At 44.5% G+C, this 60,948-nt stretch overlaps 1 protein-coding gene across 1 annotated transcript; it reads right to left on the bottom strand.

Annotated features, from left to right (window-relative positions):
* Nucleotides 1-1,386: 1,386 nt before the first annotated feature.
* On the bottom strand, nt 1,387-36,558 carry hp1bp3 (heterochromatin protein 1, binding protein 3). The gene is made up of 12 exons (XM_070860141.1): nt 36,456-36,558; nt 29,258-29,358; nt 15,277-15,421; nt 13,839-13,992; nt 11,554-11,697; nt 9,706-9,789; nt 8,312-8,466; nt 6,912-7,002; nt 6,226-6,382; nt 5,042-5,153; nt 2,987-3,133; nt 1,387-2,440 (listed from the first exon to the last, which is right to left on the bottom strand). The coding sequence occupies exons 2-12, from the start codon at nt 29,322-29,324 to the stop codon at nt 2,170-2,172; spliced, it is 1,527 nt and encodes a 508-aa protein (XP_070716242.1). The 5' UTR covers nt 29,325-29,358; nt 36,456-36,558; the 3' UTR covers nt 1,387-2,169.
* Between the last annotated feature and the right edge of the window lie 24,390 nt (nt 36,559-60,948).

Below are 60,948 nucleotides of genomic sequence, written 5' to 3'. Positions count from 1 at the left end.
AGTACCCCATTCCTGCTTTCTCTCCATACCCTTTGATCCCTTTAGCCATAAGGGCCACGTCGAACTCCCTTTTGAATATATCTAATGAACTAGTCTGAACCACTTTTTGTGGTAGAGAATTCCACAGGTTCACAATTCTCAGTGAAGAAGTTTCTCCTCATCTCGGCCCTACATGGCTTACCCCTTATCCTTAAGACTGTGACCTCTGGTTCTGGACTTGCCCTAACATCGGGAACATTCTTCCTGCATCTAGCCTGTCCAATCCCGTCAGAATTTTATATGTTTCTATGAGATCCCCTCTCATTCTTCTAAATTCCAGTGAATATAAGCCGAGTCGATCCAGTCTTTCTTCAGGTCAGTCCTGCCATCCCAGGAATCAGTAGATACGGAGTTCTCATTGCTATTAGAGAAAGTTGTGGAATACTGTACCTGATTGCACCGTCTGCATGGGAACTTGGGAGGACGGGAGCACGCTTCGCAGCGCAGGAAGAGAAGGCCACCCCACCGGAATCCCACGCTCCTCCCGGACCACCAGGTACTTTCGTAGAAATGTTTCAGGTCGGAGGCAATTACCCACGGTAAGCCTCCGACCGCAATTTCAGCCCCAATGAAAACTGCCTATGTAAATGGGTCCTGCTGTAATTAAACCCTCCTACCAGCAGTGGTGCTGTAGCACCACAGCTTTGCATCTCCCAGCTCCTCAGCATAGAGAAACTCCCTTATTCCAACCAACTCAGCTCTTATACTTCCTAAATTATTGTAAGTTTGGCTATTTAACTAAACCAAAAAGTATTTTTATAAAAAATAAAGGCAGGATATATAATTTTTAAATGGGCTGAATGTCTTATCCATCCTCCAACCCCTTTAGACCATACTTAATCTCAACCTCCCATGTGTAACACCACAGATGGTCACAAAAACAAAATACTGTGGATGCTGCAAATCTGAAATAAAAACAGAAAATGCTGGAAATAGCATTTCAGCAACCTGAAACATTAACTCCGTTTCTCTCCCCACAGATGCTGCCTGACCTGCTGAGTGTTTCCAGCATTTTCTGTTTCTATTACCACAGATGGTCAACTGATTTTAATAAAATATTGGAAACAGAAAACCCATTTTCCAGTTCACTTTTTCTGAGGGGGACCAGGGGATGGGTAAACGTCTAGCTGCAGCCAATCTGCTGTCAGTAGTGTTTGTGTAGGGTGATAGTAGATACGCAATGGACTGAAACCACGGTTCCAATTTTTCTTCTTCATCACATAAAAGAATGTTCAGTTTTAAACTAAAAGCACTCCAGGAGTGATGGAAAACCAAGACTAACTTTCCTGGAACAATTCATGTGAACTTGTGAACAAGGCCAGCTGTAAATGATTACTGACACCAATATACAATGTACAGTATTTTTACTAAGTGAGACTTGATACAGAAAAAAGCTTAACAAAATGGTGCTGCATGCAAGTACTGTACTTCAACTAATGACACTAATGCAATTATCAAAAAGTAAAACAGTAGCAACATTCATCAATACACATACAGTGTGTACAGGGCAATTCCATTACACGGATCTCCAATATAAATCACACAGGGATTGTGAACAATGTTAATGACCTTAAGGTAATACCTGACCTCAAAGGGTAAAGACGTGCCAAAATGCTTTGGGTTTCATCTTCATTCCTTTAGTTTCCATGTCCCAATGCCAGGCAGTAATGTCAAAGCTCATTATACCATAGCACAAATAAACTTTCCACAAGTAGCTCAGGAATGGGTCTTTCCCCAAAAATGTTTGCATAACTATGGAGATCAGATATTACCTTCTTTAAAAGATTACAGCAACTAATTAATTTTCCAAAATCATGATTTCCATTTAAGTCAACCAGCATTTTTGCTTGCTCCCCACTTACAAAGTAAAAACTCAGCGTTTTACCTAAAATTTTTTCATAAGGTCACACACTTAAATATAAAGTGTTAAACCCCATTAAACTAATAAAAACATTATTGAAACAAGTTGCTGATGTCCAACAGCTTATCTAAAATAGCATTCTACATAATTATCTAAAAATAAGTTTCTACTTTTTCTAGGTTAGCTGCAGAAAAGTATTGTGTCACGTGGCATGTTTCAAATGACAAAAACATGCACCACCGAAAAAAAGCATTCCAGCTTTGCCGTTGCTACTTTTTCTGCCTCTGTGAATGCCTTGTGGTGGTCTTGGCTGGTCCTTTCACCTTCTTTGGGGTTGCCTTTTTAGGAGACCCATGCCGAGACTTTTTAGATGCTGTTGGCTTTTTGGCCAACTTCACTGGCGGGGGCCTGGACTTTTTAGCTGTTTTTTTTGCTGGTATTTTCTTTGACGGCGTGCTCTTCTTAGCAATGACTGCTTTCTTCGGCTTGGCGGCTTTTCGTTTCTGCAGCTTGGCCTTGGCTCGTGGAACTGCCTTCTGCCTGTTTCAGGTTGTAAACGGGAAAGATTTAATATAAGCAGCCGATAAACTGCAGTCAAATGGCGATAATCTAGCAATTTATCAATGGCTTTATTGCTACTGTATTGATGAGCAACGAAGTATTTTATGTAATTGTACCAAAACTATAATGAAGAGAATGTTTAAAAACGGCCTGCCATAAGAATTGATTAAATGACTGCCTGTGGTTACAGTTGAACCGTAGAAACTTTCAGCAATTATTCAGGAAAGAAAATAGTTTCATGTACATGCTCTTTGTTAGAACCGTTCGGACAAAGGTTCTAGTTTCTCTTTCCGGGTGCTGATAGGATCTGTTGCGTATTTCTAGCATTTCCTCTTTTTATTTCAGATCTCCAGCGTTTCCTGATTTTTGACCCTTTCAAATGCTGATGCACTCCACAGCTTCTAACATCACAATCCATGAGCTGGGTACATGGAGGTTTGTTGATTATACACAAGTTTTTACTTTGGCAGAAGTTTACATCCTCAAAATTAAAATTGTTTTCAGTGGTAAACATAACTCGTATACCTTCTTTTTTTAGAAGGTGGCTCATCATCATCAGATTCTTCCTCTTCTGACTCGGACTGCTCTTCATCGTCCTCTTCCTCCTCCTCCTCTTCCTCAGATTCTTCCTCCTCTTTCTGATGCTGCTTTTCTGGGAAAAGGACACTGGGACTAAAGAAAAATGGTAGGAATATTTAGTCATAATTAAGGTACCTCCTTTAACACCAAGATAGCTTAGTACCAACATTTTTCCCCAATGTTCTAAATGGGAGAAACGTATAGTAGCTTGGGAAATCCTGCTACTGTGCAGTTAGATAGCAAGCTATCGCAAGTAGACACGATCAAAGGGTTCAGAGTATTTATACTCAGAAGACTTTCCCTTCATAAAAGACCCAAATCAGCCCAATGAGGAAATTAAAATGACTATAAATACCATAAAGTAGTTTAACATTAGCAGTATCAAATGGGTCAGCGCAGAAATTAAGTGGACTGTTTCTTTAACAAAACTCAATGAATGGGATGCCACACTATCTATTGTACTTGGTGTTCTTCCATATACAATACAAGAGATAATACAATTTGTTCCTTTAACAAATTCACTTCATTTTGGTCTCACTCACATGCACAAGGCCTCATGTTTAATCATGGCATTTATTTATTTTCCCAGAGTAATAAAGAATATAATATATTGCAAAGTGAACAGCTCCAAGCAGCACATCAGAAAAAACAGTGGGGTAGGATGGGAAGGTACTGTATACATGTAGGTCAATATTCAAAAGGATGAGGAATACCCTATCTGCTGTAGATAATTTTACATTCATATTGTTCAACCTCCACTGATGGGAGTATACCAAAGTAATGCATACATTTCCTACATTACAACAGTGATTATACCTCAAAAAGTACTTCAGTGGCTGTAAATTGCTTTGGGACATCCGGTGGCTGTGAAAGGCATTATATAAATGCAAGTCTGTCTTTCTTTCCAAAAACTGGTAGCACTAAAAATACGAGAACGGAACATGACATCACTAAAGTATTTGTCCTGAGCTGTCCGATTAAGACAACATTGCTTGGTCAAAGCATGACAATTACTTCAGGTAGCTCCTTGCAAATACTGAACCCTCTACATGTTGCCTGTGACATGGGTGGAACAATCTAACCTCCCCTGATGAATCCTGCTATACGAGTGATCACCACAGAATACACTTTCTACAATCTAACTTGCTAACCTGCCAGCAACTTCAAGAAAGTCAGTTGCTGCACGGGTTTTATGTTAGGCAGAACTGGTATAAAAGCCTGATTTCTACAGGTGTAACTCAGAATGATGGGTTAAATGTCCCAAGTCACCAAAACTCGAGACATCAGTGTAGGCAACTGTAAATGTCCTGCTGTATATCTCAAGAAATCCACTGCGGTAGAACAAATGGTGCAGAAAGAATCCCTCAGAACATCTCAAGGTGAGGACTGTTGTCAGTCAGTGATTTAATGCCGACACTCTTGGTGCATCAGGTGGACTATCAGCTCTGGTCACATAACCTTTGCCAGAGACATGCTGTGAACCCACGGAAGGGAAGCTGGGCTTTTAAAAAGCCCAATTCATTACAATTAAACCAATGTGTCAAAATTAGCAAATATTAATCAAGATGGCGACATTGGTAGGTTTCAAGACCAAAATTGTCAAATCTATCTAGCATCTAAGAAATGCACATGGCAAATGACATTATATTCAGTGTAACGTTAAAAACAGTGAACTTTTGAATGTTCAAGATGATCAACAGTCAAGCTATTTGATGAAAATGGGATTAAATGAACCTGGGTGGATATGCCAAAATAACACAAACTTGTTAAAGACACTGCTCAGAAGTGATCTCCCCACCCCATTAGATGATTATCACTACTTGCATATGGAGATTCAATGAATGAGAAAGTGGTATTTTGAATATGAAATCAACCAGTGAACTCACATGTCCACTTAAATGTGTGATCAGGGGTCATAACAACCTATACAAGCCCTTTGATCACAACTGTAAATACCAGCACTATGGGATGTGTTCTAAATTTGTTTAAAAGCTTCCTTGCCTGGGGTAGAACGGGAAACAAAGTTGGAAGGAGCCACTGAATCCCTTCCCGGAAATCTGTTCAATCCATCCGTATTTTTCACATTTCTGCAGAGTTTTCTTCAGCAAATGCACTGCAAAATAATGTTAAAAATTAAAAGTATTCCAAAGAAAAATTCAGGAAAAATGTTGTGTTTGATATTTATAAACATTGACCAGTTACATAATCTTACAGCCCTACCTTCTCTCACCTGACCAAAGACATTTCTCCAATTACATTTCTCTCCAATTCCACCCCCCCCCCCCCCCTCAATCATACTCTCTGTGATGCTCTGTCTCTTTTTTCATCTTTAAAAATCTCAACACTATCTCTTCCCCAAGCTTTCAATCATCCGTTCTAATCTCTCCCTTCCTGGCTCAGCGGTCATTTCCATAAATTTATTAGTGAAACACCTTGGGACATTTATTTACATCAAAGAAACTATGTAAGTGAAAATAGGTGTAATCGGTTTAGCCCTGAACTTTCAACCACATGCACAAATAAGCCAAATGCAATTCTTTCACAGCAGCAATAAGTTACTTAGTGGGTTGGTTGTTCACTGTTCATTATGCAGCTTTCCCACATTGATACCACTCTTGGGAATGCCACCTTATATTAAAAAAGACTCAGTACACACACAAGTAGAGGTAACATGTGATCGCTGGTTAGAATTTTAGCTAGGACTGATTTGGCAGCATCCAACATCATCGGATGTTTAATGGCTTTTGTATGGAATCATAAAGTACAATGTAAAATTACATTTATTTATTACCAGATATTACTTGTAACTAACAAATGTCCTATGCTGTAATTAAAATTAACCAGAATTCGAAATAAACCTTTCAGGATAATAAAAGTTATGTACTAAATACATACATCAGATCAGTAGCAGTTTGAAAACTAGTTACAAGCCAGAAAAACAAACACTTTGCAAGTTAACGATATTTAACTTACGAATGGAAACACTAGATAATATGATGCAAAATCAAGTACCAACTCTCCATACAGCAGCCACGACCCAGGAAAAGCTCACATTGCTTTCACAATCAAGCTAACAGTTTCCAGAAAACAGACATTAAGTTGGATCTCAGATAGCAATTAATTTTTAAAATGGTTTTCAATTAATATACAAATTAAAGATGTAAAAAAAAACAGCTGTGACTTACTCTGAAAATTAGAATTTGTTGCAGGAACTTTCTCCGAGACATATTTTTTAAGAGCTGTGGTTGAACAGGTTTTGGGTTCATTCATGGCAGTTATGGCACTAAGAATTGCATCCTCAAACGGACCCCCACTTAACGACTTGTCTCCAGTCTTTTTGAGCTGCAATGGGAGGAGATTTAAACAGTAAATGCAATCTTAGTCTCCGGGGTCCATGTTTTTTCTTTTACAAATAAATGATCTCTGCACCCATCAAATTCCACATTGGACTGCAGGTGGAGCCAAGGTTTAGACTTCTCCTTCCTGCTCAGTCATTGGGATCCACTCTAACATATCCACTTGCCAATTTTCCTTTCTCTCAGGTGGATCATTATCGTGAAGTGCTCCATCTGGTGTTCAAAATGAGAACTGCCATGGGAAATAACAATTAAAATGTCAGATGAGATTTACAACAAAACAAGTGCTCCCAAGGATGTTGGTCTACAGTAGCTTATTCCAACTAGTTAATAGAATTCCAATTCAAGGGGCAAGTTACTCAGGATGACTTCCAAACACTTATGGTGATGTTGGGGGAAAATTCCATTTAACTGCAGCAGGATCATGTGTGTACCCCAAACTGGCAACGACTCTGCCCAGCCACAAAGTAATTACACAGATCCCACTACATGTCTGACATCTGCAGTACACTTACCTGGAATGTGCCCGATGCTCCCTTGCCAGTAATCTGGTCCAGCTGACCTTTATCTACAGCTCTTTGCAAAGCTTGTTTGAGTAAATAGGGCCTGCAAATTAAGCACACAATAAAATATTCAGTGCAGGAAATAATTTATCTGCAAGTACTATAAATCATGTTCTCAAAAAAGGTGACTTGATGAGAAACACTGTAACCATATCTAAAAGCATTAATGCCTTGCAGTGAAATTGAATTCACTGATCAGTTCATTTCATATTTGGAAGATTTCTGAGGAAAAGCTCCTGCCAAAAATTTTATATAAAGTAACATATACAGGCACATTGTTCTTGATCATTAGTTGCTTGATTTCTATTTGCACTTTTCTCAACCCTCCAGCTCAAAGAGAGGGGGAGACTGATTCTGGGGAAAGGGGGAGAAGGATGGAGGGGAGAGAGGGAGAAAAGAACTCAGAGAAATAGAGCATAAGAGAGCGAGAAACAGAGAAAAATCGCTCGGGGGTGGGGGGGAGAAGAGATTGAAACATCACTATTTGATCACTACTCACATTTGTATCCTATGGGCCAAAGTATTTTAAAAATATTGATATTACACAATTATCATTACTGCTCTGCGCCTCTTCCTTCCCATCGCTGTACTCCCTGCCTTCTGTAGTCTCCCCCTACATTTTATTTTATATTTAAATTTGAAATTTACTCCTCCTCCTGCGCCTCTGCTGGCCTGATTTTGGATCAAAACCTCCATTTCTGAAATTCATAAGAAATAGGAGCAGGAGAAGGCCATACAGCCCCTCAAGCCTGCTCCATTATTCAATAAAGTCATGGGTGATCTTCGTCCTCAAGTGTTCTTTCCTGCCCGATCCCTAAATCCCTTGAGTCCAAAGATCTATCGATCTCAGTCTTGAATATACTCAATGACTCAGCATCCACAGCCCTTTGGGGCAGAGAATTCCAAAGATTCACAACCCTCTGAGTGAAGAAATTCCCCCCTCATCTCCATTTTAAATGGCCAACCCCTTATCCCGAGACCATGCCCCCTAGTTCTAGACTCTCCAGCCAGGGGAAAACAGCCTCTCAGCATCTACTCTGTTAGTATCTTATATGTTTCAATTAGATCACCTCTCATTCTTGTAAACTTCAGAGAGAATGGGCCAATTCAGTTCAATTGGCTGAAACTAGTCAATTTTAAACCATTTAGGAGAGAACATTAAAGTTTGACTGGTCAAATTACGAACAACTGGCTAACTCTAATGCCTTTGGTGACCGATCTTCGAGAACGAAAAGCAGATCACGATAAAGAATCGGTAGTCTACAAGCTGAAGCTCAAAGCAGGGATTTAGTGTACTTCACATTGGTTGTAGCATTGGGCAAGTACACCAACATGAATCTTTATTTTCATACCTGCTCTCAGCATTCAGTTTGGGGTAATATTGAAGAAGATACTTCTTGATAAGACCATATGATGCCTCTTTAGGTTCACACAGCTTTGTGAATGCCAATGGTAGAGCATCCTCCAGTTTTATTGGCTGCTCCGTTGGTCCAGATGAAGTGGTTTTCTATTAAAGAAAGAATACTAGGCTTAATCAAAAACAAGAGCTTTTGTTTGAAAAACACACTTACCTTCTGTACAGTCCATATTAAGTTGTCTGTGCAGAGGTACTATATGTAAGTTTTGCGGCGATCAAGATTCTACTCCAACTGGAAAAGCATATCTATGTACTGAAAACTGAAAAAGGTTGTCAATATGGCTAATAGCTGAATCGTGCAGTACTCTGGGCAAGAAACAGTTGGGGGGGGGGAAAAAGACCAAACGGTTCTGAAAAATACTTCCAATTAAAATTCCCCAATTCTGATGGCAGGAATCCTATTGTACACGGATCCAAAAATAACAGGAAAATATACCAACAGTAATAACTGAAGTGCCATTCAAGAAGTCACTGCCCCAGAATATATACCAAAATTCAATTTGTTTAAATCTTGACAGACATGTTGAAATGCTGTTAAGACTAGGGTCTAAATTTTAGCAGGGCAGCTCTGGAACCACGACCAGATGCTGCTGCTCAGAATAAAATTTCATATTTTCTTAAATAGTTTGGGATATTGAAGTGATGGCAATCACCCTCACCTTGGGCATCAACATGAATACAAGCGTGAAGAACATGTGCGAGATCGGAAGTCATAAAGCATGCCATGTAGAAACATTCTGACACACCATATTGTGGCCTGAATTATAGACTCAGTGAAAATGTATCCAGCCCAATATTAATAAAAAAAGAAAATAACTTAACGGACTAGAGGATTACAAAGTAACTTGCACATCTTTCAGCAAAAAAGCCTCATTCCTGACCACTTGCTATGAATTTTAAATCCCTTTGCCCTTACCAGCATAAATTACGGACATCCCATTAACTTAAATATGAAGTGCCCTTTGAATACCAACAATTCTGTCACGTCCATCATACTCCTGGCTTCCAATTTGATGCAAACAAACTAAAAGAGAAAGAAAGCCAGTTATTTAACACTGGCATCTTCCAACCCGAAGCCAGCAAGTTACAAGTAGATAAAGGCTCAGGAATTTATATTAGTTACAAATACTTGGATTTGCCTAGGTACAACACATTCCCACAGGAATTACTGGAGCAGTAATCTTAAGAGATAGGCCAGGCTAAGCACAGCTGTATGCACTCCCATTCCAACTATGAACAATGCTAAATGCATTAGCTAGTGAGGTAGAACAAAGGACATGGAAAACATTTTAAATTCCACTATTACAGAAGTTGCAACCATGTATTTACCTTTTTGTCCTGTTTAGATTTGTGTGATTGTTTTCCTGCATTTGACACAACCACAAAACTTCCAGAAGCACCTTTTCCCTTCACCTGAAGAAAAGGATGCATGCTAAATTATTGCATATTACATACTAGCATCAGGGTGCGAATCAGTTCAAGCAGAGCTCAACAATGATACCATTATGTACTTGCAAGGAAGTGATTTATCTTAGTACTTGGCATCATATATATTTTTGCTCAGTTCTCCATGTACAAAAGTGGAAAATTCCCCCACAAAAATGTAAGAACCTTCACAAAACACTTAGTCAATGGCCTGTAATTTGCGGTCAGCAGCGAAGCAAAGGCCAGAAGTTTGACTTTTCCGATGTTCAGTTGAGATCAGTGTGAGCGCAGCCAGTTTCCTAGCAGTGAATGACTGACTGTAACTTCAGGATTTCTGCATTGGGATGCGCATGTGCTAGACTTAAATTGCTGTCAGTTTCATTCGCTGTTATTACCCACCGCAAATTCCAGGCCACTATTTTGGCACAGTGGAGTAAAGTTTCACTGCAATTCAGACTTCTATTGCACTTAGCACTTATCAAAATGAAGGATACTATTGAATAGAACGATTTACAGCTGTACGACCAAGTATACCCAGGTCAGGCACAGCATAGGTTGGATGCAGAACAAGGTTTCAATATATCAACCTCCAAACATCAGCCGCAATATATTAATTTGAGAGAGTTTCCATTGAGCCCCCTCCCCCCATCCATTCTTTTGTCGGACAGCCTTGTGCAGGGGCCATGCTAATCTACATTGTATCGTCCCAATTCTGATTCTCATGACATCACAGACTCTCAAATGCCTAATGTAAGCAGTTTTGTGCTTTGGACCGCTGCCTTGTAGGGAATAGGATGTGATTCACTACATAGCACCATTGAAACTTTGGAGTTGGTGGGGGGGGGGGGAAAGAGAAGGAGAGGAAGAGAAAGAAACACACGAATTGCTGGACCAAAGTCCATCTAGTTTGCCTTCTATCACCTTGGTAGTCGCATGATACAATGATAATGGAATTGTTGACTAATCGCAGAAATCAATCACTATCAATTAGTCTACAACAGACCCAGACATGACAAGAAAAAAACCCCGGTGGTGGAGAGCTCTGGGAGCAATAGGTCCAAAGTCACCTGTTCCGCCCAAGCATGTTACATTTACCACATCATGTCTAAAATTAGTCAGAAACTGCATTCCAAAATGTTATTTTCAGAAAGAAATCTATCTAATTTGCATTTGAATTAATCAATACTAACTGCCTCCAACAGCGCCCTAGGGAGCCTGACTACTTGCTCAATGAAATAATGTTACCGCAGATTAGTTTTACCCCATTTCAAGCGCAGGCAGTGTCCTCCCTCTGGTTCTACTGTTCTGGACAAGGTGAAATAGTTTCTCATGGTCTACATTATCTAGTCCCTTTAGAATCCTAAAAAACACCAATCATATCGCCTCTCAAACTTCTCTCTTCCAGTGCCAACAGGTCCAATTTACACAATTGCTCCATCCCCTCAATCATTCTTTCAATATCTGCAGTATCCTTTTCATACTGCGGTGACCAGAACTGTACACAGTATTCTAGGTGTGGTCACACCAATCATCTATAAAGTGGCAGAATTACCTCACTATTCTGGAAAGAGAAAGAGAATGATAGAGAGAGAGAGAGATATAAAAAGAGAAACGGAGAAAGAAAAAGACGGAGGAAAAAAAGTTAGAGAGGGGTGTTGAAACTTCACCATCCATTAACTACATTACCAGAATGGAATCGACTCCTACTTTAGTAGCCTCCACACTAATGCCATAAAATGATCTAATGATTACCTGTTTGATAGCACCGCGTTGTAGCTCCCGTTTTAAGGCTTGCTTTAGTATATATCCCCTGTGCTCCAAGTCCAGTGATGGATACTTGTTGATGATGTATTTCCTTATGGCAACAACTGAAGCACCAGACTTCTGAAAACAAGCCTGAAAAAGAGATAAGAGTATTTTTAAAATGCTCCCTTTACATCGTGCATTTGCAAGTTTGAAATGACTCACTAGAAAGAGGATATTTTGATTTAATCAAATTACTAACTGGATTGAACAGCAACAAGTGTAAATGTTGCTATTTACCTTAAATGACTGATAAACAGCATACAGCAGCAAGCCACACACGGCTCGGATTATGCGGGGCCCACGACCGTGCGTACACACCAGGAACTTGCGATCTGTCAAGTTTCAGCTTGACAGATGATTCGCATGCGCAAGAAATGGACGTTCGCTGATGCAAGGTCGGGCTATTTACCCAACTGCTGCCCACAAAACTTTTATGCCTGGTAAAATCAGGTGCAGGACCTCCTTTTACCAGTGTAAGGGTTTAAATAAATATTAAAATACATTTTAAAAAATCATTTAAACATTCAAAACTGTTAAAATTAGTTTAGGTTATTCTTGGACCTTTTAAAAATATTTAATGTATTTTTCAAAAAATTACATTTTTGTTTTAAATATTTAATTAAAATGTATGTTAATTAATTTTAAACGTGTGGTCATTTATTTTTATTTTGGTTAGGTGAATTTACGTACGGAATCCCCATAGGACCCCCCCCCCCCCCCCACCTTTTGATTGGCTGGCCCGACCCACGTGATCCCAGGGATGCTTGCGAACCGTATGCGCCCCCTGGGATACGCGGACCTTTACGCAGGCATATGCCTGCAGGCCCAGGACTGCAAGAGTCCGAAGATACGGAGGTACCAGGTAGGTATGTACTTTTCTTGCGGATCGGAGGCATTCACCTTCATCCGCAATTTCAGGTCAAACATTTCATTTGAGATTTTTTAAAACGTGCCAACATTCAGATACATCATTCCTACTTAAATGTTGGGAAAGACTTTCTGTAATGATTATACAGACTGGAAATCCAAGGTTTGATTTCAGGTCTGTGCAGAGTTGACATTCAGCCAGGGTGCCAATCAGACTGCTCCAAATGGCTTCAGTGCCCAGGGCTGGGGTGAGATCAGCAAAATATCCTGATCGGAATTTTGAATCTGTAACAGTTGCCTAACCTTCTTTATTCCGAAGGTCAATGTCTCAGCCTTGGCTCAGTGGTAGCACTCTCACACGTGCTAGAAGGACATGGCTTCAAGCCCCAATCGAAAGACTTGAACACAAAATCTAGATTGACATTTCAGTGCAGTACTGAGGGAGTGCTGCACTATCAGGTATTCTGAAGAGGGGCAGAGGAGATTTCCCAGTATCCTGGCCACCATTTATCCTTTAACAGCACCACTAAAACTTATCTGGACATTTATCTCACTGTTGCTTGAGAGCGCTTTCTGTGTGCAACATTTTCCTTCACTACAACAGTGACAACACTTCAAATATATGCCATTGGCTGTAAAGTGCTTTTGGACTTACTGAGGACATGAAAGGCACTTTGTAAATGCAAGTTTTTTTTAAATTTCAATGGAGACAAATTTGAAAATAACAAATTAGAGTTGAGGCTCAGTTCTATAGTGATGGTATAGCTCAAGTACTTAAATAACTCTATATCCTCCAAGTCTCATATAATGGAGGCAGGCACATATTCAGCCATCAGCACCAACATCAATGTATATTTTTGTCAAAAACATTGACAAGACTGAAACCAGTGTCATTGCCCCGCCACAAACCCCATACTCTTCCCACCAAATCCATCTCCTCCATGGTCACTGTCCCAGGCATAACCTCAGCAGCCTGTTCAACATAGAGTTGGGCTTCCAACCTCATATCCTCTGGAACTTCCTTCCTAAAATCCTCTGTCTCTCCACGTCAAATCGTGTGCTTAAGCCTACAGGGTTTGCACTCACGATCTTCTGACTTAAGAGGAGAGAGTGCTATCACTGAGCCAACACCAACACTTGCAAGCTAACATTGTTATGGGAGTTGCCATCATCAGAATATGGGCTTTAATCATACTTTTTCAAGTTATGATAGTTAAAAAAGGAAACAATGTCAATTTTTCTGATCTATATATTCAAGTAAAACAAGTCAAAGGATATAGTTGCTTAAAATACATAATGAGAAAACTTAATAAAGGTTTACTTGAGTAGCATACTACAGCTGAGAGAGATTTTCCACCACCTACCTTAATAGCTTCTGTGACAATAGCATCCATTTTTGGTCTTGCAGTAGCAGTCATCTGAGAATTTTTCTGCACTCGAGCCAGTTGACTAGCAGACAAGGTAGCCCAGGATGGAATGGTCTTTTTAATCTTCTTATCCTTGGCTGGTTCCTTTTCTCTGCAACAGGACACAAATCACAACGTTTAGTGCTGGTCACTATATAACATTCTCTAGGAAACATTTTAACTTTTCATTTATATAACATCTTATTGGATGTTTTGAATGCCTCACAGAACTTCATATTACAAACCATTGAAAAGAATGACTATTTAATCTGTTTTTAGTGATATTGGTTGAGGGATAAATATTGCCAAGACATTGGGAGAACTCATTACTTTCCTTCAGATAGTGCCATGGAATTTTCAATGTCCAAGGGAACAGGCAGATGGGACCTTGATTCAACTCCTCATTGGAACAGTACAGAACTTCCCCAATTCTGTCAGCTCAGATTACGAGCTGAAACCTCCGATATGGTGCTCACACGGACAATCTTCTGACCGAGAGGTGACAGCACAAGTTTCATTTTAGAACAGTACAACGAATGTAACCATCAATTTAACCAAATTCCCTCTAAGGCCTGCTGCTGAGGATGGGGATGTGCAGAATCCTAACAGCTCTGGCTTTTACAGAACTGAAGACCACAGTATTAGCATTTTAAATTAGGTATCAGATCCATCATCTGAGTTGGCCTGAAATGGAGATTTCATGCTAAGCCCAAATAACCATGTTCAATTGATTCATATTAACCATTTCATACATGGTTGCTCGGGGCTGGGAGGAGGGAAGAAAGAGAGGTAGAGCAGTGGCAACATACATATGCTGCCCTTGAACTTGATACTCCCATCTCGTCCTCCAAACCAAAATTATGTCCTTTCCAGGGTGACCTGAATGCTTCAGTGTCCAAAATGTAAATGTTACATTTAGGATTCGCCTTTCTTTCCTTGACTGCTTTAGAAGAGGGGCTATACAGCCCTTGTTGCTTGTGTAAAATCAGCACTCTCAGATGCAGATTTCAATCCAATTTTACTGCTTTCTCTCTCTACCCTTTTATATTCTTTACGCTCAGATGGTTCTTATTAACTCTTATTTTGTCTTCCCCCCCCCCCCACTTATGTGTCCCACTACTCTCTTGCATTCATCCCAGGTTACCCATTTAGAAAGAGGAATGGAGAAAACTACATGAGCAGAAACAGGTAATAAACTCTAGTTCTGCTAAAATGTTAGACTAAGGAAAAGCAAAACTGAAGACATTGAATATAGACATTTCTGTTCTATCTGAAGCATACCGTGGCTACAATAACGACTAGAGTCCGTACTGTGAAAACAAATTATTCAGATTTCCTACTATGTTACCATCATAAAATGAGTACAACATTTTTGAATTGACATGGATACACTTACTCCTTTTTAGGCTCCTCTGCAGGTTTGGTTTCTTTCTCTTCATCGCCACTTTTTTCTGCTTCTTTCTTTTCCTCCTCTGGGGCTGAAGTGTCGTTTTCTGGTTCCTCCTCTGCAGACACAGATTCTTCGGAAGTCACATCGGCATCTTAGTGCAAAGAAAAGGGCGATCATTCAAAAGAACTTGAACTCTGAGCAAGTCTTTTGGTCAGCTAGGTGTCTGACAAATGTAGATAGATACTGATCACCGTAATTAAGAGTCTCTGAAACAAACTAAGAAATTATCTTTCCCCAATCCAGATTGCCATAGGGACACACCCCACTTATTTAAGTCCAGAGCAGTTGAGCAGAGTCAATGCTTAGGGCTCCTCCTTACCAAGGCTGGGGTACAGCTAAAGTTTAACCAGCTAATGCCCTGGAGTACAGGAGCAAGGATGTCTTACTACAGTTATACAAGGCCTTGGTGAGACCGCACCTGAAGTAGTGTGCGCAGTTTTGGTCTCATTACCTAAGAAAAGATATACTTGCCATAGAGGGATTACAGCGAAGATTCACCAGACTGATTCCTGGGATGGCAGGACTGTCGTATGAAGAGAGATTGGGTCGACTAGGCCTGTATTCACTAGACTTTAGACGAATGAGAGGGGATCTCGTTGAAACGTCTAAAATTCTGACTGAATTGGATAGACTGGATGCGGGGAGGATGTTTCCCCTGGCTGGGAAGTCTAGAACAAAGGGTCACAGTCTCAGGATACGGGGTAGGAAATTTAGGACTGAGATGAGGAGAAATTTTTTCATTCAGAGGGTGGTGAACCTGGGGAATTCTCTACCAAAGAAGACTGTGGAGGCCAAGTCATTGAATATATTTAAGAGGGAGATAGACAGATTTCTAGAAACAAAAGGCATCAAGGGGTCTGGGGAAAAAATGGGAATATGCTGTTGAGATAGAGGATCAGCCATGATCATATTGAATGGCAGTGCAGACTCGAAGGGCCGAATGGCCTATTACTGCTCCTATTTTCTATGTTTCTATGTTTACCAGTAGAGAACTGGTAACGTCCTACTGCTTGTCTAGCTAGGGTCACCCTACCAGTTAGGTCATTTGCATGGTAAAAGTTAAGAATCCCAGGCCACAGCGACAGGTGAACCCTTGTAGGTTGCATCAGTGAGCCATGCTGACGGGCAAATCTTGAACAGTGGCTTGCCATACTGTGGACCTGCTTGATTCAGGTACAAGATTATGGAATTTCTAGCATCAGACATATAGGGCCCAAGTTTCCACATGATTTGCGCCTGATTTTTAGGAGCAACTGGTGGAGAACGGACTATCTTAGAAATCGCAATTCTCCACATTTTTTTTTCCTGCAGTTCTAGTCAGGTAGAACAGTTCTACTTTGGAACAGAATTTTTTCTTCAAAAGGGGGCGTGTCCGGCCACTGACGCCTGATTTGAAAGTTTCCACAGTGAAAACGTACTCCAAACTAAAGTAGAATGGAGCAAGTGAAGATTTTTGTAGAACTGAAAAACCCTGTTCTACACATTAAAAAATCAGGCGCAGGTTACAAATTAGGCGTCCAGAACGAGGTGTGGGGGGGGAGGGGGGGGGGGGGGGAAGGGAACACATTAAATTCTACAATAAATCCTTATTTATACTTCTACAAATATTATACAAATAAATCCAACCTGAATAAACATTTATAAGCAAAGAAAAGATTAAATAAACCATCTTCCTACCTGTGTGAAAGTGCTTCAGCCAGGGAGAATTCTGCAGCCGTTCGTTGCCGCTGAGCGGGAGGGGGGGGGGGGGGGAAAGGAGAAAGCGGTTTGTTGTTGTGGAGGGGAGGGAGGTGAAGGAGACAGCCGTTTGTTGCCGCGGAGGGGAGGGAGGGGAAGGAGACAGCCGTTTGTTGCCGTGGAGGGTGGGGAGGGGAAGGAGACAGTGAGAAGGGTAGCCTCAGTGCTGATGGCAATGTGCTTTTATTAAAAAATGTTCAAAAATTAAACAGCTACAAAGAACTACAAAAATGGCCGAGTGCCAATGTTTTTTTTCACACTGAGCATGCGCGAACACTCCAACGCGCACGCGCAGCGTTGCCGGCAGGAAAAAAACTAATTTAAATAGTACCCGCCCCCTTCCACTTACAAAATCGGCGCGAGTGTAGGCTCCGCCCCCCTGGGCGCCGCACCAAACAGACAAGGAGCTGCAAAGCGCTCGAGAATAGCGTGTTTTTTTTCTGGCGCCGTTTTAGGCGTGAAAAACGGGCGCCCAGCTCGGAGGGGCGCCCGTTTTTTATCCTGTGGAAACTTGGGCCCATTATCTGGGAATCGCCTCAATTTGACTGTTTAAGAATAATTTCCAATAACCCCATTTTCACAATAACTCTTAAGACACAACATGTCTAGTTCAGAGAATATATTACAAAAATGACTAAATCTGAAATAATTACAGCAATAAAGAAATCACACTGCTACTTTCAAAGCTTTGATTAAAACGTTAGGAATGACAATGGTGTACAAATCATTATATTTAAGGGCAATTATTATACCACAGTTTGAGACTGGCACCCATTTAAAAGGCAACAAAGTAGAACTCCACATCTCTTTCTGCCCAAGGAAATCATGTTCTCTTGTGCCCAAAGACAGGCAGGGAGAGCAGATTCGCTCTGGACAACATTTTAAAACCAGAAATGAAGGTTAAAACATTCCACCTGGAAATGGTCTCACATTTCTTACCCAACTGACTTCATACCAGAATTACGGCAACACGCCTTAACACATGCTCTTCAAACTGTAACTAGTGGGGTGCCACAGGGATCAGTGCTGGGACCTCAACTATTTACAATCTATAATAATGACTTGGATGAAGGGACTGAGTGTAATGTAGCCAAGTTTGCTGATAATACAAAGATGGGTGGGAAAGCAAGTTGTGAGGAGGACACAAATAATCTGCAAAGGGATATATAGACGGGCCAAGTGAGCGGGCAAATATTTGGCAGATAAGAGTATAATGTGGGAAAGTGTGAGATTAACCACTTTGGCAGGAAAAATAAAAAAGCAAATTATTATTTAAATGGGAGATTACAAAATGCTGCAGTACAGAGGCACCTGGAGGTCCTTGTACATGAAACACAAGAAGTTAGTATGCAGATACAGCAAGTAATCAGGAAGGCAAATGGAATGTTGGCCTTTATTGTAAGGGGGATGGAATATAAAAGTCCAACAGTCTACATAGGATTATATAGGATATACGGCACAGAAACAGGCCATTCAACCCAACCAGTCCATGCGGGTGTTTATGCTCCACTCGAACCTCCTCTCATCTTTCCTCATCTAAATCTAGCAGCATAACCCTCTACTCCCTTCTCGGTCATTTGCTTGTCTAGCCTCCTCTTAAATGCATCGATACTATTCGCTTCAACCACTCCGTGGTAGTGAGTTCCACATTCTCATCACTCTCTGGGTAAAGAATTTTCTTCTGAATTCCCTGTTGGATTTCTTGGTGACTCTCTTATATTAATGGCTTCTAGTTATGCTCTTCTCCACGTGAAAACAATCTCTCTGTATCCACTTTATCAAAAACTTTCACAATTTTAAAGCCCTCTATTAGGTTATCCCTCAGCCTTCTTTCTTTCTTTTTTTAAAAAGAGAAAAGAGACCCAGCCTGTTCATCCTTTCCTTATCCCTGCAAATCTTCTCTGTACCTTCTCCAGTGCCTCTATATCCTTTTTATAATATGGCGACTAGAACTGTATGCAGTACTCCAAGTGTGGTCTAGCCAAGGTGCGATACAAATTTAGCATAACATCCCTACTTTTCAATTCTATACTTCTAAAAATAAACCCTAGTACCCTAGTGCTTGATTTGATTTTTTATGGCTTTGCTAACCTGTGTCGCAACTTTAGTGATTTGTGTATTGGTACTCCCGAGATCCGTTTGTTTCTCTACCCCACCTAGACGCATACCCTCCAAGTAATATCTAACTTTTCTATTCTTCCTACCAAAATGTAATATCTCACATTTATCTGTGTTGAACTTCATTTGCCAATTATATGCCCATTCTGCAAGTTTATTAATGTCCTCCTGTAATTTGTTGCAGCACTCCTCGGTATTGACTATCTCCCCAATTTGGTGTCATCCGCAAATTTAGAAATTGTATTTTTGATTCCAAAGTCTAAATCGTTAATATAAATTGTGAACAAGTGGTCCCAGCATTGATCCTTGTGGAACACCACTACCCACATTCTGCCATTGTGAATAGCTACCCTTTACCCCTACTCTCTGCTTTCTGTCTTGAAGCCAGCTAGCGATCCATTCTGCTACTTGTCCAGACTCTGCATTCACTGACCTTGAGTTAGTCCAATATGGGGTACCTTATCGAAGTCCTTTTGAAAATGTAGATAAATTACATCTGCTGCATTATCATCGTCTACACTCTCTGTTACATCTCCAAAAAATTCAATGAGGTTGGTCAAGCAAGAGTTTCCCTTTGAAATCAACGCTGACTGGATGAGTATTAGTTGTAAAAAGTGAAATTTAGTTTAACATTTTGATTTAACTTAGAACTTTAAAAACTGCAGTTAACAGAAACTGCCCGTCAGCTGTAAGTGTTTGTCTTAAACAGGTGCTAATTATCGTGAGCAGAAACTTGGGTGCGGCGCCAAAGATATAAAAGTAAACACTAGCTGCCGACGCATACAGTGATCTTAAACGGAGTGCACTTGGGAATTTAGCAAAAGTGGGAATTTGGAAGAGGGAGAAGGAGGTGCTGCTTTTGCCTCCACAGGACAGCAGATAGGTGATTGGTTGATGAGTATTACAACTTATTTTTCTCCAAGCTAGGCAGTGGTTTAAACTAAGAGCTGGGGAACTATATTTAAATTAATAACTAGATAAATGAATTAAAAATAATTATAAATAATTGAATAAAAACTTTAACTAATTAAATTAATTCAGGCTATCAATATGCAAATAAATAAAAATGACTAGAGATGGCAGAGCAGGCTACGTGTCGGGACTATAGTATGTGGGAGTTTGTGGACAGCGAGACTGTCCCGGATTCCCACATCTGCATGAAATGTCTCTGCTTTCAGTCACTCCAACTCAGTCATTGAGCTGGAGTGAGATTTAGACACACTCCAAAACATAAGGGAGGGGGAGGAATTTCTGGGCAGTTTTATCCAGAAAACAGTTACACCCCAGAGGAATGCACAGGTTCAGGAAAGGGAGGGTGTGACTGTTAGGGAGCCGGGTAACGAGGACTTAGGAGACATTGAGAAGGAGGTCCCGCAGACACTGGTCCTGTCCAATATGTCGAGGAATCAACTAGGGGGGAGGCCATCTTAGACTGGGTGTTATGTAATGAGAGAGGATTAATTAGCAATCTCGTTGTGCGAGGCCCCTTGGGGAAGAGTGACCATAATATGGTGGAATTCTGCATTGGGATGGAGAATGAAACAGTTAATTCAGAGACCATGGTCCAGAACTTAAAGAAGGCTAACTTTGAAGGTATGAGGCGTGAATTGGCTGGGATGGATTGGCGAATGATACTTAAGGGGTTGACTGTGGATGGGCAATGGCAGACATTTAGAGACCGCATGGATGAACTACAACAATTGTACATTCCTGTCTGGCATAAAAATAAAAAAGGGAAGGTGGCTCAACCGTGGCTATCAAGGGAAATCAGGGATAGTATTAAAGCCAAGGAAGTGGCATACAAATTGGCCAGAAATAGCAGCGAACCTGGGGACTGGGAGAAATTTAGAACTCAGCAGAGGAGGACAAAGGGTTTGATTAGGGCAGGGAAAATGGAGTATGAGAAGAAGCTTGCAGGGAACATTAAGACGGATTGCAAAAGTTTCTATAGATATGTAAAGAGAAAAAGGTTAGTAAAGACAAACGTAGGTCCCCTGCAGTCAGAATCAGGGGAAGTCATAACGGGGAACAAAGAAATGGCGGACCAATTGAACAAGTACTTTGGTTCGGTATTCACGAAGGAGGACACGAACAACCTTCCGGTTATAAAAGGGGTCGGGGGGTCTAGTAAGGAGGAGGAACTGAGGAAAATCCTTATTAGCCGGGAAATTGTGTTGGGGAAATTGATGGGATTGAAGGCCGATAAATCCCCAAAGCCTGATGGACTGCATCCCAGAGTACTTAAGGAGGTGGCCTTGGAAATAGTGGATGCGTTGACAGTCATTTTCCAACATTCCATTGACTCTGGATCAGTTCCTATGGAGTGGAGGGTAGCCAATGTAACCCCACTTTTTAAAAAAGGAGGGAGAGAGAAAACAGGGAATTATAGACCGGTCAGCCTGACATCGGTAGTGGGTAAAATGATGGAATCAATTATTAAGGATGTCATAGCAGTGCATTTGGAAAGAGGTGACATGATAGGTCCAAGTCAGCATGGATTTGTGAAAGGGAAATCATGCTTGACAAATCTTCTGGAATTTTTTGAGGATGTTTCCAGTAGAGTGGATAAGGGAGAACCAGTTGATGTGGTATATTTGGACTTTCAGAAGGCGTTCGACAAGGTCCCACACAAGAGATTGATGTGCAAAGTTAGAGCACATGGGATTGGGGGTAGTGTACTGACATGGATTGAGAACTGGTTGTCAGACAGGAAGCAAAGAGTAGGAGTAAATGGGTACTTTTCAGAATGGCAGGCAGTGACTAGTGGGGTACCGCAAGGTTCTGTGCTGGGGCCCCAGCTGTTTACACTGTACATTAATGATTTAGATGAGGGGATTAAATGTAGTATCTCCAAATTTGCGGATGACACTAAGTTGGGTGGCAGTGTGAGCTGCGAGGAGGATGCTGTGAGGCTGCAGAGCGACTTGGATAGGTTAGGTGAGTGGGCAAATGCATGGCAGATGAAGTATAATGTGGATAAATGTGAGGTTATCCACTTTGGTGGTAAAAACAGAGAGACAGACTATTATCTGAATGGTGACAGATTAGGAAAAGGGGAGGTGCAAAGAGACCTGGGTGTCATGGTACATCAGTCATTGAAGGTTGGCATGCAGGTGCAGCAGACGGTTAAGAAAGCAAATGGCATGTTGGCCTTCGTAGCAAGGGGATTTGAGTACAGGGGCAGGGAGGTGTTGCTACAGTTGTACAGGGCATTGGTGAGGCCACACCTGGAGTATTGTGTACAGTTTTGGTCTCCTAACCTGAGGAAGGACATTCTTGCTATTGAGGGAGTGCAGCGAAGGTTCACCAGACTGATTCCCGGGATGGCGGGACTGACCTATCAAGAAAGACTGGATCAACTGGGCTTGTATTCACTGGAGTTCAGAAGAATGAGAGGGGACCTCATAGAAACATTTAAAATTCTGACGGGGTTCGACAGGTTAGATGCAGGAAGAATGTTCCCAATGTTGGGGAAGTCCAGAACCAGAGGTCACAGTCTAAGGATAAGGGGTAAGCCATTTAGGACCGAGATGCGGAGGAACTTCTTCACCCAGAGAGTGGTGAACCTATGGAATTCTCTACCACAGAAAGTTGTTGAGGCCAATTCACTAAATATATTCAAAAAGGAGTTAGATGAGGTCCTTACTACTAGGGGGATCAAGGGGTATGGCGAGAAAGCAGGAATGGGGTACTGAAGTTGAATGTTCAGCCATGAACTCATTGAATGGCGGTGCAGGCTAGAAGGGCCGAATGGCCTACTCCTGCACCTATTTTCTATGTTTCTATGTTTACCTGTGAGGACAAGACAGACAGATTGCGGGGAGGACAGCCACAATGCAGACCAAGACATCTTGGCTCAGAAGGGGCAGGGGAAGAGAGAAGTGTGGTAGTGATTCAAGAATTAGGGGGATAGTGTCCTCTTCAGCCACAAATGAGAATCCCAAAGGGTGTGTTGCCTATCCAGTGCCAGGATAAGGGATATCTCGAGGCGACTGGAAAGGAATTTGGAATAGGAGGGGGTAAATCCAGTTGTCGTGGTCCATGTCGGAACTAACATAGGTGGGAACAGGGAGGAGGTCCTGCTGAGGAAGTATCAGGAGTGAAATTAAAAAGCAGGGCCTCAAGAGTAATACGCATTGGATTACTGCCCCAGTCACGTGCAAATTGGCATGGCAACAGTCAGTTCAGAAGAATTAACATATGGCTAAAGGCTGGTGTGGGAAAGAGGGGTTCCTTTTCATGGGACACTGGCACCAGTACTGGAACAGGAAGGAAGGAGCATGATGGAAGGGGCTCCAGATGAACGGGATGGGACCCGTGTCCTAGTGAAAGGGTAAATAGGAAGGTGGCAAAGGCTTTAAACTAGTAAGACGAGGGAGAGATCTACAAGAAATGAAACCAGCCTAAATATAAACAAAACAGAAAAGACAAGCATAAGGAAAGAATAAAGTAAGGAAGGTTCATTGATGGCCAAGGAATAGAGTAAAAGAACAGGAGTGTAAAAAGATGGTTAACAATAAATCGAGAGGAACTATTAAAAATAAGTTAAAATGTCTGTACAGAAATGCACGCAATGTAATAAAACAGGGGAACTGGAGGCAGTAATTCATTGCGAGGAACGAGATAGATTAGGGATTACTGAGACATGGCTACGGAAAAAATCAGGGAACTAAACATTGCAGGGATAACTTATTTAGAAAAGATAAAAAGGGAAAAAGAGGATGTGGATTAGATGTACTTATTGGATATAACATAACAGCAATAGAAAAAAGTGATGCAGCTATCAGCAAGACAAAAACTGAATCCATGTGGATAGAGATAAAATATAATAAAAGATCAATCATAGAAACATAGAAAATAGGTGCAGGCGTAGGCCATTTGGCCCTTCGAGCCTGCACCGCCATTCAATGAGTTCATGGCTGAACATGCAATTTCAGTACTCCATTCCTGCTTTCTCGCCATACCCCTTGATCCCCCTAGTAGTAAGGATGACATCTAACTTCTTTTTGAATATATTTAGTGAATTGGCCTCAGCAACTTTCTGTGGTAGAGAATTCCACAGGTTCACCACTCTCTGGGTGAAGAAGTTTCTCCTCATCTCGGTCCTAAATGGCTTACCCCTTATCCTTAGACTGTGACCCCTGGTTCTGGACTTCCCCAACATTGGGAACATTCTTCCTGCATCTAACCTGTCTAAACCCGTCAGAATTTTAAAAGTTTCTATGAGATCCCCTCTCATTCTTCTGAATTCCAGTGAATACAAGCCCAGTTGATCCAGTCTTTCTTGATATGTCAGTCCTGCCATCCCGGGAATCAGTCTGGTGAACCTTCGCTGCACTCCCTCAATAGCAAGAATGTCCTTCCTCAAGTTAGGAGACCAAAACTGTACACAATACTCCAGGTGTGGCCTCACCAAGGCCCTGTACAACTGTAGTAACACCTCCCTGCCCCTGTACTCAAATCCCCTTGCTATGAAGGCCAACATGCCATTTGCTTTCTTAACCGTCTGCTGTACCTGCATGCCAACCTTCAATGACTGATGTACCATGACACCCAGGTCTCGTTGCACCTCCACTTTTCCTAATCTATCACCATTCAGATAATAGTCTGTCTTTCTGTTTTACCACCAAAGTGGATAACCTCACATTTATCCACATTATACTTCATCTGCCATGCATTTGCCCACTCACCTAACCTATCCAAGTCACTCTGCAACCTCATAGCATCCTCCTCGCAGGTCACACTGCCACCCAACTTAGTGTCATCCGCAAATTTGGAGATACTACATTTAATCCCCTCGTCTAAATCATTAATGTACAATGTAAACAGCACAGAACCTTGTGGTACCCCACTAGTCACTGCCTACCATTCTGAAAAGTATCCATTTACTCCTACTCTTTGCTTCCTGTCTGCAGTTCTCAATCCACGTCAGCACACTACCCCCAATCCCATGTGCTCTAACTTTGCACATTAATCTCTTGTGTGGGACCTTGTCGAAAGCCTTCTGAAAGTCCAAATACACCACATCAACTGGTTCTCCCTTGTCCACTCTACTGGAAATCCTCAAAAAATTCCAGAAAATTTGTCAAGCATGATTTTCCTTTCACAAATCCATGCTGACTTGGACCTATCATGTCACCTCTTTCCAAATGCGCTGCTCTGACATCCTTAATAATTGATTCCATCATTTTACCCACTACCAATGTCAGGCTGACCGGTCTATAATTCCGTTTTCTCTCTCCCACCTTTTTTAAAAAGTGGGGTTACATTGGCTACCCTCCACTCCATAGGAACTGATCCAGAGTCAATGGAATGTTGGAGAATGACTGTCAATGCATCCGCTATTTCCAAGGCCACCTCCTTAAGTACTCTGGGATGCAGTCCATCAGGCCCTGGGGATTTATCGGTCTTCAATCCCATCAATTTCCCCAACACAATTTACCGACTAATAAGGATTTCCCTCAGTTCCTCCTCCTTACTAGATCCTCTGACCCCTTTTATATCCGGAAGGTTGTTTGTGTCCTCCTTAGTGAATACCGAACCAAAGTACTTGTTCAATTGATCTGCCATTTCTTTGTTCCCCGTTATGACTTCCCCTGATTCTGACTGCAGAGGACCTACGTTTGTCTTTACTAACCTTTTTCTCTTTACATATCTATAGAAACTTTTGCAGTCCGTCTTAATGTTCCCTGCAAGCTTCTTCTCGTACTCTATTTTCCCTGCCCTAATCAAATCTAATCACACTAATAGGGGTAGTCTACACTTAATAGTGGAAGGGACGTGGAGGAAGAAATATACAGACAAATTAGAGAAATGAGTAAAAAAAACATAGAATAGTAATCATGGGCGATTTCAACTACCCAGATATTAATTGGACACAAGAGGTAGGTAAAGGGGATAAGGAAATGGAGTTCCTACAATGTGTACAGGACTCCTTTCTAACTCAGTATGTAAAAAGCCCAAGAGAGGATGCGCTACTGGATCTAGTAATGGGGAATGAACCAGAGCAAATAAAAGTAAAAGTAGGGGAACGCCAAGGCAATAGTGACCATCATATAATACGCTACAAGATAATAACTGAGAAGGACACAGTATGACAAAGACCAGGGTACTAGATTGGAGAAAAGACGACTTTACGGAGCTGAGAATAGAACTTGGGAAAATAAAATGGATAACAATATAAAGTGGGCAATATTTAAAACGGTGTTCAACAGAGTCTGGGAAAAATATATTCCGCTAAAAAAGCTAAACACTAATGAGACACCATGGATGAATAAAGACACAAGGAAAAAATTGAGGGTATGGAAAGAGGCATGCACTAAATACATGGACAGCAGGGGAGAGCATGACAAGAGAGAATACAAAGGGATTAGAAGAGCTCAAAAAAACAATTAAAGGCAAAAAGGAACTATGAAATTAAATCATAAAATATTTTACAGGCACATAAATAAAAAAAGGAAAGTTGGGATGGGAACAGGGCCACTAAGTGATGGATAGGATATCACAGGCAGCGATAAGAGAGATGGCAGAAATATTAAATAATTACTTTGCTTCAGTATTTACCAGGGAAACAGAACAGCTGGACATGACTTCCGATGATATTAGAAATGATAACACTGCATTTAAACTCAAGAGGATAAAACCACTGGTCTGGATGGATTACATCCATGCATTTTAAAAGAATCTAGGGAAGAGATAGCAGAGGCATTCATTACAGTTTGAACCTCCCTTATCTGGAACCCTCGGGACCTGGCCTGTTCCAGATAAGGGACATGGGGAGGTCACGTTAAATTGGATGGTACAGGTACCGAACAAGGGGATATCGGGGCTGGCTGGCTGGCTTGGGGCTGGGAGTACGGCAAAGAGATCATGGGGATGGGGGGGGTGGAGAGGGAAGGTGGGTGGATCGTGCAGCCAGGCCAGCTATTGTGAGAGTCGGCAGCGCGGGAGGACTTCAATTTGTTCAAGTTTTCATGTCGGAGTTCTGTGCATGCACCACCCGGGAATTGTTCCGGACGAGGGAGTTCCGGATAAGGGAAATTCAACCTGTACTACACATATTTAATAATTCATTAGAACATGGTGTCGTGCCAGAGGACTGGTGGATAATGCAGGGAAGTACAACAGGAGAGGCGATGTCGGGGCGAAGGAGCGGCAAGAGTTCATAGAAGGATGTGATCGGGGCCCAGAAGAAGCGCGAGTTCGGGGCCCAGAAGAGGCAAGGGTCCAGGGGCAGCACGGGCCAGCCCAGACTGCGATATGTGTGCGCACTAGGTCTGTGCAGCAGAGCTGGTCTCCAGTCGCCTTGGTTAATCCTTGCCACTGGACCAAGACCTAGCTCTGTCAAGTCCGTGTGGTGGCTGGTGTGCAACGGCCACCACACGTTAAAAAAAAATCCACACACCAGCGTTTTCCACCCTTTAAGATGTAGTTTGGGATCCGGAATATTATTGATACACCTGTGAACTCATCCGTTTTTGGCGTGGAAGCAAGTCATCCTTGTTCCGAGGGATTGCCTATGACGATGATGGGATAGCTAATGCAATATCTATATTTAAAAAGGGAGGTAGAACATATCCAGGGAACTATAGACCAGTCAGCTTAACATCACTGGTAGGAAAAATAATGGAATAAAAGGAGAATATAAAACTTCTAGAAATCAAAACATAATAATGAATAGTCAGCATGAATTTCAAAAGGGAAAGTCTTGCTTGACCAAACTCGTTGAATTTATTTAGATTTTCAGAAGTTCAGAGCATGCAGTGTCAGGATAAGCAGCAGCATGGGTAGCTAGCTGGCTTTAAGACAACAAGCAGAGAGTAGGGGTAAAGGGTAGCTATTCAGAGTGGCAGAAGATGGGAATTGGTGTTCCATAAGGATCAGTGCTGTTGTTCACAATCTATATTCACGATTTAGATTTTGCAATCAAAACATTATTTCTAAATTTGAAGACGACACCAAATGGGGGCCGGGGGGAAGAAAGGGACAGTCAATACCGAGGAGGACTGCAACAAAGTACAAGAGATTAATAAACTTGAAGAATGGGCATATAAAATTCAACACAGATAAATGTGAGGTATTACATTTTGATAAGAAATATAGGGAGATCACATATTACTTGGAAAATTCAAATCTAAGTGGGGTAAAAGAGCAAAGGGATCTCAGAATATAAATGCACAAATCACTAAAAGTAGCGGCACGGGTTAACAAGACCATTAAAAAAAAACAAACACTAGGGTTTATTTCTAGAGGGATTGAATTGAAAAGTAAACTAATTATGCTAAACTTGCTTCGAACCTTAGTTAGACCACACTTCGGAATATTGCGTACAATTCTGTTTGCCATGTTGTAAAAAGGATATAGAGGCACTGGAGAGGGTGCAAAAAAGATTTACAAGGATGATACCAGAAATGCGAGAATATACCTATCAGGAAAGGATGAACAGACTGGATGTCTTCTCTTCAAAAGAGAAGGCTGAGGGGTGATCTAATAGAGGTCTTTAAATTTATGAAAGGTTTTGATAGAGTAGATACAGAGAGCTTCCACTTGTGGGGAAGAGCATAACTAGAGGTCATCAATATAAGATAGTCACCAAGAAATCAAATAGGGAATTCAGAAGAGACATCTTTACCCAGAGTGGTAAGAATGTAGAGAATTCACTACCATAGGGGGAGATTGTATAGATGCATTTAAGAGGCTAGATAAGCATATGAGGGAGAAGGGAATAGAGGGTTACACTGATTGAGTTAGATGAGGAAAGACGGGAAGAGGCTCGAGTGCAGCATAAACACCAGCATGCATGGTTTGGGCTGAATGGCCTGTTTCTGTGCTGTATATCCCATGCAAGAAGCTTGACACGATCCAGGACAGGGCAGTTTGTCACTAGCAGTATTTTTAGAATGGAAGCAAGTCTTCCTCGATTTCGAAGGACTGCCTATGATGATGATGATATACAAACAGAATGGACTGCAACAAATCACCAGTTATTCTAATAGTAACTTCCTTCCTTGTGACCTCTACCAATAAGACAGCAATCATTATATTGGAAACAAGGTTTAAACATAACCTGTACCTGCAGCCGGCTTGTTTCTCACAGGACTCTCCTGTGCAGAGGGACTAGCATTCCGTCGAATAGGCATGTCTGCAACGTTATTCTCAATGACCTGTTAGAGACTACAGAATATAGATTCAGCCAAAATATTATTCTGAATGCAAAGGTAGCAAAATAAAATTCAGTAACAATAATGGACAGGTAACCGATAACATGACAGAAGGGCTGGAACACTTCGGCCCTGCAGTTGCCCCATTTAGTGAGTCAGTGCACATCAACTATTATTGCACAGTAATTCTCAACACTTCCAGTTTCAGTGGACTGTATAGAGAAGTTTAATTGGGCATACACAATTGAACAAAAAAAGTGTACAGAGAATGCAAATAACACAAACTGAAAAATCAGCTAATATAAAATGCACTTCCTTGTTGTATCGACTTGTAACAAAACTGGATCAAACTTTAAATAACTTGTATTTACACAGCACCTTAAACGTAGTAAAACATCCCACGGTGCTTCACAGGAGTATTAGAAGACAAAAGAATTGACACTGGGCCATATTAGGAGAAATTAGGGCAGATGACCAAAAGCTTAGTCGAAGAGCTTACCTAAAGATTGAGCTATGAAATGATAGTCATGTCTTTTATGATAATTAGACAGAGTTACCAATTCAATAGGGTTTAGGTTAACCTTTTAAAAAGCCTACAAAACCTGGATTTTTAAAGAGTAAAATTAAACAACAGGTTTGCCAAGTTTCTCAAGCCAACCATTTCTGCAATTAGATTAATGCGAGATCCTTTTAGATGCACATATATGCAGACTCTGATAAACAAATTTGAGAATTAATTCAAACTAGCAAAGACCCACAAAACATAGTTAAGTTTAAGTGTTAATTACAACATTCATATTACTGCAAAGGTCACTTGAGACATTCGATTTTTACCCCTTAAATAGCTAACACTGCTGTTTAGTCTTTTTAGAGCAGCCTAGGTGTCCCAGTGCCTTGGGGAGGGTAGGACAGGGGGGCAGGCGGGAAGAGAGCTTAAGCCAATATCCAGGGGAGGGAGTCCCAGTTGCTGCAAGTGCTACATGCTCAGTACAATCCCATCACCAAACTCAACAAAAGCAAGCAAATGCATTCATTCAATGCAAGAAAAACCCTGCACAAACTCCAAGTAACTTCAGTTTCCTCCACCCTCTCTGAATTGTTGAAGATATGATAGTGTAATGTTTATGTTACTAAACTAGTGAAAGGGGCCTGGACCACACATTCTTCCTCATCTCCAGCTTAAATGGGCGACCCCTTATTCTGAAACTATGACCCCTAGTTCTAGATTCCCCCATGAGGGGAAGCATCCTCTCTGCATTTATCCCATCAAGTCCCCTCAGAAACTTGTATGTTTCAATAAGATCACCTCTAATTCTAAACTCCAATGAGTCGAGGCCCAACCTGCTCAACCTTTCCACATAAGACAACCGCTTCATCTCAGGAATCAACCTAGTGAACCGTCTCTAAATTGCCTCCAATGTAAGTATATCCCTCCTTAAATAAGTAGACCAAAACTGTATGCAGTACTCCAGGTATGGTCTCACCAACGCCCTGTACAGTTGTACTACTTTTATACTCCATCCCTCTTGCATGAAAGGCTTTCTAATTACTTGCTGTACCTGCATGCTAACTTTTGTGTTTCATGTATCGCAGCATTCTGTAATCTCACTCCATTTAAATTATATTTTGCTTTTCTATTCTTCTTACCTTTTCCCACATTATACTCCCTCTGCCAAATTTTTGCCCGCTCATTTAACCGATCTATCTCCCTTTGCAGACTCTGTGTCCTCCTCACAACTTACTTTCCCATCTATCTTTGTATCAGCAAATTTGGCTACAGTATACTTGGTCCTTTCATCCAAGTCATATAGACGGTAAATACATGAGGCCCCAGCACTGATCCCTGTGGCACCCCACTAGTTACTGTTTGCCAACTGGAAAATGACCCATTTATCTCGACTCTCTGGTTTCTGTTAGTTAGCCAATCCTCTATCCATATTACCCTCAACCCCGTGAGCTTTTATCTTGTGCAGTGGTCGGAAGCTCATCTCGGTGTCAAATGACATCAAGGTTGCGAACAATCTGGTTCAGCCTCAGACAGTTGCCAGGGAAAGTCCCTTTTAATAGGCCTAAATAAATACACACGAATAAAGGAAGCTGAACATGCACGAATTTATACAGAATTAGATAAAAAGTGGCATTAAGTGTGCAGAAAGTTTTAATGTCCAACATCTGCATATTTTTGATTTATAGGCAGGATGGGTATTAGTTGCCTAACACGAGCACTATCAATTTTTTTTTAAGCTTTCCCCTTGCGAAACTTCATTGAAAGACTTGCATTTATATAGCGTCTTTCATGACTACCGGACATCCCAAAATGCTTTACAGCCAATTAAGTACTTTTTTTGGAAGTGTAGTCACTGTTGTAATGTAGGAAGCGCGGCAGCCACAATTGCGCTCAGACAGCAATGTGATAATGACCAGTTAATGGGCGGGATATTGCGGCCTCGCCAAAGCCGGTTCTCGGGGCGCAATGCGCATGCGCCGAAAACTGGCTTTTCCGATCTGGCAAGATTTCTCCGTACAGATCCTCCGCATCCCCGGGAGAAAAGCGGGAGAAATTGGGCTATTTGCCCAACACATGCCCAGCGAATGTCCTACAAACTTTTATGCCTGGTAAAAGCAGCGTAACCCTTTTAAAACATATAAAAATTAAATTTAAACACTCATTTTTATATTAAAAACCCAGTCCATTAAGGTAAGTTTATTTTTAACCCTATTAAAATAAAAAAATTCCCAACATTTTCTCTCTCTAAAACACTTAATTTCAATTAATTTTAAATATGAGAGGGATTTTATTTATTTATTGTGTTTTGGTGTTTTAGGGGGTTTTCTCATTGATAGTAACGGGAGCCCGTACAAACGGAGTTCCCATTTTTATCAATGAGAATATTGCAGTGATTGGTGGCACATGCACACGTGACTCCAGCATGAATGTATGTGAAAGATATCTCCCCATGCACTGTGCAGCAAATTTAGGCTGCCGACCGAATCCTGCATTCCTCCAGGGCCAACAAGTACTTTCATAGATTTTTTGGGGGTCTGAGGCATTTGCACCAAGGAAGCCTCCCGACCACAATTCCCCCCTCCCCCCCCCACCCCACAATCTGTTTTTAGTGATGTTGATTTAGAGGGATAAATATTGGCCAGAACACGAGGGATAACTCCCCTGCTCTTCTTCAAATTAGTGACATGGGATCTTTTACGTCTCATCTGAAAGACGGCACTGCACTGGAGTGTCAGCCTAGATTTTTGTGCTCAAGAGTGGAACTTGAACCCACAACCTTCTGACTGAGAGGCAACAGTGCTACCAACTGAGCCACTTAGCTGACATGCCTGGGCTGATACGCAAGTGGCCAGACAGTAAAGTAGCTCTTGGGGTGGATTCCCTGGTCTGTGCACAATGATCTCAGCTGGTGCAGCATTTGGAACAGTGAAATTAGCCTCAGTAGCCCATGGACTTTTGAGGTGGAAGGCAAGAAACATCTAGCAGGGTTCCTGCTCCTGATTGACAAAACACCAAATGGTTCACTGACGTTCTTTAAGACAAGGAAACATGCTGAACATATCCTATATAGAACTGGCTTATAATCGACTCCAAAATCATAAAGCCATTCGGCCCATCATGCCCTGAATTGGTCCAGCAAGCCACTCGAGTTGCATCAAATCAGGGCAACTAGGGATAGGCAACGTTGCTTAAGGCTTCACCTGATTTACATTATGCCAATGACACCTAAAATTTCAAAGGAAATCAGATGTCAAAAAGAATGAAAAAATAGGAATGGAAATTTGCAGGTAAATGAGGTGACTAGTTAACACTCAGATAACAATGCATTTCTCTCTTCCTTACCCCGCAAAACTCTTTATGGTACAAGAACTATAAAATGGAGTTTGCAGAAAGCCTGGAGCTGAACAGCTCAGAGTCTGCGGTTTAATGGAGGGGACGTGGACCGCTGCAGTTTAATGGGGAGGGCTCCAGGACCCGTGCAGTTTAATGGGGAGGGGAGCGTGGATCTGAGCAGTTTAATGGGGAGGGGAGCGCGAATCTGAGCAGTTTAATGGGGAGCGGAGCGCGGACCCGAGCAGTTTAATGGGGAGGGGAGCGCGGACCCGAGCAGTTTAATGGGGAGGGGAGCGCGGGCCCGAGCAGTTTAATGGGGAGGGGAGCGCGGGCCCGAGCAGTTTAATGGGGAGGGGAGCACGGACCCGAGCAGTTTAATGGGGAGGGGAGCGCGGACCCGAGCAGTTTAATGGGGAGGGGAGCGCGGACCCGAGCAGTTTAATGGGGAGGGGAGCGCGGACTGGAGCAGTTTAATGGGGAGGGGAGCGCGGACCCGAGCAGTTTAATGGGGAGGGGAGCGCGGACCCGAGCAGTTTAATGGGGAGGGGAGCGCGGACCAGAGCAGTTTAATGGGGAGGGGAGCGCGGACCCGAGCAGTTTAATGGGGAGGGGAGCGCGGACCCGAGCAGTTTAATGGGGAGGGGAGCGCGGACCCGAGCAGTTTAATGGGGAGGGGAGCGCGGACCCGAGAAGTTTAATGGGGAGGGGAGCGCGGACCCGAGCAGTTTAATGGGGAGGGGAGCGTGGACCCGAGCAGTTTAATGGGGAGGGGAGCGTGGACCCGGGCAGTTTAATGGGGAGGGGAGCGTGGACCCGAGCAGTTTAATGGGGGGGGTAGCGTGGACCCGAGCAGTTTAATGGGGAGGGGAGCGTGGACCCGAGCAGTTTAATGGGGAGGGGAGCGTGGACCCGAGCAGTTTAATGGGGAGGGGAGCGTGGACCCGAGCAGTTTAATGGGGGGGGGGGGGGGGGGGTAGCGTGGACCCGAGCAGTTTAACGGGGAGGGGAGCGTGGACCCGACCCGAGCAGTTTAACGGGGAGGGGAGCGTGGACCCGAGCAGTTTAACGGGGAGGGGAGCGTGGACCCGGGCAGTTTAACGGGGAGGGGAGCGTGGACCCGGGCAGTTTAACGGGGAGGGGAGCGTGGACCCGGGCAGTTTAACGGGGAGGGGAGCGTGGACCCGGGCAGTTTAACGGGGAGGGGAGCGTGGACCCGGGCAGTTTAACGGGGAGGGGAGCGTGGACCCGGGCAGTTTAACGGGGAGGGGAGCGTGGACCCGGGCAGTTTAACGGGGAGGGGAGCGTGGACCCGGGCAGTTTAACGGGGAGGGGAGCGTGGACCCGGGCAGTTTAACGGGGAGGGGAGCGTGGACCCGGGCAGTTTAACGGGGAGGGGAGCGTGGACCCGGGCAGTTTAACGGGGAGGGGAGCGTGGACCCGGGCAGTTTAACGGGGAGGGGAGCGTGGACCCGGGCAGTTTAACGGGGAGGGGGGGTCCAGGACCCGGGCAGTTTAACGGGGAGGGGGGGTCCAGGACCCGGGCAGTTTAACGGGGAGGGGGGGTCCAGGACCCGGGCAGATTAACGGGGAGGGGGGGTCCAGGACCCGGGCAGTTTAACGGGGAGGGGGGGGTCCAGGACCCGGGCAGTTTAACGGGGAGGGGAGCATGGACCCGGGCAGTTTAATGGGGAGGGGAGCGTAGACCCGGGCAGTTTAATGGCTTAATGTAGAGGGGAGCGTGGACCCGGGCAGTTTAATGGGGAGGGGAGCGTGGACTCAGGCAGTTTAATGGGGAGGGGAGCGTGGACCCAGGCAGTTTAATGGGGAGGGGAGCGTGGACCCAGGCAGTTTAATGGGGAGTGGAGCGTGGACCCGGGCAGTTTAATGGCTTTGGAGGGGAGCATGGACCCGGGCAGTTTAATGGCTTATGGGGAGTGGAGCGTGGACCCGGGCAGTTTAATGGGGAGGGGAGCGTGGACCCGGGCAGTTTAATGGCTTTGGAGGGGAGCATGGACCCGGGCAGTTTAATGGCTTATGGGGAGGGGAGCGTGGACCCGGGCAGTTTAATGGGGAGGGGAGCGTGGCCCCGGGCAGTTTAATGGCTTAATGGGGAGGGGAGCGTGGCCCCGGGCAGTTTAATGGGGAGGTGAGCGTGGACCCGGGCAGTTTAATGGGGAGGGGAGCGTGGACCCAGGCAGTTTAATGGCTTAACGGGGAGGTGAGCGTGGACCTGGGCAGTTTAATGGGGAGGGGAGCATGGACCCGGGCAGTTTAATGGGGAGGGGAGCGTGGACCCGGGCAGTTTAATGGGGAGGGGAGCGTGGACCCGGGCAGTTTAATGGTTTAATGGGGAGGGGAGCGTGGACCCGGGCAGTTTAATGGGGAGGGGAGCGTGGACCCGGGCAGTTTAATGACTTAATGGGGAGGGGAGCGTGGACCCGGGCAGTTTAATGACTTAATGGGGAGGGGAGCGTGGACCCGGGCAGTTTAATGACTTAATGGGGAGGGGAGCGTGGACCCGGGCAGTTTAATGGGGAGGTGAGCGTGAACCCGGGCAGTTTAATGGTTTTGGAGGGGAGCGTGGACCCGGGCAGTGTAATGGCTTAATGGGGAGGGGAGCGTGGCCCCGTGCAGTTTAATGGGGAGGGGAGCGTGGACCCGGGCAGTGTAATGGCTTAATGGGGAGGGGAGCGTGGACCCGGGCAGTTTAATGGGGAGGGGAGCGTGGACCCGGGCAGTTTAATGGGGAGGGGAGCGTGGACCCGGGCAGTTTAAGGACTTAATGGGGAGGGGAGCGTGGACCCGGGCAGTTTAAGTGGGAGTGCGGATGTCACGTGCTTTAAGCTTGGTCCCGGGGGAAGAGGGAGCCCCAGTGGCGCATGCTCAGTGCAGTCCCACCGAGCAGCCCCTTGACAAAAGCCCGCTTGCCGCTTCATTCAAATCACAGACCGGGCGAGTAACCAAGCCCAAGCCCCCACACAGCGCACAAGCAAGGCTCAAAAAGCTATTGGCAATTTTTATAAATTATATTGGGGAGGAGCGCTTGGCCGTGGAGGGAGTGTGATGGGAGAATTCCCCCCAGACTGAAAGAGGGGGGAAAATCCCCAACTTCAAAATGGCGCTCCCAAAAAATAATAATAATAAACATTGCAGCCTGTGGCTCCGGCCCTCCGCGGCTCCCCGCGCCGGCCCGGATACCGCGCAGCGCTGGCTGCCGCGGTTTGCGGAGGGTTGTGCCGCCGTTACTCGGGGCTCTCGGCCTATCCTACCTTTGTGGTCGCGCTCCCCCTTCCCGCTACTCGGCTCCCCGCTCCGCTCCACTCGCGCTCTGCCTCCGGCCGGAAACTCCGTCACCCAACGGTCGGTGCGCGCGACACATTCAAACAAAAACAAAAATAAACCCCGCCTTAACTTGCCGCTCACAGCCCTGGCGCAAAACGCAACAGGCAAGCCATTCGCGATTAGGCCCTCCCCAATTATTTTTTTCCCCCAAAAATAAAAATTCCGCTTCCTTTTTTTCAGTGGACCGTTTACTTATTTTGCCCCTCACTAAGATGGCGGCACGAGCTTTTTGCCCCTCACTAAGATGGCGGCACGAGCTTTTTGCCCCTCACTAAAATGGCGGTAGAGGGCTTTTGCCGCCCCCATCCCCCTCCTTGCAAAGATGGCGGCCGTGGGCTTTCTGCCCCTCACTAAGATGGCGGCAGAGGGCTCTTGCCGCCCCTATCCCTCTTCGCAAAGACGGCGGCCACGAGCTTGGTTTTGCCCCTCACAAAGATGGCGCGCCAATTTCAAATCTTTGCCGTCTGTTGAGTTTTTTTTGACTTGCTGTTTGTTTTCGGCCACACGAAAAAAAAATGGCGGCTGTCTTATTCTGGTGGTACAGGTTTAAAGGTTCAACGGTAAACAGCGAAATGGTTTATAATGCAACTCCCGAGATTTTATTTAAGCACAGAAAGTAAAGGGGGAAGGCCCGGATCGCGCGGGAATCACCGCGGGGAAAGGGTCAAAGAGACTGAAGGATGGCAATCAGTCTCTGCTACAGGTAGCCGGCTCTCATTTTAATCCTAATTGAGGAGGGGGTTAAATACAAACTCCATGAAATAGTTTTGTTTCTTTGTTGTTCGAATTTCTTCAATTTAAAATGAGCAGAGCTTTGGCAGCCAATCTGAGCCAGGAGGGGTGGGTGGGTGGGGGGTGGTGTTCTTCATTTGTCAATCAGGCCCCGGGCCTGCGGACAGCTTCTCCCACCGCAGTGTGCACCGACCCGCAGGCCGCCACCAATCACCTCACACGGCTTACATTTGAAACCGCCAATGGCATGGCCACCTCGCCACCAGCCTTCACATTCTCATCATCGTCAACCCGCCCAACACAAGAGTGGACTGAGCTGACAGCTTTATGGAGCAGACCGTCCAGGTGTTTGCCTAACTGGGCAGGTTTAAAAATAAACCCGGTAAACGGGAGCATTTAATTACCTGAATAACAATGGTTCACTGGGGATGTCTTTTAATATGGTTTTAGACATGTTTTCAAAGAGAAAATTATTTTTAATGGCATTTTAATCACCACGAAATATGAAAAAAATATTTGATGGGAATTACTTCTGTTTATAAGATGTTACAGAACAGAAATATGTATTATGTATCTAAAATATTTAAATGTAGGTTTTATCCAATATTGATCTACAATCTGAATCCAATGTTGGCTAAATAAGCTGTACTGAAAATGATGGAAATTAACAAAAGATCAGGGTGGGTTCTTCTAAATACTTATATTCATTTATAAAGTAAGAATTTTTTGCTGTTTATGATTAAACTGGAGGAATTCAAAATTCTCATCCTTATTTTCAAAACCCTCAATGGCCTCACCCCTCCCTATCTCTATAATCTCCTCCAGCACAACAACCCCCCACGATGTCTGCACTCCTCTAATTCTGCCCTCTTGAGCATTCCTGATTATAATCGCTCAACCATTGGTGGCTGTGCCTTCTGTTGTCTGTGCCCCAAGCTCTGGAATTCCCTGCTTAAACCGCTCTGCCTCTTTTTCCTCCTTCAAAACGCTCCTTAAAACATACCTCTTTGACCAAGCTTTTGGTCACCTGCGCTAATTTCTACTTATGCAGCTCAGTGTCAAATTTTTTTATCTCCTAATACTTTTGTGAAGCGCCTTGGGACGTTTCACTACTTTAAATGCACTATATATGCAAGTATATAGTGCAGAGAATAAAGTGGAGGAAAGACTTGTGCTGCCGTGACTGGAGGTTGTGTATTGGATATGCTGACTATACTTAAACTGCTGTAGTTTGGTTCCCACTGCATAAAGTGGAGCATGATGTGGCTCTCAGCACTGTGAGTACATCTGCCAAGTATAGTACTCAACTGCTATTAACTGTAGTAGTCATCTACTGCTCTACGTAATTCAATGCCATTTTTGTCCGGCTGAAAAACAGCAAGGTCGTCTTATTGACGAGTGTATAGGATAATGTGCCTCTGTTCTAAGAACACAAACCCACAAATACCTGTTTGTCATGCAGTTAATCTAAATGTAGCTCAGAATGATGTTATTTTCTCCTAAAGTTTGAAAAAAAAACTGCACATATCGTTACAGGGTTTTAGAACTGGAATTGTTTATTTAATGGAAAGTGTTTCCTTCATCAAGGGTGATGATCAAACCAAGCTGAAACCAGCATCAGCACATTTTGGTAGACTTTGATGATAACACCATTAAGTCAAATTACTTATCTTAGAGTATTCAATCTTTGAACATAATGATGCTCTACAAATTATTAGTAAAGAGCCTACCAATAGGGATAAACATGGAGCAATTTCCTCTCCAAATGTCACAGTATCATGAAATCAGGGCCATCTCTCAAAGCATCATAATTTCTAACTGTGTCCCGAGTAGCTATACAATAAAGATTTTGTATTGTTGTCCAATGTCCATGTCGTATCATCTTTCTGGGGTCTGATGTTCCCATGTGCTTCATTCACATGCCCATCATTCACATGCCCAACACCACCAATCAACTAAGGGATGTCACAAAGCCCCAACCAAAGGGAAACAAAGATCCCTCTTCAGCTGTCAATACTACAATTGGGTCATCAGCATCATATCCTAGTGCTTAGTCCAGTATTCAAGACATTTCAGATCATAACAACTCGCTGCGTAAAAACATTTCTCCTCATGTCGCCGCTGGTTCTTTTGGCAATTACCGTAAATCTGTATGCTTTGGTTACTGACCCTTCTGCCACTGCAGACTGTTTCTCCTTATTTATTCCATCAAAATCCTTCATGATTTTGAACACCTCTATTAAATCTCCCGTTAACTTTCTCTGCTCTCAGAAGTACAACCCCAGCCTCTCCACGTAACTGAAATCCCACATCACTGGTACCATTCTCGGAAATCTCCATTGCACCCTCTCTTTTAAGACCATGACATCTTGCCTAAAGTGCGCTGCTCAGAATTGGACAAAATACAGCTGGGGCCTAACCAGTGATTTATAAAGGTTTTGTACTCAATCTCTCCGTTTATAAAGTCAAGGGTCCTGTATACTTTAACCGCCTTCTCAACTTGTCCTGCTACCTTCAAAGATATGTGGACTTGCACCCCCAGGTCGCTCTCTTCATGCACCCCCTTTAAAATTGTACCATTTAGTTTATATTGGCTCCGCTCATTCTTCCTACCAAAATAAATCACTTCGCAGTGTTAAATTGCATCTGCCATGTGTCTGCCTATTTCACCAGCCTAAATCCTCCTGAAGTCTGTTCCTATCCTCCTTGCTGTTTACTACTTTTCCAAGTTTTGTGTCATCTGCAAACTTTGAAATTATGCCCTGTATACCCAAGTCCAAGTCATTAATACATAAAAAAGAGCAGTGGTACCAATACCTGGGGGACACCAGTGTACACTTCCCTCCAGTATGAAAAACAACCGTTCACCACTACTCTCTGCTTTCTGTCCCGTAGCCAATTTTGTATCCATGCTGCCACTGCCCCGTTATTTCCATGGGTTTTAATTTTGCTAACAAGTCTATTATGTGATACTTTATCAAACAACTTTTGAAAATCCATATGCATATCAACCGCAACCCTCTCGGTTATTTCAAAGAACTCAGTCAAGATAGTCAAACTCGATTTTCTTTAATATGTCCATCCTGGCTGTCACTTATTAACCCACATGTTTTCAAGTGCAATTAATTTTGTCTCAGATTATTGTCTCAGTTTCCCCACCACCGACCTTCAGCTGACTGGCCTGTAGTTGCTGGGTTTTTCCCGCTCCCTTTATTGAACAGGGTGCAACATTCGCAATCCTCAATCCTCTGGCACCACATCCATAGCTAGGGAAGACTGGAAGATTGTAGCCAGAGCCTCCGCGATCTCTGCCCTTACTTCCTTAAGCAACCTAGGATGCTTCCCATCTGGACCGGGTGACTTTTCTACTTTGAATGCTGCCAACTTTACCTCCTCTTTATCTATTTTTATCCTATCAAATTTCTCTACTACCTCCTCCTTTATATTGACATTGGCAGCATCCTCTTCTACAGTGAAGACAGATGCAAAGTGCTCATTTGAGACAAAGTGTCAGCCGTGGCTCAGTGGGCAGCACATTCGCCTGAGTCAGAAGGTTGTGGGTTCAAGTCGCACTCCAGGAACTTGAGCACATAAATCTAGGCTGACAGTGCAGTGCTGAGGGAGCGCTGCACTGTCGGAGTTGCCGTCTTTCGGATGAGACGATAAACCGAAGCCCCGTCTGCTCTCTCAGGTGGAAGTAAAAGATCCCATGGCACTATTTCGAAGAAGAGCAGGGGAGTTATCCGCGGTGTCCTGGCCAATATTTATCCCTCAATCAACATAACAAAAACAAATTATCTGGTCATTATCACATTGCAGTTTGTGGGAGCTTGCTGTGCGCAAGTTGGCTGCCTTGTTTCTCACATTACAACAGTGACTACACTCCAAAAGTACTTCATTAGCTGTAAAGCGCTTTGAGACGTCTGGTGGTCATGAAAGGCGCTATATAAATCCAAGTCTTTCTTTCTCATTTAGTACCTAAACCATGCCCTCTGCCTCCACAAGATCTCCTTTGTGGTCTCTAATGGGCCCCACCCTTCCATTGACTACCCTTTTACTATTTCTGTTTATAAAAGACTATTGTGTTCAATTTTATATTACCTGCTAATCTATTCTCATACACTCCCTTTGCCCTTATTTCCTTTTTCAATTCCTCCCCGTACTTTCTGTATTCAGCTTGGTTCTCGACTGTATTATGAGCCTGACATTTATCATGTGTCCTTTTCCCGTTTCATTTTACTCTCTCTATCTTTAGTTATCCAGAGAGCTCGAGCTTTGGATATACTTCCTTTCCCCCATGTGGGAATGTGTCTAGTCTGTACCCGAACTACTCCCTTTGGTCATTTAAAAAAAATAATAATTCAGGTGATGTGGGCATTGCTAGCAAGACCAGCATTTATTTGGCCCGCTGAGATTATCTGCAGAAACAGTTTTGTGGCCTTCTGCGGATGCGCGCGATATCCTGGAGCCAGGCATGTGCATTACCCAATAAATGCGGCCTGCCGTGGGCCACGCTTTCCTCAGCTCCGTGGGAGAACTGAGGAGAGAAGGGAAAGGATCGGAGGGGGAGAGAGAGGATCGGAAGGGAGAAGAGAGAGTGGATCATAGAATCATAGAAAATTATGACACAAAGGGAGGCCATTTGGCTCATCATGTCTCTGCCGGTTGTAAAAGTTACCCAGCCTAACCCCACCTTCCAGCTCTTGGTCCGTAGCGCTTGTAGGTTACAGCTTTTTAAGTGCATATCCAAGTACTTTCTAAATGTGATGATGGTTTCTGCCTCTACCACCCTTTCAGGCAGTGAGTTCCAGATCCCCACCGCCCTCTGGGTGAAGAAATGTTTCCTCATCTCCCTTCTACCAATTACTTTAAATCAATGCCCTGTGGTTATTGACCCCTCTGCTAAGGGAAATAAGTCCTTCCTATCCACTCTATCTAGGCCCCTTATCATTTTATACACCTCAATTAAATCTCCCCTCAGCCTCCTCTGTTCCAAGGAAAACAACCCCAAGTATCGGGGGGTCGGGGGTGGGTGGGGCAGAAGGAGGAGGAGAGGGGGGAAATCAAAGGGGGAAGAGAGAGACATGATCGGAGGGGTAGAGAGGGAGATGATCGGAGGGAGAAAGAGGGGATCAGATGGGGGAAGGAGAGAGGGAGGATTGGAGGGGGGGAGAGAGAGAGAGAGAGAGTGGATCGGAGGGGGAGAGCGTGGGGGGGTGGAAGAAGAGAGGATTGAAGGGGGGGGGAATCGGAGGGGTAGAGAGGGAGATGATCGGAGGGGGGAAGAGGATCAGAGGAGGAGATGTGATAGGAGGGGGGAGAGAGAGGAGGGGGGGGGGGGGGGAAGAGAGAGTATCGAAGGTGAGGGCGGATCAGAGGGAGAGAAAGCCAGGAACTCGGGGAGGGGGTGGCGGTAAAGGGCACAGAAAGCACAGTGATGATGGGGGAAGAACGTGATCCAGGTCTAAAGGGAGTTGGGAGGGGGGGTGTGAGAGCGAGAGCTGATCCAGATTGTAAGACGGATCATGTTCTTCCAACTCCACGTCCTTTATACCCGCACAACGTTCTTTCTCTCCTCCCCCTTTCACCCGATTGATTTCTCGGAAAGCTCAGTGCATGCGGCAAGTGACACCATTGGACTCGATGAAACCTGGAAGTCATGACACAGTGAGTATTCACTTCAGACCCAATAAACCTGTTAACAATCCATGATCCACACACAATGTCCCTTCTATGGGGGGTGAAGGTCAGAAATTTGCAGGGGGGAGGTGGTCAGGAACCTGAGGAGGGGATGGTGGTCAGGAACTTGGGTGGGTGGTGGGAGAAAGTCTTAACCCGCGAGGGTGAGCCCTGTCTGTTCTATGTGAGCTCTGTTCTGTCTGGAGCAAGGCAGTCAGAATAGCTTGAATTACACTTTGCAAACTAATTGATTACTTCGGCAGGCAGGATCTAAGTATACATTCCAGATAAACTGCTGGGTGTGTCTTGTCCTCTAACGGGACCAATCAGAAATCAAGTGTTGCCTTCAAGATGACCAATCAGCGATTGAGTTGGAAATAAACACGACCTTATTGCCCACCCATAATTGCCCTCGAGAAGATGGTGGTGAGCCGCTTTCTTGAATCGTTGCAGTCCGTGTGGTGAAGGTACTCCCACAGTGCTGTGGTAGAGGGAGTTCCAGGATTTTGACCCAGTGACAATGAAGGAACGGCAATATGTTTCCAAGTCAGGATGGCATGCGACTTGGAGGCGGTGGTGTTCCCTTGCGTCTGATGCCCTTGTCCTTCGAGGTGGTGTCGATGGCGAGTTGCTACAGTTCTGTTTAATATACCAATTTTTGATTCCAATCCACCTGGTCCAGATCCCCTTTTAAGTCACTGAAATTAGCCTTCCTCCAGTTGAGTATTTTCACATTTGATTGTACATTCCATGCTGTGGTGAGTTGCACAGCATTGCAGAAGAAAGTGCCACAATATTTAAAAAAATGCTTGGAACAGATATTCTAATGTTGCCCCCTACAATTTTAGCCAATACATCATTGTTGAAGACAAACTTGCCTCACTCCTCTTTGGAGAGAGATTGATTTAGTGAGTCTCTCATCCAGCCTTACACACACCTCAGAGCTGGAGTCCACATCCCAGGTAACATCCAAGATTTGGCCAGTCTATAATTCTTTAGCTTCCTCATGAAATTTACTGCACGGAAGGAGGCCATTTCGACCCATCGTGTCTGCGCCGGCTGACCAAGAGCTTTCCAGCCTAATCCCACTTTCCAGCTCTTGGGCCGTAGCCCTGCAGGTTATGCCACTTCAAGTGCACATCCAAGTATTTTTTTTAAATGTGATGTGGCTTTCTGCAGTGAGTTCCAGACCCCACTACCCTCTGGGTGAAGAAATTTCCCCTCGAATCCCCTCTAAACCTCCCCCCAATTACTTTAAATCTATGCCCCCTGGTTGTTGACCTCTCTGCCAAGGGAAACAGTTCCTTCCTATCCACTCTATCCGGGCCCCTCATAATTTTATACACCTCAATCAGGTCTCCCCTCAGCCTCCTCTGTTCCAAAGAAAACAGACCCAGCATCTCCAATCTTTCCTCATAGCCAAAATTCTCCAGTCTAGGCAACATTCTTGTAAATCTCCTCTGCACCCTTTCCAATGCAATCACATCTTTCCTGTAATGTGGTGATCAGAACTGCACGCAGTACTCCAGCTGTGGCCTAACCAGTGTTTTATACAGCTCAAGCATAACGTCCTTGCTCTTGTATTTCATGCCTCGACTAATAAAGGCAAATATTCCATATGCCTTCTTTATCACCTTATCTACCTGGCCTGCTACCTTCATGGATCTGTGGCCCTGCACTCCAAGGTCCCTTTGTTCCTCTACACTTTTCAGTGTGGTACCATTTAATGTGTATTCCCTTGCCTTGTTAGACCTCCCCAAATGCATTACCTCACACTTATTCCATTGAATTCCATTTGCCACTGTTCTGCCCACCTGACCAGTACATTGATATCTTCCTGCAGTCCGCAGCTTTCTTCATTATCAACCACGCAGCCTATTTTAGTTTAATCTGCAAACTTCTTAATCGTACCTCCAATATTTAAGTCCAAGTCATTGATATGTACCACAAAAAGCAAGGGACCCAGCACTGAGCCCTGTGGAACCCCACTGGATACAGCCTTCCAGTCACAAAAACAATCAACCACCATTATCCTTTGTGGATTTATGAATCCGTGTTGACTCTGCCCAATCTTATCATTTTCTAAGTGCCCTGTTACCACACCCGTAGTAATAGATTCCAGCATTTTCCCCACTACTGAGGTCAGACTAAATTGCCTGTAGTTCCCTGTTTTCTCTCTGCCTCCTTTCTTAAAATAGTGGGGTTACATTTGCTACCTTCCAATTCGCAGGAATCGTTCTAGAATCTATGGAATTTTGGAAGACCAAATGCATCCACTATAGACAGCTCTTTCAAAACCGTAGGATGTAGGCCATTGGGTCCAGGGGATTTATTGACTTTCAGTCCTATTAATTTCTCCAGTAACATCTTTTTTTCTAATATTACGTTCATCCAGTTCCTCATTCTCGATGGATCTTTTAATTCTTCACTATTTCCAGCAAGTCTTTTGCATCTTCTTCCATGAAGACAGAAACAAAGTATGTGTTTAATTTCTCTGCCATTTCCTTATTGACCATTATCATTTCTCCTGTCTCAGCCTGTAAGGGACCCACATTTACTTTCGCTAATCTCTTCCCTTTTTATATACCTAGAGAAGCTTTTACAGCGTGTTTTTATGTCTCTCGCTAGTTTACTCATATTCTATTTTCCCTTTCTTTATCAATTTCTTGGTCCTCCTTTGCTGAATTCTAAAATCCTCCCAACTCTCAGGTTTACTGCTCTTTTTGGCAATATTATAAGTCTCTTCCTTTGATTGAATACTATCTTTAACTTCTCGTTAGCCACGGTTGGACCACTTTTCTTGTGGGGTTGTGCCTTAAAGGAATACATATTTGTTGTAAATTATGTATTAATTCTTTAAATGCTATCCATTGTTTGTCTGTCATCATACCTTTTAATGTAGATTCCCAATCTACCTCAGCCAACTTGCCCCTCATACCAACGTAGTTTGCTTTGTTTAGATTTAAGACCTTAGTTTCGGATTCAACAAAATAATTTTCTTCAATATAAAATTCTATCATATTATGGTCACTCTTCCTTAAAAGGCCCCTTTTTATACAAGCTTATTAATTAACCTTTTCTCATTGCATAATACTGGACCTAAAATAGCCTGTTCCCTCGTTGGTTCCTCAACATATTAATCTAGAAAACTATCTTGTATACATTCCATAAATTCATCCTCTACACTTGTACTGCAAATTCAGTTTGCCCAGTCTATGTGTAGATTAAAGTCCCCCATGATTACTGTATTACCCTTATTACATGCATTTCTAGTTTTCTGATTTATACTCTGCCCTACATTACAACTACTGTTTGGAGGCCTATAAACAACTCCCACCAATATTTTCTGCTCCTTGCTGGTTCTTAGCTCCACCCAAACTACTTCTTGATTTTCCGAGTTAAGATCCTTTCTCTCTACTCTCTTTATCCCATCCTTTATCAGGGCTAACCCTCCTCCTTTTCCATTTTGCCTATCTCTTCTAAAAGTTAAGTATCCTGGACTATTTAGTTCACAACTTTGGCCACTTTGCAACCATGTCCCTGTAATGGCTATTAGATCAAACTATTCATTTCTATCTGCGCTATTCATTCATCAATTTTGTTGCGAATGCTTCACGCATTGAGATACAGTGCCTTTAGTTTTGACATATTTCTATTCTTCCCTGATGTCATTTTAGTCACTGATACCTTATTACCCGTTACTCTCTCTGTCCCTTCCTGACCCACTCTGCTTATTTTTACCCACAGCTCTACTCTGCTCTGCTCTAGAGCCTTGACATTTCTCTTGCTGGTTTAAAATTTACTCTTTCCTGAATCGTCCCACCCCCCCCATTCATTAGTTTAAAGCCCTGTTTACTGCCCTAGTTATTCGATTCGTCAGGACATTGGTCCCAGCCCGGTTTAAGTGAAGCCCATCCCAACAGAACAACTCCCTCTTTCCCAGTACTGGTGTCAGTGCCCCATGAACTAAAACCCCTTCCTCCCACACCACTCTTTGAGCCATGCATTTAAAACTCGAATATGTTTGTCCCTCTGCCAATTTGTGCATGGCTCAGGTAACAATCCAGAGATTATTACCTTTGAGGTTCTGCTTTTTAATTTGGATCCTAGCTCCCCAACTCCCTCAGCAGAACCTCATTCCTGGTTCTACCTATGTCATTGGTTCCTATTTCGACCACGGCAACTGGATTCTCCCCCTCCAAGTTCTTCGAGGAGATATCTTTAACCCTGGCACCATGTAAGCAACGCAAACTCCAGAACGCTCAGTCATGGCTGCAAAGAACAGTATCTATCCCCCTGACTATACTGTCACCTACCACTACCACATTCCTTTCTATTCCCCCCCCCCACTTGAATGGCCTCTGTATCACAGTTTGCCCATCCGCCCTGCTGTCCTTATTCTCATCCATGCAGGCAGCAAGTACATCATACCCGTTGGACAAGGTCAAGGTCTGAGGATCTTCCGTCACCATATCCTGGGTCTCTCCCTGAGAACTGATGAACTCTAAAGTAGTGCTTAACCTAAGGGGTGTGACTCCCTCCTGGAACAAAGTGTCCTGGTAACTCTCCCCTGCCCTGATGTATCGCAATGTCTGCAGCTCGGACTCCAGCTCAACAACTCTGAGCCGCAGTTCCTCGAGCTCAGGCACTTACCGCAAATGTGGTTGCTCGGGATATCATTGGTCTCCACCAATTCCCACATGCTGCAGTTATGACACACCACCTGCCCTGCTATCGCTATCTAACCTTATTTTATTTATATAATTAGTTACAGTATTTATTAAAATGATTACTTTTAATTTGTAATTTTAATTAGTTAATTTAGTTTAAGTTATTAATTCAAAGTTATCGTCGTTAATACTCTCCCAGTTCTGAATTTAATCCACTTACCGAACCGGCAGAGCAAAGGTGCTGTAATATTCACCAACCAATCACCTACAAGCTGTCCTGTGACATCGCTCCTCGTTTTCTCTTTTTTTTTAAACTCAGTTGTTCAGCTCTCCTTTATGCCGCCGGTCCCGCTCAGGTCCGCCTATAAATGCAAGTTGTTATTCTTCTCCAAAACCATTTATCTTAACCCAGCTATATTCCCTCCTTGTGTTGAGAACAGTTTTAGTATTTCAGCATGAACTTTATCCAGCCTACTATAAGCTAGGTGATGAATTGCGCAGTCCACTTTCTCCCCTCGATGTGATTCAGTAAGGTCTTCCATCTATCCATCGTGCTGCAATGTATGCGTGTCGACAATCAATGTTTCAATCCACACGGCAGCTTTTTCACAAATGAGCTCTTTTCATTTGGGTTGGGGTTTGTTAAATGAACCAGTCAGATTGGTCAGAATCAGAACTGGAGGCGGTCAGAACCACAGCAGTTTTACAGCAGTCAACCTCCAAATGTGAGGAATAACAATCAACAACTTGCATGTATATAGAACCTTTATCATAAAAAAAATGACCCGAGGCTCTTCACAGAAAGAGCATGGAAAATGGATACTGAGCAAAGAAAGGAGATTAAGAAGTGAGAACCCAGAAAAAGTTGCAAGTTCAGGGCTAGGGCTGGGGGATGCCTTCGGGGAAGTTTGGCTTGGTGGGCTAAGGGGAGGGAGGGAAGTGGCAGAGGCAACTGATTGGATGGTCTCAATTTTAGTGACAAAGAATCCATGAGCTACTTGCATTTGTAGGTGGCGAGGGTGGAGAGGCAGGGAGAGAGGTTTAAGAAGAATGTTTGTGGTGAAGGAGAGAAACCAGGGGTTATCTTTGTATTCCAGTAGTGAGCAGTTTGGCAGAGGAGAGCAGGACCCGGTAGTGCTTTATGTGGTCCTGCCAGATCTGGCGGTGAATGGCTAATCCAGTTGTCCAGCATAAACGTTCAAGTCTCGGGTCCCTTGGACTTAAGGGAGTGGAGATAGAGGTGATCCACAATAAGCTTATGGATGTCAAGGGGCCTGTTCACAAGCGAATGGACATTTTGGATGGAGATATGGAGAGGGGCGATATTGACTGATTCGTTGGCAGAGTCCACAGCGTCAGCACTGGGGAGGAGGAACCTTGTGTGTAATGTGCCTTTTGATGTCCAAAGTTAAAGGTCCCGCTCAGGAAAGGTTTAGTGGCTAGTTACAGGGCAGTGTTGCCTGGGGACAGGTTACCTGGCTGATCCCTTGGTTTGGATGGTTGGCGGCAGGGACGTGGAGGGCCCTGAAAGAGAAAATCATTCAAATGTAAAGCAATAAAAATGTCAGTCAGTTTAATACTAATATTAGTCAATTATGAGCATCTAGAAGTTTAAATATCACTTAAGCTCTTATGCACCATTCTGAAATCATAATCTCAAAAAAAGTATTCTACCTGGCTTCATTTAAAAAATTGCTTCTCATCTTTAATGTGTTCCCACAAAAATCTATAAAAGTGTGGAAAATTAACACCAACGAATACAATTAGGTAGATTTACAGTTAATGCCAGCCTCCCGACCTCCACTCTCCAGAAAATCCAATGCTTGCATCTTGCCCATCACCCTCCTCTATACTTACTTATATGTGGGAAGTAAGGGTGGAAATAGCAGGTCTGGCCACAATGTTTCAATCTTCCTTGGATATGGGGTGGCGGCAGAGGACTGGAGGGTTGCAAATGTTACACCCCTGTTCAAAAAAGAGATAAACCAGGTAATGACAGACCAGTCAGGCTAATGTTGGTGGTGGGGAAACTCCGAGACAATCAATAGCAAAATTAATTGGCACTTCGAAAAAAGAGTTAATAATTGTCAGCCACCACAGAGTTGTTAAAGGGAAATTGTATCTGACAAACGTGATTGGGTTCCTCGCTGAAATAATGGAGAGGATTGATGAAGATAGTGTGCTTGATGTGTATATGGACTTCCAAAAAGCATTGATAACGTGCTACTTAATAGACTTGTTAGCAAAACTGAAGCCCATGGGATTAAAGGGGCAGTGGTTGCAATTGGCTAAGAGACAGAAATCAGAGAGTAGTGATGAATGGTTGTTTGTCAGACAACAGGGTGGTATACAGTGGTGTTCTCCAGGGGTCAGTATTTAAGCCAATGCTCTTTTTGATATATATATTAATGACCTGGACTTGAGTATACAGGACATAATTTCAAAGTTTGCAGGTGACGCAAAACTTGAAAATGTAATAAACAATGATGAGGATAGTAGCAGATTTCAGGAGAACATAAACTGGTGAAATGGGCAGACATGGCATATTGCATTTAATGCAGAGAAGTATGAAGATGCAAAGAAGTATGAAGTGATGCATTTTGATAGGAATAATGAGGATAGGCAATGTAAAATGAAATCGTACAATTTTAAAGGGGGTACAGGATAGAGAATGAAGGTTCTCACACAAATATTTGAAGATGGCAGGACAAGTTGATAAGGTTGGGTTTTATAAATAACAGCAAAGAGTACAAATGGAAAGTACTTACGCTAAACCTTTATAAACCACTGGTTATACCTGGGTCTTTTGTCCAATTCTGGGCACCAGGATGTCAAGGCCTTGGAGAAGGTACAGAGATTTGCGAGTACGGTACCAGGGATGAGGGACTTGAGTTATGTGGAGAGACTAGAGAAGCTGGAATTGTTCTCCTTCCTTAGTTGTAACCAACAGAATAGATAAGGGGGAACCAGTGGATGTGGTGTATTTGGATTTTCAGAAGGCATTCAATAAGGTGCCGCACAAGAGGTTATTAAACAAAATTAAGGCTCATGGGATTGGGGGTAATATTGAGGATTGGTTAACGGACAGAAAACAGAGTATTCCTACAGGTCATTTTCTGGTTGGCAGGCTGGAACTAGTGAGGTACCACAAGGATCAGTGCTTGGGCCTCAGCTAGTCACAAACTATATCAATGATTTGGATGAAGGGACCAAATGTAATATATCCAAGTTTGCTGATGATACAAAGCTAGGTGGGAATGTAAGTTGTGAGGAGGATGCAAAGAGGCTTCAAGGGGATAGAGACAGGCTAAGTGAGTGGGCAAGAACATGGCAAATGGAATATAATATGGAGAAATGTGAAGTTATTCACTTTGGTGGGAAAAATAGAAAAGCAGATTTTTTTTAAAAATGGTGAGAGATTGGGAAATGTTGGTATTCAGAGGGACCTGGGTGTCCTTGTACACGAATCACTGAAAGTTAACATGCAGGTACAGCAAGCAACTAAGAAAGCAAATGGTATGTTGGCATTTATTACAAGAGGATTTGAGTGTAAGAGTAAGGATGTCTTACTGCCCTGGTGAGACCACATCTGGAGTATTGTGTACAGTTTGGGTCTCCTTGCCTAAGGAAGGATATACTTGCCATAGAGGGCAAAGAAGGTTCATCAGACTGATTCCTGGGATGGGGGGATTGTCCTATGAGGAGAGATTGAGTAGACTAGGCCTATATTCTCTAGAGTTTAGAAGAATGAGAGGTGATCTCATTGAAACATACAAAATTCTTACAGGGCTTGACAGGGTAGATGCAGGGAGGATGTTTCCCCTGACTGGGGAGTCTAGAACCAGGGGTCACAGTCTCAGAGTAAGGGGTTGACCATTTAGGACTGAGATGAGGAGAAATTTCTTCACTCAGAGGGGGTAAATTTTTGGAATTCTCTACCCCAGAGGGCTGTGGAGGCTCAGTCATTGAGTATATTTAAGATAGAGATCGCTAGATTTTTGGATATTAAGGGAATCAAGGGATATGGGGATAGTGCAGGAAAGTGGAGTTGAGGTAGAAGATCAGCCATGATTTTATTGAATGGAGGAGCGGGCTCGAGGGGCCGAATGGCCTATTCCTGCTCCTATTTCTTATTATGCTCTTAGACAAAGAAGGTTCAGGGGAGATTTAATAGAGGCGTTCAGAAAAATGAGTGATTTTGATGAAGTAAATAAGGAGAAACTGCTTCCACTGGTGGGTGGGTTGGTAAACAGAGGACACAGATTTAAGATAATTGGCAAAAGAACCCGGGGAGCGGGACATGAGGAATTGTTTTACACAGCGAGTTACAATCTGTAATGCACTGCCTGAAAGGGTGGGGGAAGCAGAGCCAATAGTAACTATCTAAAGGGAATTGGATATATACTTGAAAAGGAAAAATTTGCAGGGATATGCGGAAAGAGGAAGGGAGTGGGACTAATTGGATAGCTCTTTCAAATTACAGACACAATGAGATGAAAGGACCCCTTCTGCACTGAATGATTCTATAATATTGGCCCCATGACCTCCAATGCACCTATCTTAAAATTCTTTTCAACCACAAATCGTTTAATAGACTCGTTCTGCCCTCCCTCTGCAGCCCTTGCCAGGTTAACTAGCCCTCTCAATCTGCCCTCCAATGCACGCCTCCCCTCTATCTAATCCAACAATGGTCGTAGAGTTTGCAGCTGTCTTGGCCTTAATCTCCGAAATTCCCTCCCAACCCTCCCACTTTCTACCATGGCAGAGGATGTGCTTGAATTTAAAATGGAACACAAATAGGAGGTGGGTGGGGTGGCTTGACCCATCCACCTCCACGGAGGTGTGTGGGGGGCCTGACCCATCCACCTCCATGGCACGAACCTGGTATTGCAGTACTTCCAGGAACGGTGCAGTGGCTCTAGGCCTTTTGGCTAAGAGCATTGGCGCAGAGTGATCCTTGATGTGTGCAAGGTGACCTCTGGCGTTTGTGATTTGACAAAGAATTGGAAAGATTGGCTACGAATTTAAAAAAAAAACACTCAATCCATTTGGAGTAGGCGTCAACTACAACCAAAAACATTTTTCCCATGAAAGGACCTGCGTAGTCCACATGGATGCATGACCATGGCTTGGCGGGCCAGGACCAGGGGCTAAGGAGGGCTTCCCTGGGTGCGTTGCCCAGCTGAGCACACGTGTTGCACCTGCGAACACAAAGTTCCAGGTCTGTATCTATCCCTGGCCACCAAACGTGTGACCTGGCAATTGCCTTCATCATGACAATGCTCGGGTGCTCATTGTGAAGTTCTCTGATAAACACCTCTCTGCCCATCTGGGGCATGACTACTTGGTTTCCCCACAGTAGGCAATCTGCCTGAATCGAGAGTTCATCCTTGCGCCTATGAAACGGTTTAAATTCCTCAGGGCATGTCCCGTATGTGGCTGCCCAGTCCCCATTCAGGACACATTTCTTGACTAAAGACAATAGCGGGTCTTTATTTGTCCAGACTTTAATCTGACGGGCCGTCAAAGGTGAGCCTTCGCTTTCGAAAGCTTCAACAGCCATGATCATCTCAGCATCATGCTCAGTTGCTCCGTCAGTGGTGGCTAGTGGGAGCCTGCTGAGTGCATTGGCGCAGTTTTCAGTGCCGAATTGTGTAGCCATAGGCGGCTAACGTGAGTGCTCACCTCTGTTTGCGGGCCGATGCATTCGCATTTGTGGCCTTGTTGTTGGCCAAAAGGGACGTTAGGGGTTTGTGATATGTCTCCAGCTCAAATTTCCTGCCAAACAGGTACTGGTCATTTTTGTTACTGCATATACACATGCTAGCGCTTCCTTTTCTACCATCCTGTAGCCCCTTTCTGCCTGAGACAGACTTCTGGAGGCATAAGCTACCGGCTGTAACTGACCATTGGCACTCACATGCTGCAACATACACCCGACCCCCTAGGATGACACGTTACAACAAGTTTCTTACACTGGTCATATAACGTTAACAGTTTGTTGGAGCATAACAAATTGCGTGCTCTATCAAAAGCCCTTTCCTGGCTGTCCCCCCATACCCAATCGCGACCTTTGCGAAGGAGCACGTGTAGCGTCTCTAACAGCGTGCTCAATTTGGGAAGAAAGTTACCAAAATAGTTCAGGAGCCCCAGGAACGAACGCAGCTCCGTCGTGTTATGGGGTCTGGGTGCTCTCTGGATCGCTTCCGTTTTGGACGCAGTAGGTCTGATCCCGTCTGCTGCTATCCTCCTCCCCAGGAATTCTACCTCTGGAGCTCAGAAGACGCACTTCGCCTTTTTCAGTCGCAGCCCTACCCGGTCCAGTCTGCGTAGCACCTCCTCCAGGTTGTGGAGGTGTTCTTCAGTGTCGCGACCCGTGATGAGGATGTCATCTTGAAAAACCACCGTCCTTGGAATCGACTTGAGGAGGTTTTCCATATTTCGCTGAAAGATCGCGGCGGCCGAACGAATGCCGAACGCACATGTTATACTCAAATATCCCCTTGTGTGTCGTGATGGTGGTCACTCGCCAGCTCCTGGGTCATGTAAGCTGAGGTCAGGTCCAATTTTGAAAAAAGTTTACCACCGGATAGCGTCGCAAAGAGGTCCTCCGCTCTCAGTCGTGGCTACTAGTCTTGTAGTGATACCCGATTGATGGTGGCCTTGTAATCGTCACATATCCTGATGACCCATCCGCCTTGAGCACCAGCATGATCGGGCTCGCCCAGTCACTGAATTCGACTGGCGAAATGATGCCTTCCCTCAGCAGGTGGTCCAATTCGCATTCTATCTTTTCCCGCATCATGTACGGCACTGCTCTGGCCTTGTGGTGTACTGGCCTGACGTCTGGGTTTATGTGAATCACTACCTTGGCCCCCATGAAAGTGCCGATGCCGGGTTGAAATAATGAGTCAAATTTGTCCAGGACCTGTGAGCATGATACTCGCTCCACAGAAGAAATTGCATTGCCATCGCCCCATTTCCAGTTCATGACAGCAAGCCAACTCCTCCCGAGTAGTGTGGGACCGTCTCCCGGGTGTGACAATCCAGAGTGACAACCTGTTCTCCGAATCTTTGTGGGTCACGACTACCATGGCGCTGCACCGGAATTATCTCCTTTGTATATGTCCGTAGCAGTGCGTCAATCGGCAATAATTTTGGCCTCCTGACCTTGGACATCCACAACCTTTCGAACTGTTTGATACTCATCAGGGACTGCCTGGCCCCTGTGTCTAGCTCCATTAACACTGAGATGCCATTGAGGAGCACTTTCATCATTATCGGCGGCGTCCTGGTATATGAACTATATATGTGTTCCACATGAACTCGCTGAACTTCAGCTTCTAGCGATTTCCCCCAGTGTCCATTTGGCCTCGTAGGGCTTACATCGGACCCATCCTCCTCGTACATCAACCTGGCTGCAGGCTTCCTGCACATACGCGCCAAGTGACCGCTGACGTTGCAGTTTCTGTAGGTAAATTGCTGATACCTGCCAGGTCTGGCTGGGTGTTTGCCTCCACACCTCCAGCATGAGCTGGAGGCCCCGTTGTTGGAAACAAAAGGTCCATTACCAGTCGATCGTCTCTGACTGTCTCTGTAACTGTCCTTAAGCGCACCATTAACAGGTGTTGATGGCCCCATTACTGGCCGCATTGTCCATTGCGATGGCATGAATTGCTGTTCAGCTAGCCATTGTCTCTGTTGAATTCCCCCTTTGGGTTCGACTACATGCTGGGGCATGTCCGATTGCCCTTGTCTGCCTAGAGAACTGTGTGCCGCGTTTACAATGTTGTCTCCCTGGTCGTTTGCCGCATTTGAGCCAAGATTTTTGTCATACATCATTCTGGTCTCTTCCTCCCCTGAGATAAATGTCTGGGCTATCAGAGCTGTCGCTTCAAAGGTCAAGTCTTTGGTCTCAATCAGCTTCCTGAAACCCCCAGCGTGCCCGATGCTCTCACAGCATCTCTGCTCTGCATGCATCTGGGAACTTACATAAGCTCGCCAGTCACTGGAGATCTACCACGAAGTCTGGAACACTTTTCCCTTCTCGCCGACGGTGCGTGTAAAATCGGTGTCTTGCCATGTGCATGCTGCTCGCCGGCTTAAGGTGTTCCCCGGTCAACTTGCTGAGCTTTTCGAACGCCCTTCTCTGGCGCTAGAGGGTCCTTCATCAGGGAGTACGTTCTGGATCCACACACCGTCAGGAGATGAGCCCTGCGTTTGTCGGCCGAATCCTGTCCTAACTATTCCTTAGTGACAAAACTTTGCCGTAGTCTCTCAATAAAGTCGTCCCAATCATCACCAACACAGTTCCTCTCTTCTGTGCTGCTAGTGGCCATGCTCACATGGTTTAAATCCCAGTTTCTCGTCGCCAATGATATGTCCTGACTATACACTGTAAATGCACACGAGGCCCATACTTGGGAGAAGGTCACTCTGTGACCAGTTACCTTTATTACCAAGACCTCAAGCGATGAAGGTGGGTGGAGCTTCCTCTTTTATGTCTGAAAGTCCAGGTTAGAAGTGTCTCCCACAAGTTCGCCCCTTGTGGTCAATGTTCTCAAGGTGTACAACTTAGGTCAGCTTATACATGGGTTACAATGATAGTTGAATACATGGCAGTTTGGTATACCAAAGACACTAATAGGCATCAATTGGATTGCTCTTACAACTATGTGATGGCCATTGAGCTTGGATGAGGGCCTTAGATCATTCAAAGTGGAACAAAGGGTTTCTCAGGAAGGAGTCAAGCATCGCCATTCAATTACAATCAGTTCACGGGGCAGTTTATGGCACGTTTGTTTGGCAGCTGTATTTGATTAAGCAAACCTTAATTTGGATCCTGTGAACATCTGATCATTCAAATGTAGTTATGATAAATACTTGTTTTCAAATTCCCTTTATTCTGGATATCTTAGCAGACATTTGGAACTATAATTTGGCTGTTGCAACAGGGAGTGGAAGCTAATCAGAGGGCTCCATGGACTGTAGTAATGTACAGCCACATAAGTAGTGACCGTTGTTCAAGAATAAATGAGGTTAGTACAGGTAGAGACTGTTCGCTAAAATTAAAGTTTATGCGATTGAAGGCAAATTATTAACCTGGTTAGGAGATTGGTTAGGCAGTAGAGGACAAAGAGGGATAATGGACACACACATTAATTCGAAGGAAGACCAGTGATGTCCACAACTATTCACTATATTTAATAATGACTTCGATATCGCAGCAGAGAGCCATATATCCAGATTTGCCGATGACATAAAGATTGGTGGGATAGCAAGTAGTGAACATGGGAATATATAACATTACAAAGCAACGTTGATAAAGTGAGTGGAAAAAACTGTGGCAGATGGATTTCAAGACAGGTTGATGTAATCCAATTTGAACCAAAAAAGGTTCGAGTATTAATTTAAATGGTGAAAAGCTAGGAACAGTGGCGGTCCAAAGAGAAGTTTTGCTACAGCTATACAAAGCCTTGGTTAGACCACATCTGGAGTGGTGTACATAGTTCTGGGCACCAAACCTTAGAACAGATATATTGGTCTTGGAAGGAGTGCAGCTCAGATTCATGAGTGCGACCAGTGTTCCAAGTGTTCGATTATTAGAGATTACATAAACTAGGCTTGTATTCCCTGGAATATAGAAGGTTAAGGGGTAATTTGATGAAGGTTTGTAGGATTTTGAAAGGAATTGATCGGATGGATAGAGAGAAACTTTTCCCGCTGGTGGGGGACAAGGGGGCATAACCTTAAAATCAGAACCAGGCCATTCAGCAGAGAAGTTAGGAAACAATTCTTCACACAAAGTGTGGTAGATGTGTGGACCTCGCTCCAACAAAAAATAGATGCTAACTCAATTAATAATTTAAAATCGGAGATTGATAGTTTGCTAGTCCAGGGTATTGAGGGATATGGAGCCAAGGCGGGTGCTTGGAGTTAAGATACAGATCAGCCATGATCTCATTGAATAGTGGAACAGGCTCGAGGGGCTGAATGGCCTACTGCTATGTTCCTAAAGAGTTTTGTTGTTTTAACATTTTGAAAGTAGCGATAGTTATAATTACTGTAAACATACAGTTTGTAATGTTGATTTACCAGTTTAATGTTCAACAAATATGTCCAGTGGTTTATAGACAGAGCCACAGTCCAACAGAATGTATATTCTTCCACCTATCAAAGACAAGATGATTACATGGTGGCAAGGTGATGTGGATCATAAGAACATAAGAACATAAGAATTAGGAACACGAGTAGGCCATTTAGCTCCTTGAGCCTGCTCCGCCATTCAACAAGATCATGGCTGATCTGGCCGTGAACTCAGCTCCACGTACCCGCTCGCTCCTCGTAACCCTTAATTCCCTTATTGGTTAAAAATCTATCTGTGATTTGAATACATTCAATGAGCTAGCCTCAACTGCTTCCTTGGGCAGAGAATTCCACAGATTCACAACCGTCTGGGAGAAGAAATTCCTTCTCAACTTGGTTTTAAATTGGCTCCCCCGTACTTTGAGGCTGTGCCCCTTAGTTCTAGTCTCCCCGGCCATTGGAAACAACCTCTCTGCCTCTATCTTGTCTATCCCTTTCATTATTTTAAATGTTTCTATAAGATCACCCCTCATCCTTCTGAACTCCAACGACTAAAGACCCAGTCTACTCAATCCATCATCATAAGGTAACCCCCTCATCTCCGGAATCAGCCTCGTGAATAGTCTCTGTACCCCCTCCAAGGCTAGTATATCCTTCCTTAAGTAAGGTGACCAAAACTGCACGCAGTACTCCAGGTGCGGCCTCACCAATACCCTATACAGTTGCAGCAAGACCTCCCTGCTTTTGTACTCCATCCCTCTTGCAATGAAGGCCAACATTCCATTCACTTTCCTGATTATCTGCTGCACCTGCAAACTAACTTTTTGGGATTCATGCACAAGGAGGTCAGCCTTGGCTCAGTGGGTAGCACTCTCGCCTCGGAGTGCAGAAGGTTGTGGGTTCAAGTCCCACTCGAGAGACTTCAGCACATAAGTCCGGCTGACACTCCAGTGCAGTACTGAGGGAGCGCTGTGCTGTCAAAAGTGCCGATTTTCAGTTGAAACATTAAAAAGTGTCAGCAGTGGCTCAATGGGTAGCACACTCGCCTCTGAGCTGGAAGGTTGTGGGTTCAAGTCCCACTCCAGGGACCTAAGCATAATAAAATCTAGGCTGACACTCTGGTGCAGTGCTGAGGGAGTGCTGCACTGTCGGAGGTGCCATCTTTCGGATGAGACATTAAACCAAGGCCTTCTGCTCTCTCAAGTGGGTGTGAAAGATTCCATGGCACTATTTCGAAGAAGAGCATGGGAGTTATCCCCGGTGTCCTGGCCAATATTTATCCTTCAAAGTAAGGAAAAAAAACCCAGATTATCTGGTCATTATCACATTGCTGTTTGTGGGAGCTTGCTGTGTGCAAATTGGCTGCCGCATTTCCTACATTACAACAGTGACTACACTCCAAAAGTACTTCATTGGCTATAAAGCACTTTGAGACGTCCGGTGGTTGTGAAAGGCGCTATATAAATGCAAGTCTTTCTTTAAGTCCGGCCAGTTATACGCCGTTTGCGTGGAGCCTTTCCTGCGCCTCTTGCGGACGAGGTTGACGGGACTGGCTCTGCAAGGGCCGGGCGTGGAGGTCGTCCTCTCGGCTTACGCCGATGACGTGCTCCTCGCGGTAGAGGATCCCGCTGACCTGCGGAGGATGCGTGAGTGCCAGGAGATTTACTCGGCCGCGTCCTCCGCCAGGATCAACTGGGAGAAATGTTCCGGACTCCTGGTGGGTCAGTGGCGGGTGGACTCCCTGCCGGAGGAGCTCAGGCCTTTTGCCTGGAGCACGACCCATCTCCTCTATCTGGGAGTCTACCTTAGCCCCGACGAGGGAGCCTGGCCGGCGAACTGGCAGGAGCTGGAGGCCAAGGTCGCCGCTCGCCTAGGGCGCTGGACAGGACTGCTCCGAGTGCTGTCCTACAGGGGTCGAGCGCTAGTCATAAACCAGCTGGTGGCCGCAATGTTGTGGTACCGGCTGGTCACTTTGACCCCTCCCCCTGCGTTTGTCGCCAAGATACAGAAGAAGCTGGTGGACTTCTTCTGGAACAACAGGAAGCACTGGGTCTCTGCTGCGGTCCTGAGTCTCCCGCTTGAGGAGGGCGGTCAGTCGTTGGTGTGCGTCAGCGCCCAGCTCGCGACTTTCCGTCTTCAGACCCTGCAGAGATACCTTTACGTCGAGCCCCCTCCTAGGTGGTGCGCTCTGGCGAGGTATTTCTTCCGCCAGCAGCGCGACATCAATTATGACACGCAGCTCCTGTTTGTGAACTTGGGGGGTGCCAGGACCGCCCTCCGGGAGCTGCCTGTCTTTTACAGGGAACTCATCAGGGTCTGGAACAAAGTCTCCACCAAGCGCAGCTCTCCGCCGGCTGGAGTGGCGGCCGTCCTGCAGGAACCGCTGCTCGGGAATCCGTACCTCCACGGCCGAGGTTTTATGTGGCGGTCGGAAGAGAGGGCTGTGGCTGGTGAGGTGACCAGGGTCAGGGACCTGCTCGATGGCGGAGGAGCGGGCTGGATGGCGCCAGACACGCTGGCGCGGCGCCTAAACTCTGCCAACGTCCGCCACGCGGCCGATGCCATTGAGTCGCTAAAAACAGCTCTGGGCCCTGACTCCGTTAGGTGCATCGAGGAGGCTCAAGCACGTGGGGAGATCCCGTCCGAACTGACCCCCGTCCGGACGGAATTCCTCATCGGCGCCAAACCCCGGAACCTCCCTCGGGGGCCGGCGCCTCACAACTTGAGCCGCCTCGGGGAAATCCCCTCCGTGCCTTTCAGTTCCGCGCGGAGGGGTTTCCTGTACGGGCTGCTCCTGCACACCCTCAACTTTGCCATCCTCGCCGGCCGTCCGGACACGCCATGGCGTACCATCTTGCCGTCCGGAGGAGGCGGGGGTCCCCGATGGAGGGCACTCTACGCAGGGGTCCTCCCACTATTCATCGGGGACTTGGCCTGGAGGGTGGTGCACGGAGCAGTGCCGTGCAACAAATTTTTAAGCCGGTTCACGGACTCCCAGGCCGCCTGCAATTTCTGCGGTCTGGAAGAGTCCGTGTTCCATGTTTTTATGGAATGCACAAGGTTGCAGCCCCTGTTTTATTATTTGAAGGGGCTGCTCCTGAAATTCTGGCTGCACTTCAGTCCCACTCTCCTGATCTTTGGGCACCCTGTGCGGAGGGGAGCGGGTAGGTCCGAAGGCCTCCTCGTAGGACTGCTCCTGGGCACGGCCAAGGGTGCCATCAGCCGGTCCAGGCAGCGGGCGGTCGAGGGGGTC

The sequence above is a fragment of the Pristiophorus japonicus genome, chromosome 18 (genome assembly GCF_044704955.1).
Source record: "Pristiophorus japonicus isolate sPriJap1 chromosome 18, sPriJap1.hap1, whole genome shotgun sequence".
Taxonomy (NCBI): Eukaryota; Metazoa; Chordata; class Chondrichthyes; family Pristiophoridae; genus Pristiophorus; species Pristiophorus japonicus.
Note: the sequence above shows the minus strand (reverse complement) of the source record. Positions and strands in the feature narration are given on the sequence as shown.

Coding starts and splice junctions, on each gene's coding strand:
- hp1bp3 (XM_070860141.1), bottom strand. CDS start 29,324: ATGCCTATTCGACGGAATGCTAGTCCCTCTGCACAGGAGAGTCCTGTG. Junction 11,698..13,838: donor TTGTCACAGAAGCTATTAAG/GTAGGTGGTGGA, acceptor TCTCTTTTTCAG/GCTTGTTTTCAGAAGTCTGG. Junction 8,467..9,705: donor AATCTAAACAGGACAAAAAG/GTAAATACATGG, acceptor TTTCTTTAATAG/AAAACCACTTCATCTGGACC.